This window comes from Castanea sativa, chromosome 12, assembly GCF_040712315.1.
Source record: "Castanea sativa cultivar Marrone di Chiusa Pesio chromosome 12, ASM4071231v1".
Taxonomy (NCBI): Eukaryota; Viridiplantae; Streptophyta; class Magnoliopsida; order Fagales; family Fagaceae; genus Castanea; species Castanea sativa.
Genome location: NC_134024.1, coordinates 39,321,889 through 39,393,977, shown reverse-complemented (window position 1 = coordinate 39,393,977; position 72,089 = coordinate 39,321,889). Strand labels below are relative to the sequence as shown.

At 35.3% G+C, this 72,089-nt stretch overlaps 1 protein-coding gene, 2 long non-coding RNA genes and 1 pseudogene across 7 annotated transcripts; 2 read left to right on the top strand and 2 right to left on the bottom strand.

The window, feature by feature from the left end:
* Window positions 1-14,937: 14,937 nt before the first annotated feature.
* Window positions 14,938-17,901, bottom strand: LOC142620652 (receptor-like protein 7). Its single transcript, XM_075793987.1, has 2 exons — window positions 16,910-17,901; window positions 14,938-16,786 (listed from the first exon to the last, which is right to left on the bottom strand). Exons 1-2 carry the CDS (start codon window positions 17,899-17,901, stop codon window positions 14,938-14,940), a joined length of 2,841 nt encoding a protein of 946 aa, XP_075650102.1.
* Window positions 17,902-20,448: 2,547 nt separating this feature from the next.
* LOC142621376 (uncharacterized) lies at window positions 20,449-36,463 on the top strand. 4 transcript variants are annotated; one of them, XR_012841760.1, is made up of 3 exons: window positions 20,449-20,771; window positions 22,486-22,558; window positions 36,229-36,463. It is a non-coding gene; the product is annotated as an uncharacterized LOC142621376 (long non-coding RNA). The 4 variants fall into 4 exon arrangements; XR_012841762.1 differs by lacking the exon at window positions 22,486-22,558 and adding an exon at window positions 21,685-21,818; XR_012841761.1 differs by lacking the exon at window positions 22,486-22,558 and adding an exon at window positions 21,668-21,818.
* Window positions 36,464-54,084: 17,621 nt separating this feature from the next.
* On the bottom strand, window positions 54,085-57,003 carry LOC142620651 (receptor-like protein 6; annotated as a pseudogene).
* Window positions 57,004-67,223: 10,220 nt separating this feature from the next.
* LOC142618332 (uncharacterized) lies at window positions 67,224-70,042 on the top strand. 2 transcript variants are annotated; one of them, XR_012841261.1, is made up of 4 exons: window positions 67,236-67,287; window positions 67,882-67,981; window positions 68,093-68,241; window positions 69,462-70,042. It is a non-coding gene; the product is annotated as an uncharacterized LOC142618332 (long non-coding RNA). The 2 variants fall into 2 exon arrangements; XR_012841260.1 differs by having other exon boundaries at window positions 67,224-67,981.
* The last annotated feature ends 2,047 nt before the right edge of the window (window positions 70,043-72,089 follow it).

Here is a 72,089-nt window from a genome sequence, read left to right as displayed (position 1 = left end):
AAGCTAATCTGAAAGTTAAGGATGTTATCATAACTTAGGGTTGGGATTGGTCAAATATCTCCCTTAACCTCCCTAACCATATCAAGCTAGATATCCAAGCCATCCCCTTTGTGGTCACCTTGAGAAGTGAGGATAGGATTGTCTGGGCAACCAATCCCCATGGTAACTTTGACCTTAAAAATGCTTACAAGATAGCCATAACTACAAATAATCCATTTGCCTTCACGGGCTAGTGGATTTGGAAAACAAAAATAAGCCCGAAGATCCAATTCTTCGTTTGGAAGTGCCTCCACAACAATTTAGAAGTAAATAAGTGTTTGGTGAAGCGAGGAGTGCTCCAAGACAACACTTGCTTGATCTGCTCTCATGAGGCAGAGTCCATCCTACATGCCTTTCGTGATTGCCAATGTGTTAGACCTATGTGGAATTAGTTGGGAGTTGCATTGAACGACAGGGGTTTCTTCTCTTGTGATCTCCATGTCTGGCTTTCGTCAAATGCTACAGATAATAGGAGCAAGTTGCCTTAGGCAACCACCTTGGAAAACTGTTTTCTTGTTTACCATCTGGTTTCTATGGGTGAAGAGAAATAGTAAGGTGCTTCGCAAAAAATGCTCGCCCTCCAAACCTTACGCCACAGATTGTTAATAGAGCCCTTATGTTTGTTCTTTATGTCAATGATGTGAAAGATGGGAGAGATCAAACAATTAGAGCTATTAGATGGGAGAGACCAAACACGAGGTGGCTGAAACTAAACACGGATGGATCATCCTTAGGTAACCCAGGCCTAGCTAGGGTGATTAGAGATGGAAATGGCAATTGGGTCGTGGGATTCTCGAGAAAAATTGGAAGCACCTCTAGTTTCATAGCTGAGATGTGGGCGCTTCGTGATGACCTTTTAATTTATGGTAGTCAAAATTATTCTACTGTGGAAGTAGAAGATGATGCTAAAGTTGTTATTGACGTGCTTGCTAACCCAGACCAATCTAATAAGTTTATTCTCTCTATTCTAGATGACTGCAGGCAACTGACTTCCCAAATTCCTTGGGTCCATTTTAGCCATTGTTACAGAGAAGCAAACAGGTGTGCTGACTTTATGGCAGGGAAGGGTGCCCATCAAAATGAAGACTTTTGTTTATTTGAGAGCCCGCCTATAGGTTTAGATGAACTCTTAGATTTTGATAGATCTGGCTTGTACTTAAACAGGCGCTGCCCTGTAAACGTTGTTCCTCTTTTTTAGTTTTTATTTCTGAGAGTTTGTTTAGACCCCTTAAACCAGATTGTTTAACCTAATATATTAACCAAGTGATTACTTAGATTAATTTTCAGATCTAGGTTAAAACAAATAAATCATATAATGCAAAGATGTGGAAAAGTAAATAACACCATGATATGATTACCTAGAAAAACCAATGAAACTAACCCGTTTCAAGGTAAAAACCTAAGGAGGATTTGACTTAGCTATTCTCAAGGTAAATCAAATCCACTATAAGAGAATTGAAGTTTTTACAAAAGATTTAACCCTAAATCTAATACTACCTCATGTAGTAACTTACTAACACGATCACATGCAAGTTTCAAATCCACGGACTCCTTTTCTTCTTGGATTTACAAATTTACAGCAACACAAGCACACCTTTGCTTGTGACTTTGAGACTCTACTCAAAGGTTTTAGATCACCATCAATAGTTGATCTTGAATGTAGCAACTAGTTCTACCAATCTCTGATTATAATTTTAGTTCTGGTAGAATCTTGTATAGTTAGGAGGTACAGAACCTCTCAAATCTCACAAAGAGTAATACACAAGTCTTCCAAAAGTCTCCAAAACGTAGCTAGGGTTTTCTTTTTATATGTGGAAAAGTTTGAGTGAAACCCTAAATGTTTTTGTTGTGATTGGACTGAAATAACCTTCTATAGAAAACCCTATCTGCGATTTTCGATCGGTCGGGTTTATTTCTCGATCGGTCGAGAAGGCAGGACTTGAATTCTCTTTTCTGCAATCAACTAGACTTTGAAATCTTGAAACACACTTATTTAAGCACACTTTAAACACTTAGACTAGACTTGTTTTGCTCTCGGTTTGCCAACACATTACAACCATGATTCTAAACATTTAATCTAATTCTTTAGAACCTAACAATGTCACTATCTTTTCTACCAAAAAAAAAAAAAAAGATACAAACATTTTAGCAAGAGACCTCAGGATAATTAGTTTTTCTTATGTTCACCGTTAAGGTAATACTATAACTTACAACTTTGTTAGACATGTTATATATGTCACAACTCACAAGTTATTCAACGGGGATGGGAGATATCTCTCCGCATCTCAAACATGAAATTCAAACTAATATGACCTTCTTTCTTAATGAAGTTTTGCAATTTTCCTTTTTTTTTATTTTAAAGAAACTTATTAATACAAGTATTGCTTTTCTAAATTTCAATTTTCTTAGCATAATTTTACTTTTATGACTATTAGCAATTACGTAAATAAAATTTCAACAAAAGCTAATCCAAACTTTTAGCAATTTAGTAATTAATTAAATGGAATTTTATTAAAGAAAACTAAGTTTCTAATAGGATACATATTATTATTATCAAGGGGAACAAGCAAAGCATTATTTCCAAAATAGATCATTATCTATATATATATATATATATATTAATAGCCAAATCTTAGAAAAAATTCAATTAGATTTTAATTAAATTTTCAATTTTGTGACATGTGTTCCATTTAATTTTTAATTTTATACCAAGTGAATTATTGGTTGTAAAAATCGAAGAGTCCGAATCCAATTAGATTCTAAATTGAATTTTAATTGGAGTCCAATTTTCTGTCATGTGTCCATCTAAGTTTTTAATTTTTGTGCCAAGTGAATTATTAGGTGCAAAAATTGAAGAGTCTAAAATCAATTAAATTCTAAATCATATATATATAATAAGAGGTGAAATTGAGAAAAACTTAAATTAAAATTCCAAATTGGAGTTCCAAATTTGCGCCATGTGTCCTAAATTATTTATTCTTAAAGAGTTTTATTTTTTAATTTTAGAATTAAAAATGTGGAACCACATCATAAATATTCATTCAAGTGAGTTATTAAGTACAAAAACCAAAGAGTCTAGAATAAATTAATCGTAAAAAAAAAGTGCTCCACAATAATTTAAAAAAAACCATGGACAATTTACATTTTATACCTAATAATATCCTTACAAATTTTTTTAAAGAGTTAACAAAATATATAAATGACTATCAATAGTATTTAAATTATATATATATATATAAATTATATTATGCATCTTATTGTGTATCTTTAAGTGTATCTATGCATATGCATGGGGTTACAAGCTAGTATATAATGAGAAACCATAACATATTTAAGAAATATATGGTTTAAAAAAATGTAAGTTAATGCCATGTATAATTTGAACCTCTTCTAAAAAACTATTATAATTTGAATTGTATAATTATGATTGTTTTTAATTGTACCCGTGTATGTGCTCGGAACTACACACTAATATAAAATAAAAGAAAGTCTTTAGCCAGGAACTTTATAATTAAATGGCATAGTATGGTCTCTTTTATTACGAGAACTAAGTTTCAAATTTCTTATCCCCATTTGGATGTCCTATATCTTATTTATAGTCTAAGATAGGAAAATGTTAGCTGTGTCAAACGGAATGCAAATTTTATGACCTACATTTTAGCTCATCATGCAAAGGGAAAGAATGTATCTTAGAATATCATTTGATTGGAGGAATCTCCCCTTCCAACTGTGAAAGCCTTGTATCATAACTCATTGTTTCCATGAATGAAATTTCAGTCTGGTTTAAAAAAGAAAAAGAAAACTTTTATCCCCATTTTACTATCAAGTTATTAAAAAAAAAAGTCTTCTAAGTGACCACAAACCAACTCTCATCTCAATAATACTAGATTGAGTGGCACGTGCAAGGCACGTGCAAGGCACGTGCTACCCCTCGAGTGAGAAATTTAAGATAGATTTTTTATTTGAAGAAGTATGAATTCGTGTACTAAAAAATGTATGTCATACAATGCTAATATCATTCATATAAGAATAATGATTACATACAAACTTAAAATAGTTATTTAACATATGAATATCTATTTTACTATGATAGTTTCTTAAATCCTATTTGCTAAATGCAGTATCCACTTACTAAAAAGATTCTAAGAATGATAACAAATAGGTTATCACAAAAAAGAATGATAACAAATATCATTCTTCAAACAATAAGCAATTAAGTTTTGATAAGAAATTGTCACAATATTTGAATTTTAGCAATGAATAATATCATATGCAATTAAAACTCTTCATCAAATACCTACAACCATCCACAACAAAGATTTTTATTCATAGTTCATTCTTTATCATATTACATTTTATGCGTCTAGTTATAATGTTTAGTTTATTTAGTTTTTAATATACACCCCTTTAAGCAAGAAAATAATTTTTTCTTCTTAGCAAGAAAATAATTTTTTTAAAAGAACAATATAACAAAAAGCATATGTGTCATCCAATTATATAAAATTATAAGTTTAGAAGATTAAAACCTACTAAATCAGTGTTCTTCAAGTAACAAATAGAACACCCTATATTACCATTTCAACTTTCCAAGTTTGACTATCACATAAAACTAAAAAAATAAAACATGAAGGAAATTTTTGGGATATTATCATTTAGTGGGGGTAGTTTAGACATTGCACAATGGGGATTATAAGATTCTATTAGGGTTTAATAGAAAGAGTAACAATAGGAGGTATTCACTTGTTTCCAAAATATGAAGGGAGAATTTGCTTGGCTAAAGTTTAAGGGAGAAATTGTGAACTAACTCAAACATAAAGGAAAAAAGTGATTTTTCTTTTAGTAAAACTATATGTTGGTGCATAAAAAAAAAAGTCAGTCTAAGAAAACTATGCGTGAAATAGTAAATTTTGGCTCACCAAAATTAACTAAACCAAAAACGTTTAGGGACATAAATATCACAATGTTTTCACAATAACTTTATTTTTAGTTGTGGTGGGTCTCAATTTGATAGTTTATTATTTTATTTTCGACCTATAAGAAACTTACACCTAAGTATTTGTGAAAAATATTGTGACAACAACAAAATGTCACAACATTTTCACAATACGATTATTTTTAGATGTGATGGGTCATGGTCTAATAATTTATTATTTTATCTTATTTTGATTCATAAAGAACTTACATGTGAAAATATTACGATAACAACAAAATGCCACATTTTCAACATACCTTTATTTTAATTTGTGGTGGGTCATGGTATGATATCTTATTGTTTTATTTTATTTATTTTGATTTATAAGCTACTCACACCTCAGCAATTGTGATAAATATTTTGACAACAACAAAACCAGCATACACTCTCTTTTTTTATCCTCAAGAAAAAAAAACTAATTAAAATGCATAACAACAATGCTTGTGTATTTTTGCAAAAGTACTATAGCTAAAATAAATTTTGCACAATAGACGCACAAGCTTATTTAAGTGACTTTTGGGACTGGTTGGGAAAAATTTGGCTCTTACTCCATTTTGTATGAGCTAATGTAAATACTTTAAGAAACTTACACCTTAACAGTTGTAAAAATATTATGACAATAACAAAATGTCACATTTTAACAATGTATTTATTTTAAGTGCGGTACATCCTTATATGAAATATCCTAGTTTTATTTTATTTTATCTATATGCAACTAACACCTTAGAAATTATAAAAATATTATGACAATACCAAAAAATGTCATAATATTTTCACAAGAGCTTTATTTCTATTGTGGTGGTTTCGATTTGATAGTTTATTATTTTATTTTGTCTTATAAGAAACTAACATCTCATCAATTATGAAAATATTATGACAATTTGTTGGATAGGAAATCAGATATAACAACCCTAGGACAGATATATCTTTAAAGAAATAAAAACAGAAATAATCTCAAAGCATGATTTATAACACAAGTGTTACACAACTACACATATAGATCTTAAAGAAAAAAAAGAGGCCCAGCGACCAGCAGGCCCAGCACGTGAAACGCTATGCATCAAGTTTTGTTTTGGTCTCACAGGGAATGAAGACTTCTTTTTGCACCAACATGCACCGCATTGCCTCAAGTTTTGTTTAGGCTTTTTTTTTTTTTTTTTTCAAATTTTTTGGGAAGAAGCGCATTTCGAGTCTGACAGAGGATCCGTGCACTGTCTATAAGACACACAAACCTTTCTTTTAACAAAATTTTCTTTAAAAATGAGTCATACGATATTATTCATACATTTAAAAATTATTTTTTTACAGTATTTTCAGTTTTCAATTTTCAACAAAATAAGTAGTATTCAAACATATTTAAAAACGAAAATTGACTAAACCAAACCAACTGTATAAATACCTATAGACACTTTTTATACAGTTAGTAGAAGTAGATTTTGGCATACATTGCTTGTATCGGTGTTTTGGTCCGGTGTTGTATGCTTTTTGGAAGGACAATTGATGATGGTTGTCTATTGCACGCGTGCTCTTGGCGTGTGGATTTAACGGTCCGCAGAGATGACAATCTTGGGGCCATTTTTTCTGCCGTTATTGCAATATTTAAAATTCAAATATATTGGAGATAGATTCTTGAAATAATATAATAATAATTTACTTTTTTTTTAAATGTACTTATTTTTTATGATTTTATGAAAATATATGTCGATTACCAAATAATGTTTTTAATCTTAGAGTTTCAAAAGTGAACACTATTATTTATTTATTTATTATTTTATAGAAACGAATACAATTAATATTTGAAGTTTTAAATATGAGAAATGATATGTCCATAATATTTTTACAACAAATTATAAGTGACAAGTTTTACTGGTTGTTATTGTTAGGGTAAAAAAGTAATCTTAGTGATAGGTTCAAATTTGAATTAGTAACAACTAACCACTTATAATTTGTTGTGAAAATGTTATTGACGTAGTACTCCTCTTCAAATAAACACGGTTGGTCCTTAAATTTTAAAAATTAATGCTATTGATTGGAAAATTAATTTGATTTTTCATAAATTATATGTCATTGTTTTTATTGGGCCCAATTGTCATAATACTTTCTTGTTTTATTAAATTGGTCCCATTATTTTTATCAAATTATACACATAATTTATTTGGAAGTCTAGTTAATTCACTTAATCAGGGAATGTGCGTAATTAAAATTTTTTTTGAAAGGTATCAAATTAATTGATGATTTTAATTCAGCCTACAATTTTAAGTGCATTGTAGTTCATGTTTTAATCCTTTCACAACGTATATTATCGGACTCTGTTAAGCCATGTAGCAAGTCCAAATTATGCCAATTGGCATTCTCAAGTTGTGTCATATGCATATATTCTTACTCTCTAGGCTGACCTCATTGTAGATGTCACCCATGATGTCATTATTTTTTCTCTCTCTTCCAAATAGGTCAAGTTGGCAGCCCACTATTGGCTTAAGGGTGCACTAAAAAAGAAAAATGCTAAAATGACAAAAAAAAAAAAAAAAAATCACAACTTATGGCAAATATTTTGGGTCAGGTTCAAACTAGACCTGCAACACAACTTGATAAAAATGACCCGAAATCCCTCTCACTTGAAACTTGCACATTTTGGTCAGGTTACATCTTGGGTGGGTTATTTGGGATTTGGGTCAAGTCACTCTGTGGGGTCTTGGGTTTCGGCCGAGAGCGTGGGGCTTTGGCCGAGATTGTGAGTAGTTTGAGTCCGAGGAGGAATATCTCATCGGATAAGCTAAACGCAGATCAAGTATAGATCCTAATGATCAAAGTGACTTTCTGGAAAGTTTTAATGATAGAGACGAGCATCATGAACATACAAGAGGGATAAGGACTCAAAAATATCTAAGGGAAAGCTGCTACACTACATTAAATGCCCTGCAACTAACTTTCTGACCGCATTTATGTGGAAAAGACCCCTGAACAGTGCCACCTCGGCAACCATAACTCACAGAAGGCCAGAAAAGGGTGTCTAGTGGGACAAGTACTCAAGTGGTGGCTCAAAAGATCAACAAGTGTAGGATTAAGATCATCCAAAAGGAACTATATAATGGAAGAGGCTCTTCATGAAAATGGGAGGAAAAAAGGTGAAGAGAAAGCACTGTAGCAATCTCAATAACTCCTGTAACCATTGTCATCTAATATATACTAGAACAAAACTCCTCGGACTGTGCCGAGGACAAACTTTCTTGCACAAACCGAGTTCAATTCTTGTTGGCTCATCCTCTAAAACCATATTACTGTTATCCATGCACTAAAACCTAGCTCTTTGACCCATTCTCTACAAATTTATTGTACTGGGTTCACTGGGCCAAGATCCCTTACATTTTGGGCGTGGTCTGAAAATCGTGTCCCTACATACTCTTTTTTAATTTAAAAAAAACTTTAGGGTGTAATTCATTATGTTTTTTTCCCCTTCTTGAATGCAGGTGACATAGTATGTTTCTTTTCTTAGCCATCAGTTTTGGGAATTTGAATCTTAAAAACCAATATGAAAAATATAGGGTTTTAATGAGTTGTTTGAAAAATGATATTTAATTTGCATTAGAAAAATTTAGGATATGTTTGGTAACTGTTTTTTCCCCTTATTTTTTGTTTTCAAAAACAATTTTCTATTTTTGAAACTAAAAAACTTGTTTGGCACCTTAAAATAGACAGAAAACAAAAACTGTTCTCAAAACTCAATTTGTGAAGGAAATTGAAAACATGCAAAAAACTATTTTTAGTTTTTAATTTTCAAAAGTTAATAAAAACATGCATTTAATTTAATGAATTTATCTTATTTAATGAGTTAGCATTAGAGTTCAAATTCCAGTAACAATATATTTTAGTATTTTCTATTTTTTTTTCAAAATAATTTTTTTTTATTTTATAATTTCAACTAACTAAACATGTTTTTGATTTCAAAAATACAAGAAAATTTCTTTTTTTATTTATTTATTTTTTATATTTCCAAAAACAAGTTTTTGAACATAGAAAACAAAAACTATTACCAAACATAACCTTATTATCTTCTTAATTGATTTTCCTCCAAATTAGCAATCAAATTTCAAATTCAAAGACTCTTAATTGGAAAAATTCTTAAGTATTCCTGGAGCACGAAGAATGGTACTTCCTCCTTTCACATTTTGTTAACTTCCTAATCTTTCACATTTTATTTAGACTTCGCCTCTTTGAATTTGCAAATCCATGTGAGGTGGAATTAGCCTTAATTGAAAAAGTACACTATGAAATTTCAAAACATTTAAGTATATTGCAAGTAATGAATTTAGGTTTGACTTGCATGTTAATAATCTAGTTTAGCAAAATTCCTAATTTGTCATGAATGACTAAATTCAAAATGGGATTCAAATTTGGAACTAAAGTTTAATTGAGGAAGACATAACTCACAAGGAAACTTTAATTTTCAAAAAGGTTTTCATTAAGAATTTTTTTTTAAAATAGTTATTAATGGCAAAGAATTGAAGAAACATCGTAAGTTGAAAAGAAAATCTATATTAGATATAATTTTTTTTAGAACACTATTTTAGGAATATAAGTATATAACATCAGATTCACCATTTATACACTCAAAAAATGAAATTGATACATCATATATCATTGTTTCACTTTATCTTGTTGGAGTATTTTTATTAAAATTATCATATATTATTTTAAATCCTAATTAAATGGTCATTTAAGAAGAAAAAATAAGATCATTTTTTTTATGAGGTAATTGATGGACTTTCTATTTTCTTACCTATTCTTAATCTGAAATTTAAGAGCTTTTGAAACATTGCACTATGTGAAAACCAAGTGCAAGGGGAAAAAGAGTTATATGGCCCTAAATTAAAACTTGACATGAGCAAAATTTATAATAGGGTTGAGTGGAGGAAGTTAGGCTTTTTGTAGGAAAATGGATTAATCTTATCATGTAATGCATTAACATTGTCTCATATTCTATCTTGTTTAATGGAGAACCTAGAAGACTTCTTAACTCGGAAAGAGATATATGTCAAGGTCATCCTTTTTCCTCATATTTGTTTCTCTTGTGTAGAGTTGATGTTAGCAAAATTCCATGTGGTAGAGGAAGATGGGCTTATTACAGGAGTGACTATTGGTAGAGGAGGCCCAAGAATAACAAATTTCTGCTTTGTAATGTAGACACCGCATTTTGTATTGCTTATGACTCGGGTCCTCGTTTCCCAATGATGTTGGAATTCTAAAGCCCAAGGTTGGTTTAGGGCTCGATCAGATTGAAATTGACTTGAGGAAAGTATATTAAGAAAAATATTACTCTTTTATGAACTAAATATGCTATTTTTGGAAAAGAAAGGTCATGGAAACCCTAAGGCATGTGTATGCATACATATGTATGCACATGCATGCTCCAAACCTAAATGTGCATGCTTTATGCATGCGTACGCATACATTGGCATGCGTGCACATGCTAGGGTTCTAGAAATTATGAAAGAGAAGTTTTTATGCATTAAAGTTTGGTTTTGGAACGAATCCCACATCGTTTGTGAGCCATTCCAAACTCCCCATTTTTTTGGCTATAAAAAGCCATACATGGTACATTTTCAAAACGCATAGAAAATCCTAAGGGAAAACACAAGATTCACTAGAAATAGTGAATCAAAGAGGGAGTTTTTCACAAAACATCCCCAATTCAATATTTTTTTGATTGAGGCATTTTCTATCCTTGATCTTTGAGTTTCAAGTTTACTAATCACTTCTTTGTTTGATTGTGAATAGATGAACTAAGGGAAATAGTCAAAATCAAGCTAAGGAGCTTTGTGTTTTGAGGTATAATGTTCTAGTTCCTTTTCTTTCATTTTCTTTGTTTTGATCTTCTTTTCCTTGTTTTGTTTGTTTATGTTATAACATGCTTGTTTAGTTTAGGTTTTCTTTGGTTTGTGTTATGATTCAAACAATAGCAACAAACCAACATATGCGTGTAACTGCACTTGGACTCTTAACTTTCACATTAGTTTCTGCAGAAACTTAGGATAAGGATAAAGAAGTTGTAGTTGGAGTTAAAGATTAGGAATGATAATTATTGAGAGCAGTTTAGAAGTTTAAATAAATTAGGAGTTGTTTATTAAGCCATCCCTATTATGTAGGAAGAGATAAGTGTAGATTGGTTGTTATCAGCAGTTGTTTGTATTTGTAATTTGAATTTCTGATGTAACTGTCATAAGCCTTTTGTTAAAGGGTAGAACGTATTAATGAAGGGAAGCAGAAAATTATCCTAAATTCTCTTTCTTATTCCCACTCAAGAGAGTGGTTATCTCGAATACAACCAACAACCCTTCATTTAACTCTACAAACATCAGGTTTTAACATTTGGTATCAGAGTCAACTATCACCTTGATTAATCGGGTGTAGCTTATTGAGTATGGGATCAAATGAGTTGCGGCTTTGTGGTCGGATCTCGGACGGGGCGACTTAGAGGCTGGATTAAAATTATTGATAGTTGAGTGGAGCCACCAAAAAGAGAAAGGGCTACCAATGGGTCAGTATCGCTAGAGTGAGCCACCAAGTTTCACCTCGATTAATCGGGTGTAGCTCATTGAGTATGAGATTAAATGAGTTGTGGCTTTGTGGTTGGATCTCGGAAGGGGCGACCTAGAAGCTGGATTAAAATTATTGATAGTTGAGTGGAGCCACCAAAAAGAGAAAGGGCTACCAATGGGTCAGTGTCGCTAGAGTGAGCCGTCGTGGCCGTCGGTTGCGGAGTGTGGCGGTATGTTATGATCCTAGTGTCTCACATTGGTTAAGTGTAAGCTTAACCATGCATTTATAAGCTCTTGGGCACCTCCCCTTGCTAGCCAGTTTTCAAGGGTGAGTTCTACCCATCGAATACAACCAACACCCCTTCATTTAACTCTAAAAACATCAGGTTTTGACAGTTTGTCGTTTTAAGCATGTTAGGTTGTTAGTTTCTTTTCTTCTGTGTTTTGTGTTTTTGGGTTAAGGTTTAGGGTGTGTATGCATACGCATGCTCTTTGCATGCGCATGCATACTCGAAGCATGTGTACGCATACAACTGGGCGACGTACGCAGACCCTATGTATAAGCATGCATACTCATGCCTAGAAACCCTAATCTGAGCCCTTTTTGCTTCTGTTTCTTTATTTTATTTATATAATATGTCCCTGCCTTGCTTTATTTCATGTTTATGACTCTCTGCCTCCATGTTTGCTTGCTTTGTTTATTCTTTGTATGCTAGATTAGGGTTCATCTTGTTGATGCTAGATTAGGGTATACTATGTCCATGCATATAACATGTCCATGCATTGATGGATAGGTGTTGTGGTGCAGTGAGGTAAGACATGCATTCACATGAATAATCATGTGGATGTGATCTTGTTTTGTCTTGATGAATATGATGTGGGTTTTGATGAATATGATATGCAAGTTTATATGCCATGCCTTGGTTATGATAATATGCTTATTGGATTGCTGCCATGTCTATGTTTCTGCCTTGGATATGATATGATGAGATGCATGATAGATGTATGTTGGGTTTGGAATGATATGATGCCATGTTGTTTGATAGATGTATATTAGTGTGTGTGTGTAAGTCTAGAATGCAAGTATTAAGTATGCCTTTAATGAGATTAAGACATAAGATACAATGAGTAGAAGCCGACCCACATGACAGGTGGGGTTGGGTGCCTAATACCTTCTCATCCCTATACCTAAACTCTAGACACATGCTCTGGTAGTTTATTAGTCATTTTGCGAAGGACGTTATATTTATGGTTCCTAGATCTAATCTAGGTGGTGAGTCCACTCGGACGAGGCGTACTCCCCCTCCCGTTGCAACCACATGTAGATGATATTTTTCTACTTTGCCAAGCCTAATTAACAAGAATACTAGCATATACAATAGATTCTGGATGAATATGAGGTGGATTCGGGCCAAAAGCTTAACAAGGACAAGACAACCATTTGTTCTAGCCTTAACACTAGTAGGAGGTACAAACAGCAATCCAAGAGGCCATTGGGGTTCCAGAAATAAAAGCATATGAGAAGTACTTAGGGCTCCCTGCTTTTGTTAGGAAAGCAACTTTCAGTAGTATAAAAGAAAGAGCGTGGAGAGCTCTACAAGGATGGAGTAAAAAATTACTTTCTTTAGCAGGAAAAGAAATTTTAATCCAAGCCGCTGCTCAGGCAATTCTAACTTATGTGATAAGTTGTTTTCGACTACCCACTACTCTGTGCAAAGAGATAGAGCATGAGAAGGAGATTTTGGTGGAGAAGGGATGAACATAGAAAAAAAGATCCATTCAGCAAAGTGAGAATGACTGTGCAAGCCTAAATACAGTGGTGGAATGGGTTTTAGAGATCTTAGGAAATTCAATGAGGTTCTATTGGCCAAGCAAGTATGGAGGTTGATGCAAATAGACTCTTGTGAGCCCAGTAGTTCCAACTGGAATGCATCTAATGCAATTTGGAAGATCCTGTGGAAGATAAATGTCCCAGCTAGCTAAAGTTAAGCATTTTCTGTGGAGAGCTGTAACAAATACAATCCCCACTCGAGCGAATCTTCATCGTTGTGAGGTGTGTGTTCGCTGCAATAAGCAAAAATAAAATTTAGACCACGCGGAAATGCCTGACAGCTCGAATAGTATGGGAAAGCAGCAATGAGTGGTCAATGAAATGAATCTATTTCTCTAAATATATCTACGTGGGTGTTGAACTATTTGGTAGATTTCCAATTGCTTAAAAGAAAATCTCCAACAAGATATCGAAAAGAAAAAAAAAATTCAAATTCTTTTTTTGTTTGAGATCTGTTTATTTTGTTGAAATTGAAATTATTTTGCAGAAAACACTGTAAATAAAGGTAAAGCTAGTTGAAATAGTGCAGTGAAACTACGAATAATACCATAAAGTGTAGTGGGGTCCATAAATAGTAGCAAAAATAAGTTGAATAGTAAAATAAGTTAGCAAAAATAATTTTTACCAAATAGACACTCAAAATAATTTTAACTTTATTGAAACTTTTAACTTCTTAAATATTTAAATTTGTGTTTCAAAAAAATAATTTTATTAACCACTAATGTATTCTTAAGAATCATTTAAAAAAATTATCATTCCAATTGATCTCTTAAATTGATTATCTTTTCAATGGACATATCATGTGTCCTGGCACTATTTCTTGTCTCCTAGATGAACAAATTAAAACTTTGAAAGTAGGTATGAAAATTAAGAATATTTGAACCTATAATTGGAAAAGTGCATTCCTGAAACTAGGTTGACAAGAACTAAAAGTCTAAAACTCCTAAATAGGTATTTAATTTTGGATTTGATAGAATTATCATGTAGAATTATATTAGAACCACTAAAGAATTATCATGTATTATTTTCTTATAAATAAACAATTTGACTCATTTGAGAGCCTTTTATAAAATTTCTATACTCTTTTTGTAACCTTATTATTTTCTTTTGCAAGATATTAAAAATATTTAAAGTTTCTTTAGATATTTTTTAGGGGGTCATTTTATTTCTTTGGGAGACCAAATTCTTAAATTTTTTAATTTTGATAAGAATTGAAAAAATAGAAGTGTCCAGCTTATTTTCTCCTTGCTGCATGCAAGCATTTTCTCATTAATAATCTATGAATACAGCATAAGTGCATAGCTTTCATGGAATTCTTGCTTCTTCTGCATCTTCTATGAAACCAAATGAATATACCAATAATAAACACAAAGTATTTTAATTCGTAAAAAAATAATTAGTAGAATACTTATATGCCTCGTACCCCTTTCCTAACATAAACCTTAAAAATGTAATTTTTACAAAACCTTCTATATAAAAAGTGGATAGAAAATACACAAAAGGGTAAAGAACATGTGAAATGATGATACAATCTTTGCGTCCCCTGCTCCATTTATGCTTTACCTTCTTTGTTGCCTCATGCCAAAATTCTTTACAAACCAATCATGTTTCTTGGTGTACACAATGTGTCCAATAACAACTCCAATTAGTGTACCACATCCATACCCCATTACAACAGCTTTCCATCCAAATTCAATTGAAGATGCAGAGTTTTGATCATTGTTAGAGGGTGCAGGTAGTGGTGATGAGATTATAGGACCTTTACATTTTCTTGACAACTGGTTTCCGCACAATCCTGGATTCCCTTCAAATGAACTTCTTGGAAATGTTTCAAATTGGTTTCCTTGTGGTATTGATCCCATGAAGTTATTATAAGACACATTAAAGAATGCAAGGAAAGTGAGTTGTGCTAGTTGCTGTGAAATCTCTCCTGAGAGCTTGTTTTGAGAAAGGTCCAAAGATTCAAGCTCAGTTAGGTTTCCAATGGATAATGGGATATGACCAGCGAGAATGTTGTTGGAAAGGTTGAGCATATGTAGAGCCTTTAGAGTCCCAATGGAGTCTGGAATCTCTCCTTCGAATCTGTTGCACGACAAATCAATGGCTATGAAGAATTCTATGATCTTAGTGTATTGTGTTCTCAAGCCTTTGTTTGTCATGGTCATTGAGTACTCAAAATTATCCATGTACTCGAATCCCATCAAATAATAACTCATGTGCGCTTCCATGTATAATAAGCGTTCTGTTTCGACAATTTTCATGGCATTCAATCTCAGGAAGAATTCTGAAGGTAGACTACCTGTAAAGCCATTGAAGGACATGTCAATAATGCGCAACTTGGGGAACCCAAAATTGAATTTAGGACTCCTGATTGCACCATAGAATCTATTTGATCGTAAAATGAGAATTTTCAATTCAGGAAGAGCTCCCAACCAAGAGGGAAAAGTATCAACGATTTGATTGTTTCCAAGATCAAGACTCTCTAGTAGTGCACACCTCGCCATCAATCTTGGCACTTGACCATGTAATTTATTTTGGCCCAAGTCAATCATCCTTAATTTGCTTGCACTTGTCCATGTTTGAGGAATGGTGCCATGAAATTTGTTTCTTCCTAACTTCAGTATTGACAAAGAGCTGCTGAATTTACTCAAACATCTTGGAATCATACCGCCTAAATTGTTCCCAGACAAATCAAGAACCTGAAGCAAACTTAGATTGCAAATCAACGATGGGATTTCTCCACTCAGTGAATTTTCTGAGATAGTATAGAGAAGAGTAGAGAATGGTGGAACTGGAAGTGATCCACTGAGCCTGTTGGAACTCATGTTTAAACCGAGTAAACTAGACCATGGAAGAACGCTAGGAGGTTGGTCAAAACCAGTTAGAAAATTGTGAGCAAGATCCAAATACAGTAGTGTTTGAGTACTTATTTTCCAAAACCACTGGGGTATCTGTCCATGAATATTGTTAAAGGCTAGATCCAAGTACATCAATTTATCTTGACCCTGCAAGAATTTTGGGAACTGTCCTAGATTGCATGAAGCCAACCACAAAGAGATCAATTTTGGAGGACTAGCACTGGAATTGGTTTTTGTTAACACAGATAATTTGTTGAATGACAAGCGCAGATACATTAAATTTTTGAGCATAAATAATGTGTTTAGATCCACTGTGCCACTCAAATTATTTGAATAAAGATCAAGATATTGAAGATTCTTGGGTTCAGATATTGAGCTTGGAATTGGACCTTGCAACTTATTTGATGCAAGGCTCAGTTGAGTTAATTTGGTGAGGTTCATAAGCCAGAGTGGGATTGAACCAGTCAATTGATTAGAGCTTAGCTCTAACGCAGACAGTTGGGTCCAATTGGCCAAAGAAGGAGGGATTTCTCCCCTTAAATTGTTGCTTCTATGATTCAAATGAGTAATTTTTGAATTCTTATTGAGCCAAGAAAAGGTCTCGCTACTCAAATTGATGAAGGAAAGTGCTAGCCTAGTCAGTTGGGTGAGGTTTGCAAAAGAAGATGGTCACTGTCCCCTAATAAGAGAATTATCTGAAAGATCTAGAGTAGTAAGCTTGGAAAGATTACCCAGAGATGGTGGTATCAAACCTGAGAAATTGCAATCTCTGAGATTCAAATATTCCAAGGACTCAAGGTTTCCTATTGAGGTAGGAATCTCTCCAAAAAATCCTGTGTTCAAGACTCCAAAATACTTAAGGGGACTGCTCCAGTAAAAGTTTGGCAAATAACCAATGAGATCCGGATTGTATGATAATTCAAGAAGCTGTAAGTTTGGTAGCTGGAACATACCTGTTGGAAAATTCCCAAGCAACCCACAACAAGGGAGTCTGAGAGATGTCAAGGAAGACATATTTGCCAAAACATTGGGAATTGGGGAAGATATGATTACCATGGTGAGATCAAGATGTATTAGGTTGGTTAAGTTTTGTACTAGGCTGTTGAAGTTGGGCTTTTTGAGTTCCAACAATTGTTTAAAAGGTGAATAAGAACTGTAAGACAGATCAAGGGAAGACAACTGGGATAGTTGTGAGACTCCGAATGGGATTTGAGCAGAGAAGAAAGAATTGGAGAGGTTGAGATATATTAGACTTGAAAGATTGCCTATTCTAGATGGTATTAGAGAGTAATTGAAATGATTGTCGGCTAGGTTTAGCATTCGAAGATGAACAAGGCGAAAAAGGCTGCTGCTTGAGTTGATGGAACCATAAAGACAACTAGTACTAAGATCAAGGCCAATCACATGACCACTATCATGGTCACACTCTATGCCAGCCCATGAGCAACAACTGTTTCGTCCTTCAAGCTGCCATGATTCAGTCTTAGGATAAATACAAGGATATATAGAGGCGGACTTGTTGATGATAAAGCTTTCCTTAAACTGCAACAAGGCAGAACTCTCATCATAGTGACATGGCTGCATAGAAGAGCAGTGAGTGAGATGAAAAAGTAAGAGTAGGAAAAGTGAGCTCGAGAACATGAAGGAATATAGTGCTGGCCCCATAATGTCTGAGTTATCTATGTTTAGCACTCTGTATAACAAAGAAAATGGAATGGTGGAGCTTTATAGAGGAGACGCAGCTCTTGTGGAACCATTAAAGTCTTTTTGTTTTGATTTGATCACAATATTTTACAGTGCCACCAAGCCATGCATATAAAGATGGCTACAACAGGAGATGTGTTAGTTAGTTGGTGCGGCCATTAATGGCATTTATGAAAATTGTTTTCGTGCAGGCAACAACAACTGATTAGTCAACACAATATTATCGGTTTGTATTTTAGTATACTAGGCATTTGCCTGCGGTACTTCTACGGCTGCATTCTTTAAATTTTTTTCAACTAAATTCATCAACCAAAAAGCAAAAAGTTGTACTCAAATTTTTCTACACCACTTTTAAGACTTTTTTGAGTTATTGTAATTATTCACAAACACATATATTCTTTCTAACGAATACATAAAAAATCAATTACACCAAATAACACCACAACAAAGTGTAGTTATTTCAACTCTTTTTTATTGAGGGTTTACTAAAATCTGTCGATACAACCTATAAATAAAAATGTAGAGAGCTTTATTACTAAACTTTATTTCAAATGTTATTTGGTCCCTCAAAATAAGTTAAAGCACCCTTGAAATAAATGGGAAAAAAAAAAACTCACCAATTTTTTCAGCCAACAACCCTTGGTAAAATATTACAAATTTTTCAACCCTTGAAAAAAGCCCACAACAAAATTTTCAACCCTTGCAAAAAGCCCACAACTAAATTTAAATCTATACCCGTATTATATAAATTTAAAACAAATTAAATAAACAAAACAAAGAGCTTATAACTACTTTCACTCTTAGAGCATAGAAATCGCAGATATTCCAATGGCTAAGTTCTCAGAGCATAGCTCGTCGATCATGGAGATCTCATAGAGCTCGTCGATCATGGAGATCTCATCGATTTTGTACGAGTTCATCTCCATTTTGTGACTCTTCATCTCTCTGCCGAGTTCATCTCCATCGATTTTGCTCGACGATCACCGTTTCTCAGCTCCGATTAGGTACGAATTTCGTTTTTGATTTTTTTGTTTTTTTGGTTTACCCACACTTTTTCATCAATTTCCCCATGATTTCGTTTCACATTTCGTTTTACTTGTAATGCGATTGATCTAGGACTTCGACGCCGATCTTGACTCCATCCACAACCACCTCAAGTCCATCGTAAACTCTCTCTCTCTCTCTCGAAGTCTTCTTTCCCTATAATCGCACTTGATTTCTAGGGTTTTCAGTGTTTAATCGTACATTTTTTTTGTCTGTTTGGTTGCCGAGAAAATGTTAGGGTTAGGAAGTGTAGTGTGACTGTTTGTTGCTTGAATATGTTGCAAATTTGAACTTTACTGAGTTGAGTGTGACTCTTTTTCAGTTTTGGATTTTATAATTTTTTTTTTTGTGAGCTGTGAAATTTAAGATATCTGCTTAATAGTAGTGTGACTCTTTTGGATTCTGGTTTCTCCAAATTATTGGCTGAGTAAGTAATTTTCTAAGCAAAATTTCTGAGAAAATCAAAGGAAAGTGAAACATAATGAGCTTTTCGAGGCTTTGAGGATTGGAAAAATTTTGCTGCCATTCAAATTAGGAAAGTTATAAGCGTATTGCTACTTACCTGAAACTTCTAACATTCTCATTGACACACAAGACAGACCATTTTGTTTGTTCAAAGTGAGAAACTCAGTTGAATTTACTTATATGACTAATCTCTTGGATCTCACTAGGCTGTAAGTTCCTTTATCTGTGTGTTGAACGAAATGTGTATTTGTTTATTTGGTTTTGGAGTAATTGGATTTTTCAGTTGCTTTGGATGAATTAGATTTAAGTGTTAGTATGCAACCCATGAGTGTGTTGACCCATGGATTTAAATTATAAATAATTTGGATGAATTAGAAAAAACACCTCATTCCCAGTCCACATGTAGCTTGAAAACTGGCCTATATTTTTCTTACAAATATGCACCTACACAAGAATGCCAACGATTAACATCTCAATCATTTGATGAATGTCAATCCAAAACCGATACCAAGAAACTGAGTTGGTAGGTCACCTTAGCCTTCTTTCCGTAAAGTATTGAATGAAGCATTTGCCGATTGTCATCAGTTTTTCTCTTGGACAACTTGAAAGCCACTGAAACAGTTTAGATAATCAGACAAAAAATAGGCCAGGCTGCAGTAACAAGAAAGTTGAATTGTAGTGAATAACATGCCCCAAAACAAAGTATCTGTGGACAATAAGAGCTGAAAAATGTTTCCCACTTAACATGCAGATGATTCTCAAATGCATCAAAAAGATTGGTTATATATTGATCATTTTAAGCCTAGCAACAAAGTAATATTCCACAACATGACCCCACTTCAAACAGATTGGTTATATATTGATCATTTTGAGCCTAGCATAGATTAAATATGAAATATATTACTTGGTGTGAAGAAGGAAAGAATATACAAAGTTAATTGTCTTCCTATGCTCCGTAGCCCTTGTTGGAATATAATAACCTAGTTTTTCAGAACCACCAAGACAACTTGACATTCCCACTGCTTGCAACAAGTCCATTAGTCCATATTACCGACAAAGTGTGATATAATATGACCCAAAAAATAAAAACTGTCCCCCATAGATCTACCAAGAAACAAACTACAATATCTTATTAACTGAGCATTTTGTTGTTGTTGTTGTTATTGTTCAAAGTTTCATTTTTTGAGTGTTTTTTACTCTTTGTGAAGGTGGTGGCTGTTGCTGTATTTTTGGCATTGGGGTTTGCTTTCTATGTGTTCTTTGCTCCTTTTGTTGGGAAGAAACTGTTTCAGTATATTGTGATGGGACTCTACACTCCTCTTGTAAGCCCTCTCTCTTTCTATGAGTACTTTTTTTTTTGGGGTCGGTTGAAGAACTGAGATCTATTCTTTCTCTGCTGTTGGTTTTCCATTCATGTTTGGTTGTAAGATTTATTTTTTGTTTTCCCAAGTGGGTTCCTTTTACTTTCTGGGGTTTGTTATTATCAAAATATATTCTTTGTTGTTGGTCCCTTGAAGTGTAAATTATTAGCTCTCACTTAGTTGGTAATAGCAAATGCCTTGCTTTGTCTATGAGTTTCTTTCCGTACCTTTGAAGAGCTTATTGAAGTCCATCACTCAAACAACTCTTGAATTCTTGATTGTATTGATTGTGGATTTGGAAATTTAGGTACCAATCAACTGTTCTGATTACTTTTTTCTTTGCTTGAGATGGCACTCTGTTTTTCATGTGCTTGAGAATCCTGACTAACATGTTAATTTAGTGTTACTGTTGTAATCTGAGTGGTAAACTATTTAGAATGAACCATATATTGCATAGTCAAAGCTATAAGGAAGTTAATAAGTTTTTATTATTGGATCATTGGATAAGATGATAATAGGCCCTTGAATACAGACTTTCATAATTTGATATGCAATCCAGTGGTTCCAAATGGTATTTTTCATGTGTTATGATCACTTGCTTAGTGATTAGGTATTATGCACCTTCTCTTCAAACAAGCACGCACCTTGGTCATAAACTGTCCCCATTATTTCAGTTTGGTAACAGTGTAGTAATGTATTATGTGTCACTATGTCTGTATTTGCCGTGTGATGCTCATGGGTTCTAAATAATTCTATAATGTTTGTTTGTAAGCAACAACAACAATAATTCTCTTTTCAAAAAAAAAAAAAAAACAATAATTCTGAGGAATGAAGTTTCTAATTTTCTATGGTAAAAGAAATGCTATGTTCACAGGGCACATGTGGTTTCCGTTGGTAACAACTAAGCATTTACGCAAAATCTACGGCTATGTTAGAAGCTGTGGACTAGTCACAGACTACAAATTTTATCACCCACTTATTCCACGTTGGCGGCGAAAAATGATAAGGGTATGAACTTTAATTTGAAATTTTTTGAACATGTCAGTATGAATTATTCCAACACTTTAACAAAGCCATATTAGACTATTATTCAATGAACATATTATGTTGTTGTTGCTGTTGCTGTATAAGTTTTGAAGTGAAATGGCTTTGAGAGGTGTATGGCAACTTCAAAAGCTGATTGTGAGCTATTTGTTAATTGTTGACGATTTATTTATTTCTTGAAATGAAACTGATTGAACCTATAGACGATTTTGCAAGACCGCTTTAGCCTAGATGGCATAATGATTGTTTGCAATGGATGCTGATATTTGGTCTTTTATGATAGATTCTTCAAAATTCTTATATGTGGATTGATGTTATTGCCACTTCTGATGATTTACTAGACTTATAGATTAGCACAGGACGAAGTCTCTTAAAGTTGAAATGGATTATTGTAATTGACAACATTGGGGTGTTTGACAGTTTTAGGGTTAGAACTTTCTGCTAGAAACATAAGTAATTTGTGTGAAACTTCTTCTTGGCTTATCTTAATATTAGATTTTTTTTTAAAGGGTGTTTCTCTTACATACATCCTGTATACTAAGAATTTTAATGAAATTTATTACTTATCAAAAGAATTCTTCTTGTTGACACTGCTGTGAACCCATGATACAAAATTTTGCTGGCACTGTAGAACTGCGCTGTCTTTGGTGGGGAAGACTATTAGAGAAAAAACAAAAAGACTTGCATGATAGAAATATAGCAAGGTAATTATTTTATGATGTGCTTACTGTTAGTGTATTTAATTAAAGCAAATGATGGTGATTTAAGGTGGTTTTACAAGTTGGCGAAGGGAATTGCCTTAGACTTCATGACTTCAGATTTCTCCATATACTTTTTTTCAATTGAACTTTTTTACTTGAGTTAGAATAAAAATGTTTGTCATGTGTGAATTAGGATCTAGGTTGCATTTTGTAAATAATTTGGATGAATTAGAAAAAACACCTCATTCGTATTTTTATGCTTTGGGGGACTGGTGAAATTTATTACTTGTTAATTATTGTATAGGTTTTGATGTGAAATTTTCCACCAATCACCTTGAAAAAGAAAGCCGTCACCATACTGTGGTTCCTAGTTATTTGAAACCTGCTTCTAGGCCATGTTAGTCATTCTAAGACATAAATTTTCTTTTTGTATATTTGCTTAGGCGTTTCATAGCTTGAGCATAATAATACCATATTCATTGAATAGAATCTTATTCCCTTTGAAGTGTCAAGGGGATTATAAGTATGAGTTGACATGTGTCAATGATATGACAGCAATAAACAAAAGAAGCGGCAACCAAAAGAATTTTTCCCCCTTGTTGTGAGTAGAATAATAAAATCATATGTTAGTGATGTGAAGGAAAAGACAAAGTGGAGCAATCAAAAGATGTCTCACTGTAGGGTCAACAAGAAGCAGATCAATTAGGTGGCTGGTGAATTGTAACTCATACATCAAGTGCTATGAAGTTTTTTTTTTTTGGAACTGTTTTAGGAATGTGTAGAAAGAATGAACATTTGGATAATTGAGCTGTTAAATAGTACTTTTAATGATCTGTTTGTTAAGTTGGTAAAAACTTTATTTCAGCAAGTCATATATTGTAGTTGTTGTGGATTGCTGCTGGATGTTAGATTATAAATGCTGTGATGGATTTGGAAATTTGTTATTTTTACTTTAGATCATAAATTAGAGGATGCTTGGGTTGTTGTGGGGTGCAAAAAGATCCTGATGGGAACGTGGGCCTTTTGGGCCGTGTTAAGGAAGGCCGACCTGATCATGGGTTTAGGAATTGTTAGTACTATGGGTCGGCCCATACGCCGAGGATCCGAGGATCCAGCCGAGGGTGACCTTATCCTCGGATGAACATTGAAGAACTCGGGATTTCATAGTAAAGATTAAGGGATGACATGGTTAAAGCCAATGGTTAAAAGGGGTGAACCCTAGAACGCCCCAGAAGCACCGGTGTTGAAGAAATGTCAAAGATAAAGGCTGCTACCTCCACATTAAAAACCCTGCACCTACCACCCTGGCCGCATTTATGGGGAAGTGACACCTGAACAGTAGAAGAGAAACTTCTGGTTACTATTCAAAGGCACTGAGAAGGGAAATATCTAGGCTAAGGGGGGAGGTGGGGCAACACGTGTACAAAGTGTTCAAAAGAGGAGTATTTAAGGAGAAACCTGGAATAGAAAAGAGGAGGACTTTTTGTAACCTAACAAGAAAGAAAAGACTAAGAAAGGGATATAATATAAGAACAGCTCTCGGCTTACGTCCGAGGAGGCCAATTTACAATATTCCTTATTGTTTCCAAGTATTCGAAATCCTTAGTTTGTCATTTAATCCCCACATACTTCTAACCTGGGTTTCAAGCCCACACTCTACAAATTCATATTGTTTAAGGCTCATTGGGCCTGGGCCCGTAACTGTTCTTGGGGCCAGGTGCAATTGTGCACTTACAATTGGCGTCGTCTGTGGGAAATCTAGTCTAGAAGAGGTAGGGATATTATGGCAGGCTTAGGCTCTCACCATGCAGAGTCACAAGGATCACAACCAGAAGATCATTTCCAACGTCTTGAACATCGTAGGGATCGTGAGGGAAGCGTCCATACAGAATACCCAGGGGCTAGCCATACTCATGGAGGGGGTAGCACTACCCATGATGAGGGTTCTAAATCCATGCAGAGGGAAATCAATCGTTTGAAGAGGAAGTTACGCCGCGCGAAGCGTAAGGTTTCCCCGTCCTCGTCTAGTTCTTCCTCAGAGAAGGATAGGGGAGTTGGGTACAGTTCAAGGTCATGTTCCCCCACCAGCGCAACATCCTCAAGTGAGGAGGACGACCGGCCAACCCGCAGACGTAAGAAGCTTCGTTCTAGGGGCTTAGGCAACGATACCATGAGTAGGGCGTTGCACCAACTCTCTAAATCTCCGTTTTCACGGAGGATTGAGAGGGGAAGGCTTCCCAGGAGGTTCACCCAGCCCACCTTTACCATCTATAATGGCCGGACTGATCCGGTGGAGCATGTGAGTCACTTCAACCAAAGGATGGCAGTGCACTCTCACAACGAGACTTTGATGTGTAAAGTCTTCCCCTCCAGCTTGGGACCTGTGGCTATGAGATGGTTTAACGGTCTCAAATCGGGATCTGTAGGGTCATTTGGGGAGCTAACTAGGGCATTTGCTTCGCGGTTCATTACGTGTAGCAGAGTCCCTCGGCCATTGGACTCGTTGCTATCCATGGTCATGAAGGAAGGGGAGACACTGAAAGCATACTCCGACAGATACTGGGAGATGTTTAATGAAATAGACGGCGACTTTGATGAGGTGGCGCTTAATACCTTTAAGGTGGGCCTCCCTACTGATCACGACCTGAGAAAGTCTTTGACGAAAAAGCCCGTCCGCAGTGTACGCCGTCTTATGGATCGTATTGATGAATATAAGAGGGTAGAGGAAGACCAGCAGCAGGGGAAAGGAAATGAGAAGGTTATCCCGCCGGGAGAGAAGGGATTTCAGGTCGGACAGATATCACAACAAGCCGATGAGGGATTACTTCGGACAATCCGGCTCAGCAGCACCCCAGGCTGTAAATACTGTGTTCCGAGAACCAGTGCATCAGTTATTAGAAAAGGTTCGTAAAGAGCCCTTCTTCAGATGGCCCGGCAAGATGGCAGGGGACCCTGCTAGAAGAAATCAAAACCTTTTCTGTCAGTACCATCAGGATGTGGGCCACACTACCGAGAACTGTCGGACCCTGTGGAACCATCTAGAGCAGCTCGTCGGTGAGGGAAAGTTAAAGCAGCACTTGTGTCAGCCCACCGGGCAGGTCAGTCAAGTTGGTTCAAACAATCAGAGGAACAGTTCATCTCGGCCAGCATTGGGAACAATTAATGTTATCTTCGCTGCACCTGGTAGGACCGGCTCAGGTCCCACTAGGGTTATGGCGGTTTCCCATCCGCAGGCCGAGGATGTGGGTAGCAGGCCGAAGAGATTAAAGAGCACTTTACCTGTCTTGGGTTTCTCCGAGGAGGATAAGGTAGGGACTATCCAGCCCCATGACGATGCTCTTGTGGTTACCCTCAGAATAGGGAACTATGATGTGAGAAGGGTGATGATAGATCAAGGCAATGTGCCTATATCATGTACCCTGATCTATTTAAAGGGCTAAGATTGGAGTTGGAAGATTTAACCCCTTATGACTCCCCACTTATAAGCTTCGAAGGAAGGGCCGTTATGCCGAAGGGACAGATCCGTTTACCCGTTCAATCCGGCACCGAAACGGTTGAGGTAGATTTCATTGTGGTTGACGCGTACTCTCCATATACAGCCATCCTCGCCAGGCCATGGTTGCACGCCTTGGGAGCTGTCTCCTCTACCTTACATGTTAAGGTGAAATTCCCCTCGGGGGAGCATGTTGAGGAAATCCTCGGCAGCCAGGTAGTGGCTAGGCAATGCATATCGGCTGCGGTGCTTCGTCAGTCAGAGATTGAGTCATCAACCTTGCCCATCCAGGAGTCATAGCAATTAACATCTCCGGAGGCACCTGGAGCGATGACAGGAGACGAGGCTATTTGTGAGGAGTTAGAGAAGTTTGTAATAACAGATGATCCAGAGAGGTTTTTCCAAGTTGGCATACTTTTGCCACACCAAGAGAAGATGGAGTTGTTGAAATTTCTGAAAGATAATTTAGATTTTTTTGCGTGGGACCCCTATGAGGCTCCAGGCGTAGATCCGAACTTTATTTGTCATCGTTTAAACGTCAATCCTGCCATTGTTCCGAGGAGGCAGCCACCTCGGCGATCTTCCCGAGAACATTCTGAAGCTGTGAAGGAAGAGGTTCTTAAACTCAAAAGGGCGGGGGCTATCAAAGAGGTTTTCTACCCTGAATGGTTGGCTCATACTGTTGTTGTTAAGAAGAAGAACGGCAAGTGGAGAGTATGTGTGGACTTTACTGATCTGAACAAGGCCTGTCCTAAAGATTTGTTCCCAATGCCACGGATTGATCAACTGGTAGATGCTACTGTTGGACATCCTCGGATGAGTTTCTTGGACGCCTTCCAGGGTTACCACCAAATTCCCTTGGCGTTAGAGGATCAGGAGAAGACTGCTTTCATTACTCCAACTGGGAACTATCATTATAAGGTCATGCCATTTGGATTAAAAAATGCTGGGGCTACTTATCAAAGAATGATGACCCGAATGTTTGAACAGCAACTGGGGAAAACCATCGAAGTGTACGTGGATGATATGGTGGTGAAGAGTAAGACAGTACCTTCACACATGACAGATCTGGCCGACACCTTCCAGATGCTAAGGAAGTATAAATTGCGCCTTAACGCCTCCAAGTGTTCTTTTGGCGTGGGATCTGGGAAGTTCTTGGGATTTTTGATTACTCATAGGGGCATAGAGGTAAACCCAGTGCAAGTTAAGGCTATTCAGAATTTGCAGCCGCCTAGGAACCCAAAAGAGATTCAGAAATTGACTGGAATGATTGCTGCGTTGAATAGATTTATTTCTCGGTCAGCTGATCGGTGTCGTCCTTTCTTTCAGTTGTTGCACAAGTGGAAAGGGTTTCAATGGACCGAGGACTGCGAATTAGCTTTCCAACAGCTTAAGCAATATCTTTCTCGGCCACCTATTTTATCTCGCCCTGAAGTGGACGAGGTTTTATTCGCTTATCTGGCCGTGGCTATTCACGCGGTGAGCTTAGTCCTTATAAGGAATGAAAGCGGGGTACAGAGACCGATCTACTATGTTAGTAAGTCCTTGAATGAGGCCGAGGTGCGCTATCTGCCCTTGGAAAAAGCACTTCTGGCTGTAGTCCACGCCACGCGCAAACTTCCTCATTATTTCCAATCTCATACTGTGGTTGTTTTGACCCAGTTGCCTCTTAAGGCTGTGTTGCGTAGTGCTGATTACTCTGCCAGGGTGGCAAAATGGGGAACCATTTTGGGAGCCTTTGATGTTAAATACAGGCCTCGCACATCGGTAAAGGGACAGGTCCTCGCTGATTTGGTGGCAGAGTTTACTGAACCATTGTTAGAAGAAACTTCAAAAGAAGCACACATGGGTGAAAAATCAGTTGGTGTGATCACAAACGTATCGCCCTCGGTTTGGAGAGTTTATGTGGATGGGGCTGCTAATCAAAAAGGGTCTGGTGTTGGACTTGTTCTAATGTCCCCTGAAGGAATTGTCTTCGAAAAATCTTTGAGATTGTCCTTCTCGGCTACTAATAACGAGGCCGAGTATGAAGCAGTCTTGGTAGGCATGCAAATGGTACATAAGATGGGTGGCAAGGAAATCCACGTGTTCTCGGACTCTCAGTTAGTGGTCGACCAGGTCATGGGAACCATGGAGGCTAGAGACCCCAGAATGCAGGAATATTTGGCCCAGGTCAAACGCCAGCAGGCTGAATTTGACTCCTTTGCCTTAGCTCACGTTTCTAGGAGTGGAAACACTCATGCAGATTCCTTGGCTACGTTGGCAACATCCTCGGCTCAAGGTTTACCAAGGGTTATCCTCGTTCAGGATTTGGTAGAACCTTCTCTTGTAACTGCTAACGCACCTCGCATCCATCTAATAAGGCCTGGTCCTAGTTGGATGGATTCGATCATATCTTTTCTTAAAAATGACATTCTTCCCGAAGCCAAGGCTGAAGCAGAAAAGTTACGTCGAAAGGCGCCGCGTTTCTGGTTGTCCGAGGACCACAAGCTATACAAACGATCCTTTTCAGGACCGTACTTGTTGTGTGTACACCCTGAATCAACAGAAGCATTGTTGGAGGAATTGCATGAGGGAATTTGTGGGAGCCACACTGGGGGAAGGTCCTTAGCCCATAGAGCCCTGACTCAGGGTTATTGGTGGCCCAATATGCAGAGGGAGGCTCAGGACTATGCCAGAAAATGTGATCAATGTCAGAGGTTCGCCCCTAATATCCACCAACCTGGAGGGGTTCTTAACCCTCTCTCCAGCCCTTGGCCTTTCGCACAATGGGGCTTGGACATTGTAGGGCCATTTCCGAGAGCTGCTGGCAACAAAAGATGGCTGCTCGTGGGAACAGACTACTTCACTAAATGGGTTGAAGCTGAGCCCTTAGCCAATATACGAGATGTTGATTCCAAGAAATTTATATGGAAAAATATTGTCAGTAGATTCGGAATACCACACACACTCATCTCTGATAATGGTGTCCAGTTCGACAGTAGGGCTTTTAGGAAGTATTGTGGTGACATGGGTATCATAAACAGATATTCCACCCCAGTTTACCCTCAAGGAAATGGACAAGCCGAGGCAGTTAACAAGGTCATAGTTAACGGGCTCAAGAAGAGGTTGGACGATGCGAAAGGCAGATGGGTAGAAGAGCTCCCTCATGTCCTGTGGACATATCGGACCACACCGCGCAGGTCCACTGGAGAGACGCCATTCTCTATGACTTATGGAGCCGAGGCGGTGATACCGCTAGAATCTGGTTTTCCTACTTTAAAGACAAGTTCTTTTAGCCTAGAGTATAACCAGGGACTTCTAGAGAAAGATCTTGATTTACTTGAGGAACGGCGTGAGGCAGCTATGGTCCAATTGGCTTATTATCAGCAGAAGCTAAAACGAGGATATGATGCCCACGTGAAGCTAAGGCCACTTGCACCTGGTGATCTTGTATTAAGGAAAGTTGTAGGCACTTCTAAGAACTCAGCATGGGGTAAGCTAGGACCTAACTGGAAAGGCCCCTATCGCATTGTTTCAGTAGCAGGCATAGGGTCATATAGGCTAGCTGATCTAGACGAACGAATTGTTCCACGTCCATGGAATGTAAATAACCTTAGAAGGTATTATTATTAATGAAATGAGCTTTTGTCAGTTTGTATTTCAAAGTTATGAGTAGCTCTGACGCTCGCAATTATCAATTTTAAGAATCAAACAGAAACTTGGTTAAGTGTAGTCCTCGGACCACAAACCTTGTGGAAATTGATGTCTTATCATTTGTTAAACAGAACCTTAGTTATGCCGGGTCCTCGGACCTCCTACTTTGAGAAAATTAACATTTGAAGTTATTGTTCTAAAGAATCAAACAGAAACTTGGTTAAGTGCAGTCCTCGGACCACAAACCTTGTGGAAATTGATGTCTTATCATTTGTTAAACAGAACCTTAGTTATGCCGGGTCCTCGGACCTCCTACTTTGGGAAAATTAACATTTGAAGTTATTGTTCTAAAGAATCAAACAGAAACTTGGTTAAGTGCAGTCCTCGGACCACAAACCTTGTGGAAATTGATGTCTTATCATTTGTTAAACAGAACCTTAGTTATGCCGGGTCCTCGGACCTCCTACTTTGGGAAAATTAACATTTGAAGTTATTGTTCTAAAGAATCAAATAGAAACTTGGTTAAGTGCAGTCCTCGGACCACAAACCTTGTGGAAATTGATGTCTTATCATTTGTTAAAACAACCTTAGTTATGCGGGTCCTCGGACCTCCTACTTTGGGAAAATTAACATTTGAAGTTATTGTTCTAAAGAATCAAACGAAACTTGGTTAAGTGCAGTCCTCGGACCTCAAACCTTGTTGTAACTGATGTCCTGTAATTTGTTAAACGAAACCTTAGTTATGCCGGGTCCTCGGACCTCCTACTTTGGGAAAATTAACATTTGAAGTTATTGTTCTAAAGAATCAAACAGAAACTTGGTTAAGTGCAGTCTTCGGACCACAAACCTTGTGGAAATTGATGTCTTATCATTTGTTAAATAGAACCTTAGTTATGCCGGGTCCTCGGACCTCCTACTTTGGGAAAATTAACATTTGAAGTTATTGTTCTAAAGAATCAAACAGAAACTTGGTTAAGTGCAGTCCTCGGACCACAAACCTTGTGGAAATTGATGTCTTATCATTTGTTAAACAGAATCTTAGTTATGCCGGGTCCTCGGACCTCCTACTTTGGGAAAATTAACATTTACAGTTACAATTTTTAAGAATTAAACGAAAGATTGCTTAATATTTATCTTCGGATTACGACTTTGATTAAAGTTAACCTCTGATTGTGTAAGGAATGGTCCTCGGATCTTACATCTTACTAGAAACAGAGCTACGCATTACAAGGGTTTAATCGTTATATGAGGCCCTCTCTTCTTCTTATGAGGCCCTCTCTTCTTCTTAATCGAGGCATTGTTCAAATGAATTAACCATGTCACCTTGTATTAAATCTTTAATAATATACGCATGATTATGTGGAAGTTATGATTGTGCAATCCTTGGAGTTAGATTTTTATACTCTGAGAAACTTTTGATATGACTTAATGGGAAACTTTTGTAATAAGTACAAAAAGAATAAAGTAAAAACAGATACAATCCAAGTGAAAAGTAAACGAAATCGTTCTTCATTAATCAGTTGAATATGCATTACAATATATAATTCAAAAACAAAAAAAAAATGGAAAAAGAGAAGCCCTAAGCTAAGTCCTAAGCTGTTGGAGGAGGATCTTGCTGAGAGGTACTAGTGCCCTCGGTCTTTCTCAACTCCAGCTCAAAAGGAGTCATAACCTGCTTTCCTTTATCCGCTGTCTTTGTTGGAAGAACGTTGGGTTCCACTGTCTGGTTCAAGTCCTTCTCTGCATCCACTCCTCCTTCCTTTTCTTTATTGGAACCAGAAGGTTCCGTAGGATCAAGAATTTGCTGTGGGACCACCGGAGGTAGAGCAAGAGGAGTTGTCTCGGGGAAAGGAGTAGCAGCAGGAGCCTCTTCAATCTCCTGTATTTCTAGGGGAAGCCAAACATTCTCGGACTTCCTCAAATCCGAAGATTGGGGAACTCCTGCTACGTTTAAAGCTTCCCCCCATACTTTTTGACAGTATTCACGGCATAAAGCCGCGAACTCCTCTGTCAGCTGCTCCTCTGTGGCTGCTACTCCTTCATCGAAACTTGCCTGCTTGGCAGCTTGAAGAGAGAGTTGGAAGGAGCTGGCTTCTTCCTTCATCAGAGCCAGTTGCTTCTTCAGATCCGAGCACTCCCTTTGAGCTTGGGAGAGTTCTTCATCTCTTTCATGAAGGAGCTTGCGCTGTCCTTCTATCTGGGTCTTCATGGTCTTCAAGTTTGACTCGACCCCATTTTTCTCTCTCCTCAGATCAGCCACCTCCGAGGTCAACTTCTCATTCGCAGCAAGGGCTGTGCCCAAGGACTTCTCAGTTTCCATCTTGATTTCGAGTTCAGTCCTGGCTATTTTTCGAGTGTCTTCAATAAACTTCTCAGCTACGAAGACTTCCTGAATAGCCTGTAGTAAAGTATGATGGAGTTAGGAATAATAAGAAACAAACTTACCTATAAATATTATTAAAAGTGGAATCTCCCTAGAAAAGGAGAAAAACTTACCAACGCTAAGTCTCTTTTTAGTGAGAGGAATAGTTGTGGCTGGTCCATCTTTTCCAAGGTCTCCATGTCCTTGGGCAGCAGAAGAGGGCGTTCCAAGACCTCGGCCAGGTGGTGGGCGTGGCCTTGTTGAACTGCCCTTATACTGGACTGGCAGGAGATGGGTGCGCCGTCCAGCCTTAGATCGGGGGACCAGGTGGTCGGTGCTCGGCGCATTTCAGCCTCGTCCCTGAATTCCCCGATTTCAACCGAACGGGCTCTACCCTTGCCCTTGTCCAGCTTCTGCTGCTGGGCCGGTGGGAGTTGTTGGCGTGGTTTCTTGGGGTCTTTATTAATCGTCCCCTCATTATCCCCCTTCCTCTTCTTCTTGGGATCCTCGGCTGGCAGTTTTGGCTCAGCTGGAGGAGGAGGAGGAGGTAAAGTTGGGGGAACTTGGGACGTCCCCGTTTTCTTTTTCTCTGCAACCTTAGCAGCCCTATTGGTGAGGAGACCCTCCATTCTTCCCATGTCTTCTTCTAATTCGTCTTCGGGAAGGGCGACCACAAACCCTGCAATTCCAGAGGCCTCGGTGGCTTCTTCCTTCTCGTCGGAAAGTACCACAAACTGGTTCCCGCGAGGTTTCTCGGTGTCTTCGAGATGGAATTGGTCTATCTCGTCGTCAAGTGTGTGTGAAGAAGACACCTGCTCTTCTGGAATGACAGTTGCTTGTGAGTGCACGGCGAGGGGGACTGCTGCTATCGGCCGGTTGTACAAAATGGTGTTAGGAGCGTCCGGGAGGTCACGGTCGTCCAAAAAGTGGGGCCGAGCTACGTTTATCCTCTTTCGTCTTCGGTCGCCCGCAATTATGGCGTTCTCTATCTCCTGGAAGTCTTTGGAAAGGGGGGTGTACCCAAGAATAAGGTGAGCAGCCCGGAGTTGTAGGTCTTCACTAACGAACACCTCGGAGCGAAGTACCCGGTTTAGATCTGCGATGTTATAGTGACTCAGACGAGGACGCACGTGTTGCTTATCTGCAAAAAAGACGTCAAAACAAACAAACTTGGTCAGATTTACATAGATGTTTAACAAATTTTAGTAAGTACGAATACGCATTTCTGTGTGTGTGTTAGGAGAAGTTGTGTTGTGGGGAGATTAATCCTACGGCGTCGCACCTGGATCCCCCCACTCAACTGGGCAGTGGAAGCCGTCGTGCCAGTTCCCAGACACGATCAAGTAGTCGTCCTTCATGCCTTTGTTTGATTTGGGCAGACAGGAGATTAGCCTAACGGTGCTGGACCGAGATTTAATGTAATAACCTACTTTAGAAAGTTTATGGGACTCATATAGGAACACGACATCGTGCCATGTGAGGTTTAAACCCATCTGCTCGTTTAGAGCATCTACACTACCTAGAACTCTAAAAACGTTTGGGAGGCATTGATCGGGACACAACCGGTGGTTGCGAAGGTACTCCCTAGTTACAGGTTTCATTGGAAGGGTCATCCCACCCTCTAGAAAGGCTATCATAGGAATGATAACCTCTCCCTCTTTCCTAGAACCGGCCACGGCTGTTGCCGGGCAGTATTTTAGTCCTACATCGCTGGGAATACGGTATTTGGCCCTAAAACCTTCCATCCCAGCGGCGGTATCAACTAGACACTTAAACTTACCCATTGGAAAAGAACGAAAGGTTAAACTCTAAAGGGGAGAGTGTTTACGAAGACACTAGAGGACTGTATCCGAGGAGAAAGGGTTAAGAATAGAGAGAGCAAGAACTTACAAAGTTGAAGGTACAGATTTCCACGGTTTTCTGCTGGTAAAGGATGATTGTTGGTGTTTTGATGGGATTGATCCCTGAGGAATTAAATGAAGGCGCATGTTCCCGAAGCGTCACGACGTGCGAAAAGGCGGCCTCGAAATTATATTTGTCCCGCCTAAAATTTCGTGGAGTAATGAGGGCCGTTGGATGCCCATCTCACCGTTGAACGTGAGGGACAAAGTGTAACTGACAGTATTAAATACGCGCGTTGTTCAAAATAAAACCGCCAAATGGCATCTTCTGGGACGCGAAACGATTTCCACACGTGCCATTACTCACAAAATGATTGGAGTAGGTTCTCGTCGGATCAAAACCCTATTTTTCTCCTCGGACGTTGAAAATTAGAGTTTTGAGGGGCTATTGTGGGGGGCAAAAAGATCCTGATGGGAACGTGGGCCTTTTGGGCCGTGTTAAGGAAGGCCGACCTGATCCTGGGTTTAGAAATTGTTAGTACTATGGGTCGGCCCATACGCCGAGGATCCGAGGATCCAGCCGAGGGTGACCTTATCCTCGGATGAACATTGAAGAACTCGGGATTTCATAGTAAAGATTAGGGGATGACATGGTTAAGGCCAATGGTTAAAAGGGGTGAACCCTAGAACGCCCCAGAAGCACCGGTGTTGAAGAAATGTCAAAGATAAAGGCTGCTACCTCCACATTAAAAACCCTGCACCTACCACCCTGGCCGCATTTATGGGGAAGTGACACCTGAACAGTAGAAGAGAAACTTCTGGTTACTATTCAAAGGCACTGAGAAGGGAAATATCTAGGCTAAGGGGGAGGTGGGGCAACACGTGTACAAAGTGTTCAAAAGAGGAGTATTTAAGGAGAAACCTGGAATAGAAAAGGGGAGGACTTTTTGTAACCTAAAAAGAAAGAAAAGACTAAGAAAGGGATATAATATAAGAACAGCTCTCGGCTTACCTCCGAGGAGGCCAATTTACAATATTCCTTATTGTTTCCAAGTATTCGAAATCCTTAGTTTGTCATTTAATCCCCACATACTTCTAACCTGGGTTTCAAGCCCACACTCTACAAATTCATATTGTTTAAGGCTCATTGGGCCTGGGCCCGTAACTGTTCTTGAAGCCAGGTACAATTGTGCACTTACAGTTGTTTTTTACAATTCACAATTATGTAGTTGAATAGCAATTTTGAATTTAAAAAAATGATATAGAAGGAAAGTCCAAGTTGGATACCTTTATTTATTTTTGTTTCTCACAAAGAGTGTTGGAGGGGGGATTTGAACCCAAGTTAGATATTTATTATTTTTTCATTTTTGGATGTTTTTTAAATGAAGTAATGTGTTATGTGATGTTAAAGTAAATAATCTGGTTACTTTAGTTGAATGAACTGATCCGGCTATCAGCAGGATTGATAACGAGAGGATGGTTATGAGTTATGAGTTATGACTATGGTTATCAGTTATGACTATGGGTTTTCTCTTTTTTTTCTTAAACTTTTGCTGTCTCTTCATACATATACAGATACTTTTTTTATTAAAATTCTCTTGGTGTTGAGGGATTATGCCTCAGTTCAGAACCCCAGCTGATTGATACAGGATATCATTGGTTCTGGCTGATTGGATAATTGATCTAGGTATAACATTTTGGTTGGATTTATTTTGCTTCTCTGCTATAGTGTACGGGCAGCTATGATATGCAGGCTTTTGTCTCCCTCTAAAGTAGCATGTCCGAATTGTCCAAATGATAAAGATTGAACATTTTGTTTACTCTAAATGTGCATCTTTCAGTTATGGAGCCCACTTAGAAATAAAATAAAAGTGACCCAATTGGGGTTTGAGACTTTAAGTCATGATAAATTGTATCTCTTGTAGTCTAAATTACCTATTATTACAAAAGTTAAAACTATTAAAATATGATAAATTTAATTATTTAATTACATAATTCTAAATTCTAACATCATCATTAAATTTTTTTTTAACGAAAGTCTAATAATAGATGGATCATCCACAACAAGGTTAGAATGGTTATGACAAATAATGATGTTCTTGTTGGTAAATTATGATTGTTTGTTTGGTTGTGTGCATATATGATAACATATATAACTATTAAAATTAACTTTTGAATAGTTTTTGAATTACAAGGGAAAGTATGATAGTAATTATTTGACTTAAAAAAATTTTGAATAGTTTTTGATGATTATAAAGGAAAGTTGATTAGTTAAAGAGTTTTGTAGTGATGTTGTCAAGTTCTTTCCAATATGGCTCACAAGCAATTGATTGTTTTACAGGTTCCTCCTGGGCTGGACAGCAAGGCTAGCACAACCATAAACAAGGGGAGGATATACATATCCAAGACCAGCCCACAAAACGTCTTAGATTCATACCTTTATAAGAATCATTGAGGGATTTGTGTAGTTTTTGATTCTGCTAAACTGATAAGTGATAGGCCTAGACCTGTGTGTCTGTTAAAGTTATGGTATATTGAAATTTTTCGGGGGGATTTTATAGATGCTTCTCTCCCCTAATGATTGTTTGATCATCCAGGATTGTTGATACTTTTCACTTTGTGTATTTGGGTTCTTGTGCAATCCTTTAATTTCTTGTTTTAAGCTTTCTTAATCAATTGCCAGGTTTATGGTTGGCATCAATTTGCCACCACTTGCTACCATGTCTAACTTCATGAATGTATATATATATATAGTGCATGATTGTGGTTTTTTTTTTTTAAAAATAAAATAAAATCTTATTTTGAGGGTCAAGAGACCCCTTAAATAACCTTATTTATCAAGGGTTGTAAGTATAAATCTTTTAAACCTTGGTAAAATGTTATTTAAAGGGTCTCTTGACCCTCAAAATAAGATTAGAGCACTTGTTTTGAGGGGCACGAAGGCTCTCAAAATTTCTTTTTCGACGGTATATGTTTCAAAGGTTATTAAGGGTCGGTTGGACTCTTAAAATAACTTCTTTTAAGGTTTTTTAATACTTTTTTTAGGGGTTTTGACCCTTGAAAAAAGTCTAATTTGTTGTAGTGTAAAATACAATTCAATATTCTTTTTTTGAGAAGAACAATTCAATCCAATATTCTTGACACGTTTTATTCCAAAAATTTCTTGCCATGTGAGTAAAACTCATTCATAATATATATATGACATAAACATACCTGATAGATGTAACAAATATAGAGAAAATAAATATTATATAATGCATTTTTATTCAATCTTGTTTGATACAAAATTACTTTTTTACTATAATAGATTATTTAATACAAAGAAAACCATCTTTTATGTATTGAATGATACTTGGAACAATTGTTATTAAAAAAAAAAACCATTAGGGTTTAACAATTCAAGTCATTCTTGCAGCAGTTGCTATGCATTTTACCTACTTTGTTAGAGAATTAAAAGATAGGAAACCAAAAATATACACGGAGGGAATTGTTTGGTGCTCTCTGGTTTACACCATGTTGATTTTCCTCAAATTAAAAGAGAAAAAAAAACATTTAGATCAAATACAATCTGTAATATTGAAAATAAATAAATGATACCTTACCTGATTGATTAGGTGATTATGCTCTTTGTTAGTTAAAATAAGTAATAAATTAAAGCCCTTCAAAGTCATACAACTATGAATGTGTTTGGATCCACGTTTTACTGTTGTGTTTTAAGTTTGCTGCGTTTTCAGTTTTTTTTTTTTTTCTCCAACGTGTGAACAGTAACGGGTATTGTTCATGCACATGAAGTTACTGTGCGGGAGACCAAAGGTACTATTTGTGCACTATTCACGTACTGTTCATAGGACCCACATGCACTTTTTCAGAAAAAAAAAAATGGGCCCACAATACTATTCACACATTTAAAAATTATTTTACTACTGTGTTTTCAGTTTTTAGCGATAAGTTATAACTAAACAGACTCTATGTGTGCTATGCAAGATAAAGAAAGTGGGTCTAAAGCCCAAAAGGGCTATACATGTTAACATAAATAAGATAGATTGAATGGAAAGAAATATACTACAAAAGTATCTCTTCCTTAGTTAGAATAAATAATAAATTAAAGTCCTTAAGTCCTTAAAAGTAATACAATTATGTGTGCTATGCAGCACAGATAAAGTGGGGTTAAAGTCCCAAAAGCCTATATATGTTAACATAAATAAAATAGATCAAAAGAATAAAAATATACTACATAAGTACTTTACATCATGAACACTATTCAAAAACCAAGATTTACACCAATACAGTGAAATCATTCCATAATATTAATCTTGCAACGTATAACTATGATTTTTTTTAGTACACATCATTATAGGCAAGTAGGTAATCTTTGTAAAATTAATACTGGTTTCATTGTATTTCAGAATATTCATTGAGATTTTTATCCAGGTGCTTGCATGCATAGCCATTTATTTTCCACATATGCTTCTCTTGTTTGCAGTACCCTAGAGGGAGTTGTTGAGAACATTCTTCAGTTGTGGTTCAAAGGTTTTGAGGCCGAGAACTTTGGTTTGTTGAATTACTTAGGCAAGTCAACTACAAACTATATCTCAAGGAGAGAATGAGAGACTGGATAACTAAAATCAAAACCAAATATAGAAACTCCATAATTCAATTAATTTAATTTAATTAAAAAAAGGAAATTCAGTTTTTACATGGAACATCAAAGCCTAATTTGATTGTTTCAACAAAAGTTGAAACAGTAACTTAAACCTTTACCAGCATCTCAACCGTCTTTGAGCTTCCTGGGAAGTCTGTAAGTGTTGTGTTATTCTGTATCCCTTAATTTCTTCTCCATCAAATATACAATTAATGCGTACTAAGCTAAAAACAAAGTCATAGTTTTTATATTAAGCATTGCATCTTGATACTAAGCTAAGAACAAAAAACTTATTTTTAATATTAAGCATTGCATCTTGAAAGACTATGCCATGGCCCAACATCTGCATTGTTTGAAGTAAGCCAGTGGTGCAAAATCATTGACAGAGTGATAAGAATATAAGAGAAATGAAGAAAATGTACCAATTACATAATTTGAATTAGAGGGTCGCAGGGCTGTGGCTAAAGGTACCAATGATCGACCTTTTTTTTTTTTTTTTTTTTTTGGTGGTAAAGTTTTGTTTATAAAATTGCAGAACCAATAAACATGGGCAGGAGCGGAGCCAAAAATTTTTGTTTGAGAGGCCAAGTTGCAGTACTAATATATTTATCAAGATAACCCCCCACATATATATATACTCGCTTTTTAAATATATACACATACTTTTTTATTTGATAAGTTATATATATACACAAAAAAAACTTAGTATTTTCAATCAAAATTATATTTGATGACGATCTTTTATTAAATAAAATTCATTTTTACCACTTTTATAGTGAAATTCTTAAAAAGTTTAATTTTCGATACAAATTATCAAATTTTATACTAAAGTAAACAAACAATATTTCAATTGAACTAATGAAATTTTAAAAAACATGAATAATCCAAAACTTGGAGGAATAAGTTAGTCTCCAAACATATTTGAAGCTATTTTGATCTAACTCATTATGTGGCAACTAAAGAGACATTTTATGTGTAGTTTTAGTGATAATATTTTTTTAATGAGTTAATAACTTGTTAATTGCTACATAACGGGTTGAAAAAGATATAGATTCAAACATGTTTGGTGCCAAATTTTATCAAATATTTAATAGATATAAGAGCATATTTTACAATACAACATAGAATTGCAAAAAATAAAGTTATAACTATTAGACCAATTTTTTTTTTTTAAAGAGCATCATTGGACTAAGTCTAATATTTGGAGGGGCCAACTCTTATTTTTTAGACTAAATTTTAAAAACATTAAAATAATTATATATATAATTATCAAAAATTTGGGGGGGCCATGCCTCCCCCTTCCGCCCGCCCTCCCCCTGCACATAGCTAGGCCCCTGAACATGAGGACAGGCTATATTTTTTGCACCCATTATAGACCTGTGTGTTTACATGCATGCAAGAATGGTGGACAAATGAGCCATCTTTGTTGTGTCCTTTGACTCAAAATTCAGGGTTCTACCTTCCAGGTCACTCTACTCGAAAATCCAATAAACGAGTAACGTGTGCAGGGACAGACCTAAGATTTTAAGTTAGGAGGGACCGGAGTATAAGCGAAAAAAATTTTTAGTTACTAAGTAGTTGATTTTCCCATAATCTAAAAATCAAATAAGAATTATATATATTAGCACTCACAAAACGACTAATCAATATATATATATATATATATATATATATATATATATATATATATATATATATATATATATATATATATATATATATAAGCAGATACCTCATGTAGCAGAGCATGGGGTTTTGCCAAGTGGCGCCTTCTATGGTTAGCTCTTTTGTTTAAGCTATCCAGTTTTTTTTTTATTTTTTTTATTTTTATTTTTTTTTTTATTTTTTGGCTTACAAGTTATTACACCTCATCTTTTATTACTCCTCCTCACTCCTCTCTCTACAATTGACTATAAAATAATTTTTAAACTCTCAAGTATGTCTCTTACTCTTACAAAACCCAAACATATCCTTAATTACACAAACTCATTTTGTTTTACCTCTTGCTATTTCGAGTTTTGACCCTTCTTATTTCCATTTCAATCTCCTCTCTTTCCCATACATTTAGTCAGACAACCAAAAAACCAATCTTCCCTAAAATATGTGGTTGAATCTCAATCTCAGAGCATTGCGTGAATGACTTCAAAGGGCCTCAAATCCACTCCGGAGATGTTCTCCATGCTTCGCATCGATTTCATCACGTCACTAAATCTTTCTCTCTCTCTGTTTCTCTAAAACTAAATTGTTATGCTCTTTCTCTTTCTCATTCTCCTTTTTTAGAAAAATAAAAATAAAAACAGATTATTAGCTTCTTTAAGAATCTCAAAGACTCCACATGGGATGCTTTTTTAGTGCACAATGTTTTGTTGAATTCTCTTTTTGTTTCCATAGAAATTAGCATCTTAAAGATTTTTGCTGCAAATTTTCAAAATCAAATGAATTTGAATTTTGGGTTTCTATGTGGTCTTTCAAAGTTTGGAATGATTCCAGGAATATAGGCTGACCTAGAAGATCAGCCTTAACCCAAACAGTCGACCTATCAAGGTAATAAGAGAACCTACGTTTGGGTTTTTTAAATTCTTAAAAAACATCGTTTGGGTTTTTCATTTTATAAATTTATTATGTAGTTAGATTCTTTATAAAAAAATCAGTAAGAAACTTTTTTTGAAACGAAGAAACACAATTCTGTTAATCTATCAACCACCAAACATTACCCCTATACTTCTCTCTAATTGCAGATGGCAGTTAATTGGGATAAATTTATAACTGGTGGTTCAGCCAAATCCACAAATCAAATGAATGGGTTACTTCTGAGCTTCTAAAATGGCTTTCCTGGATAGAATACCTTTATGGACCTAATCTACATAGTCAGTAATCTCCAGACCAAGAACGACCAATTCCTAGAATTGCAGAGCTCTATAATCACTATGAATGGCAGTAGAGTAAGAACTGATACTACACAATCATATATAACTACACACCATAACTGCCACACAAAAAAAAAAAAAAAAACCCAAGTGTCAAGCTTCTATTATGTATGGCTACAGTAAGTGAGGTTAAGTAGTGTATTAATAGTTGGTCATTATTTTGCAAGTGTAACCCAATAGTGGCCTCCTTTAAGTAAAGAAATTTCATCTCTTGGCCAAATTTCTGGAGCCCTTTGACATAAGAAAAAAAAAAAAAAATCCTTTTGTTTTATGCCTTTTATCTATTTTTACTACCTCTTCTCTTCCCTTCTCAAAATTTTCATCTGGCAAGCTCTTTTATAACTAGAACAGAAAATTATCAATCTTTGAACTTTTTTATTTTTTATTTAATATTACCTTGGTTGGATAATCGTCCCCAAAGACTTCAAGAAATTTCAACAACCACATTTTTTACACTTATCTCACTACAGTCAGTTCTGCAACAAATGCTTCTGAAGATGGAAGGTTGGCATGCCTATCATTGAAGGTTATCAAGGTTAGTTTTTATCCTCTTAAGTTTTGTCAAACAGCCTAAAAAATTTAGTATTATTATTATTATAGTTCTAGACTATGAATCAGTTCCATTTAGAAGTTGCAACTTAGCATTATAGCATTTAACATTCTTTGAATACGTTTGAAGAAATTACTACCAAATTTTTTCACTACCATTACTTTTCTTGACTATATGAAAATTTTTATGAATTTATTAGTCCTCCAACATGAATCATGATTGCAATAAAGTTGATTTATGAATGGAAATTCAGTCTCCTTTTTTAAATTTTCTTTCAGGCCTTAACTATAGTGTTTGATTATTACAAGGGCAACGCTTCAATATTTGATTACTACAAAGGCAATGCTTCAATAATTGATGATGTATTTGCAACACTTTGGTTGAAAATTCATGGTGGCAAAAATGTCCATAATGTGTGGGACATTTTTAGGGTATTATTTCTTGGTAGGTATTCAATAAATTCTAGAGAAATACATAATGAGAATTCCAAGTAGAAGACTTGGTCTTGGTGCCAAAGAATATATTTCTTAGTGCGTTTGGCCATAGATTATGTATATTAGAAGCTTCAAGGATGATGAAAACTCATTTTAAATGAATCATTACACTTCTATTAATAAGTTGAACAATGATGAGATATCACCCTTTCATTCTCTTTATAAAGATGAGTATGGTTAAGCAAAAATATCTTCCTTCTAAACTCTATTCCATAGTGATACAATGATTGGGAAATTATGCGTTGGGCATAATTTGGTGGTTTACATACAAGACTTTACTACTCTTAGGAGCACTATTGGGTATATTTGTTAAAACATCAATACCATGTAGCTCCTTGACAATTAGTATCTATGTGGTAGCTAGCTGATAAGATTCAAGAATTACTTTGAGGAATGTACTTCATAATGATTTGGAAATTTAAGGTTTTTTTTTTGCTCCATGTTGATGAAATATTTAGTTTTGGCATCCATTTCTCAAACCATTTATTGCTAGATAGGAGTTAGGTTTCTTCTAGAAAAGAAAAAAAGAAGAAGATAGGATTTAGTTTAATACTCACAAACCAATCCAATTATATGCCCACTCTCTTTCAAGGGATGTGAAATTAATAATTGTGCATGTAACTTAACATTAAATAATCGTGAATTCACCTATCCAACACATACATATCATTAATTATGTTATTCTTAGTAATTTTTGTTTCCTTTTTATTTTCCTCTTATTTAGTATATAAGATAAGTGAACCTAATTATGTAAATATTTTACCATAGGTCATAAATATTAATTAGAAATTATTTGAAAATGAAATTATAAAGTATCCACGCATCGCGCGGGACATCATCTAGTTGTATTAATTATACATGTTTAGAACCTAGCAATACATTTAATATTTTGCAATTTATAGATTTACTAGTTTTCAGCTATAAATTTATCTAATTTTAAATTGTTAGTTATAGTAGGAGTTAGCAACGTGGGCAAGTGATTTTTTATTTTTATTATTATGTATTTAGCTTTCTCTCTTTTATCTCCATCTTTTTGTCTCTATATCTCTGTCACAGTGTCACTTACCTATTACCCCAAACACACAATTACCTAATAGGCCAATATTATAACTTTATTCGCAAATCACAGCTCACATCTCACAATTTTTTTTTTTTTTTGTGTGGATAGAACCGTAGGCTGTAAACTTGAAATGGGTAATGTGTTTTAATTTTTTTGGGTTGGGCTGGGCGAATAGGCTAATATCTTACGGAAAGGGGCTTAAAGTTTTTTAAAGAGGGGCCCACTATAAAAAAACTCAAAATATACCTAATAAATTTTTACATTTCAATTTATACTACATGTCCATTAGATATTAGTTGCTTAGGAAAACGACTACAAATCTCCTATACGGTTTTTTATATTTCAATTTATGCTTCACAAATTATAGCTTACTATGTATTTTTATTACTTTTATTATAAAATAACTAAAGTTTAAAATACAAATTAGAAACATGATATATCACAATTAGTAGAGTATAAAGTAAAATATAAAAAGTAGTACAAAATATTTGTATTAAGTAAAAGGCCTACCACCATCTAAGCTGTTCAAAATAAACTTTGATGGTGCTGTCTTTCCACATGTTAAGAAGTCAGACATAGGCGTTGTGATAAGAGACCACTAAGGACTAGTGATTGCATCCTGCTCAAAACTGGTGCACCAAGAATTATGCAGTGATGATATTGAGGCGAAAGCAGCGGGCTGGGCCCTTTCTTTTGCATTGGACGTGGGAGTGAAATGGGCCATCTTGGAGGGTGATTCGTTGACTGTTATTAGAGGGTTAATGGAGGAAGAAAGGCTGCTAGTACCATTGGGTTTGCTCATTAAGGATGCAAAACAACTGTCCCAACGTTTTGAAGAATTACTTTACTCATGCAAAGAGGGAATGTAATAATTTAGCTCATAATCTAGCTAGACATGCCGTTGGCATTCCAGATTTTTTAGTTTGGATGAAGGATATTCCTCCACAATTTCATGATGTACTTCAAGCTGATTTATTAGGCTTAACTGAATTAAATCAACTTACGTGGTTTCCTCCTCAAAAAAGAAAGAAAAGAAAAGTAAAAGGCCTATTATTGTCATGCCTTGTTACGAACGTCACGACTAGATGTCTTTCCTTATTTTTTTTTTTGTTTATATAAAAAATTGTTGGTTCCTAAAGTTTAACTCATGTACAATTTTAATCATTGAAGTTTAAATTGATTGCTTTCGGTCTTTAGCAAAATTAGAATGATTACTTTAATCCCTAATGTGGTCGTCTATCAAATTGATTTTTCTTCTTCATGCATATCTAATAAGGTGTCAATAGATAATGACTTCTAGTAATTAGGTAATGTGTCAATAGATAATGACTTCTAGTTAGGAGTTGGGACGGTGGCGGACCTATAAATTTGTTTTGGGGGGGGGGGGGGTGGGGGACCAACTTTAGGACAAATGAAATTACATGAACTCAAATCACAAGCATATATCACACACAATCATTTGAAATTATGTATTCATATTCTACTTTTCTTAAAAAGATGAGTGAAAATTACTATTTTTTTTATTGGAGATAACTAAACTAAAATTGCCGGAAATTTCTTAATTAATTTATTTAAAATTTTTTTAGCATCATAAATTTTGTTTAGATATTATATATAAGAGCAAGACTTAGGTACAGTACTTAGGTACTTTTTTTTAGGTTTCCCTTTTAAAATTCTGCCATATGAATTTTTTCTCATGAGATGGAAGTGTATTTTTTTAGTTAAGTAGCCATATGACAAAATTTTAAGAGGGGAGCCTAAGGAATAACACCAAGGTATTGTACCTAAATTTTGTCCTACATATAAATATGAAAATGTTATATATTATTGAATAATTGAGTATCTAATTATATAAATAATCAAGTTCAATTAAGCATTTATATGGTATATGTAATATATTTTAACCTCTTAAACATTTAGATTTATATTTTGTAAGAAATAACATCATTGACCAATTATAATATTAACACATTTGTGGAATACACTAGATCCCTAGCATATACCATAATTATTTGAGCTGATGAGTCCAGAAAAATCATTAAGGCCGTCCATTAATATAGACGACCTTGCATCATTAGTAGACTGTCATGGAAAAAGATGTAATTGCTCAAGCACATTCAACACATGAATGACGACTGTTACTCATTAACCTTAAATTCTCATTAAGACAGAGACCATTACACATAGGGAAATAATTACCTGTAATTATGTACATGAAGACATTTATGAGCACAACAGCTACCCAAGCTACCTATAAAAGGGACAATTTGTCCATTTGCTAAGGTATGTCAAAAAGACTACAAAACGCTATCTATATACAAAATATATGGGCGGATACTGACTAAAGCATAGGAGGCTCCCCCAGCGGGGCTCACCTCAGTGGTCTCTTTGACCGGCTTTATTTCTTTTGTAGATCTCAGAAGTCTATCAAAAGCTCTAGATTGAACAAGTGACCTAATTGACAATTTTTGGTTCTATCAGTTTGGCACTGTCTGTGAGGAAAAAACAAGTCATTGTTCTCTTCCCATGACAAAGGGTCACTTAGTTCATTCAAAGGATATGAACACCATGATACCGTATGATGGACAGAGTAATTACCCCGTCTAGGAAAGCCAGCCTGGACGAGGACAGAGTGTCATGAAAGCTGTCATTCAATGCCTCAGCGGTTACATATCAGCAAGGAGACTGTTGGAGCCCTAAAAGACCAAATTAAAGACTTGGGACGTTACTGAAGTAGACTTTAATCCACCATTTAAGAAGAGCAATGGCTACTAAAGAAAGCCTATCTATATGGACCTACCAAATCCAAGAGGAGGTACATACACTCTACTCATTCTCGCTCTTACTACTATGTTCTCTCTATTCTTCGAAGTCCATTCACTAATTTTGTCATCGGAGAGTCTGTTACAGGCACTACACCGGTGACCACTCCGAGAGGACCCTATTCTTGACTTTGCAGGAACTTGGACAAGCCTGTGCTGATCCATCTAGACGAACCTACTTACTGATGATTTCTGCATCGTCATCGTAGTCAGTCTTGGTCAAATAGATGGAATATCATGTAAAGATCCTCCGTTAGAAGTAGATTTGCCTGCAGCAAAAGTAGTCTTGTAGTGCCTTCCACCCTAAGGGGACGAGCACACGAAATTTGGAGGCCAAATCAAATCACCTTAACGTGATTTGGAGAAAAATGTCATCGTGTTACTGTGGTCAACAATCCTGGGCACAAATGAGATGGTTTGCATCAAGAACCAAAGGAAAGATGAAGTCAATATATTACTACCTTGCAAGAGGTAATAAATCTCAATGTTTGAACATTAGAGAAAATTTATTATCATACTAAAATTATAATTTTGGACATTAAAAGGCAAAAGTCAAATTTTATTATCTTGCCAAATTTAGAATCCTAATTTTAAACATGAAATAAAGTTTAAAACAAGGAAAGAAAGTCTAAACCAAATCAGCATCGGGTATGCGTGGAAGCCAAGGGTAGTGAATACCTTAATTGATACAACCTACACAATTCGAAGAAGATCAGTGGCTAAGAAGTCAAACCGATCTCTTTGAGATCCTTGCCATTATAGCCAAATATAATTATATGTTATGGCCTGATTGATATCCTGAATATAGCCATAAAAAGGGTTTTACACCTTTACTTCACTTCCTATTTTAACATGAGGAGATCATTTGTGTCTCTTTATAACATTAAATAATTGGTATACTGATAGCATCCTGGTTGATATTCATGCATTATGCCATTAATTATGCCTTTTTATTTCACTACTTTCTTCTAATACGTCTTGTTAAGATATAAAAAGGAAGTGAAATATTATTGCCCTTGCTAAGATAATAAATCTTAATTTTTGGCATTAGAGAAAGTTGAAGCCAAAATTTTTTGTCTTACTAAAATTATATCATAATCTTAGAGTTTAGACACTAAAGTGGTTGAAGTCAGATTTTAATATCTTACCAAATTTAGAAAAACTAAATTTGGACATAAGAGAAATTCCAATGAGCTTGACCGAGCCAAACCTAATTAGTATTAGATAGGTGGAAGCCAACAATAATAAATATTCTATTTTTCTGTTACAACTGTACCTTCTAAAAACTGTCATGATTTATGTACGACTTATGTATGTTTGGCAAAATTGTTATATATACAAGTCCAAGAAAACTAATTTTGTAGCAGTCATCTATGAGATTGAAAACATCCACAAAAGAGGATGTATAAAAAATAAAGTTGACTGCAAAACCATGTATGGAGACAATATGCTATCTAGAGACGATGAACAGTTATTATAGAGAACTTATCAAGAAGAGCTTGCCGAAAAGGAGATCAAGGTATGTACAAAAAATAGTATTGAGATTTAAGGTCTTCTGTCAAGGTAACTCATTTCTTTATTGGAATCAAGCTTGCATGATTATTACAAATGTGTAGAACATGTCGAAAATATTGCTATAAAATTGTTACAATTATCATAGCTAATATGGCTATATTATTAGTAGCATATGCTTCATCGTCATGAATCTAAGAAGTTCAATTGAGTCTCCTAGACGTGTAACACATGTGCTACTTACGGTAGACAACAAAATAACCTTAAGAAGGTCCAAAGCGGCATGATCTCAAGGAGGCCTAAAGCTACAAAATTTCCAAAGAAGCTATAACCCTATGTGATCGTCAGTTTACTCAAGAAGTAACCATCCCAAATATTCCATGATAAATTCTTTGTGCAAGAGTAAAATTGTTCAACGGTAAATTCTTTGTGCAAGAATTAAATCGTCAAAAGTAATAATGATAAAATTCTTCATATAAGAATAAAATCATTTAACAATAAATTCTTCGTGCAAGAGTAAAATCGTTCAAAAGTAAATTCTTTGTGCAAGAATTAAATCGTCCAAAGTAATAACGATAAAATTATTCATATAAAATGAAAGCTTGGATTTGTGCTAAAAAAAAAAAGCTTGTTCAGATCCCCAATTAAATTTTGGGCTAGATTGCTTTTACTATAACTTAAACAAAGTGCGGAACAAGAGTAAATGTGCGCAATGAACCAATAACACTACTCTAAGCCATATCCATCCACAATAGACAATTAAATGAAAGTTTAAAGAGTATGGAAGAGAGATGCAAACACAAGATAACATCAAGACGTGTTATCGAAGAGGAAACTGAAGAACTCAGTGAAAAACCTCTCCGTAACCCTCCAAGTCAAAATTGATCCACTAGAGAATAAAGTTGGAGTACATAAATAATAAAAGACCCTCCAACCCTAGTCTACCACATGTACTTGACCCCTTCAAGTTTCTGATACTAACGGACTTTTCGGAGTCTTGTCTTCTTTAGTTTTTTAGATCCCGTAATTTAACCCAATTGCATTTGCCACTAAATGGCTTCTTCCAATGCTTCCCAATAGTATCAAAATCTCACTTAACACTCAGAATGAGTGTGGTAAGTGTTTGAGCTAATAACCTTTCAAGGATCTAGAGATGAAGAGGTAGGAGTTGAAGAAAACAACAAGGAAATGGGTAGATGATTGTGGGTATAACAATTTCTAACTCTCAAGTGCATTTGCTAGGATTTTCTCTCTGAAAAGCACTCCTTACAATTTGTGGGTAATGGGGGTATTTATAATTTGGGTAAAGAATTTGGTAAAGCAACTTAACTTTTTGCCAAATAGAATGTTTCGTGGGTACTTCGTAGGATGGCCCTTCTTTCGAAACACTCGTGAACTTGACAGCTTGGCGTGACTCTTTAGCTTCCAGTCATGTGCTTCACGTGTGGCCTTTTTGCGGGTTGCTTCTTGCGAGCTAGTTGTGAATTGCACTAATTCATCTTTTGAAGCTTGATTCTTCACTGATCTCTGACACTCATCTCTTACAAATAAACCCACATACATACAGGAAAAATGATTGAAGAAATTACAATCAAATTTGGCATGGAATTAAAGCCAACACAAGCTAGTTGGAAATCACAACTTTACACAAAAATAAAATCATTTAATGATAAACTCTTCGTGTAAGAGTGAAATCATTCAAACGATAAATTCTTCATGCAAGAGTAAAATCGTTCAACTATAAATTCTTTGTCCAAAAATTAAATCGTCCAAAGTAATAATAATAAAATTCTTCATATAAGAATAAAATCATTTAATGATAAACTCTTCATGCAAGAGTAAAATCGTTCAAACGATAAATTTTTCATGCAAGAGTAAAATCGTTCAACAGTAAATTCTTTGTGCAAGAATTAAATCGTCCAAAGTAATACCGATAAAATTCTTCATATAAGAATAAAATCATTTAACAACAGACTCTTCGTGCAAGAGTAAAATCTTTCAAACAATAAATTTTTCGTGCAAAAGTAAAATCATTCAATGGTAAATTCTTTATGCAAGAATTAATTCGTCCAAAGTAATAACGCTAAAATCCTTCATATAAGGATAAATCATTTAATGATAAAATTCATCATAGAAGAATGATATCATTCAACGATATATTCTTCATGCAAGAATTAAATTGTCCAAATAGCAAAGAAAAATTCTTCATACAAGAATAAAATCATTCAACGATAAATTCTTCATACAAGGATAACATTGTCCAAACAGCAATGATAAATTCTTCATGCAAGAATAAAATCATTTAAAGCAATAAAAGCTTTATACATGGCTAAGTCAAAACTAAAAAGTTACTTATTCAAGAAAAAGGCAAAGGCCCAATCAAAGGCGAAATGCCCACTAAAGGCGATCCAGATGGTTGCCAAGGAAATAATTTCGATGGCAAGAGATTGTCCAAAGAAATAACCGATCCAAGTGATTGTCATCTTCAATAGAAGGTGATTCAGATGGCTGCCAATGAAATAATTTTGATGGTAAGGGACCGTCCAAAGAAATAATTGATTCAAGTGATTGTCATCTTGAGTAGAGGGCATCCAGAATGGTCGGCCAAAGAAATCACTTTGCTCTTTAGCAATGAGAAAAATGGTCATCCAAAGAAATTAGCTTGCTTTTTAGTAGTGATAAAAAATAGTCATCCAAAGAAATTAGCTTGCTCTTCAGCAGTGATAAAAAATGGTCGTCCAAAGAAATCATATTGCTCTTCAGCAATGATAAAAAATGGTCGTCCAAAGAAATTAGCTTACTCACAAAATCAAGCAATGATCCTTTAAACATCCAAAAGGACCTTCAAAAGGCAGGCACTAAGATGTTGTCATAGATAAACCACTATCCCCAAAGAAGAAATTAATTGAAAGACAAAGAAGTCTAAATCTAAAAAAGTCAAGAAAATTCCCTAAGCTTGACCAACAAAATATTAGACTTGGGAATGGTAGACAACTGATGAGTCCAAAAAAATCATTAAGCTCGTCCATTAATATGGATGACCTTGTATCATTAGTAAACCATCATGGAAAAAGATGTAACCGCTCAAGCACATTCAATACATGAATGACGACTGTTACCTTAAATTCCCATTAAGACAGAGACCGTTACACACAGAGAAATAATTACCTGCAATTATATGCATGAAGACATTTATGAGCACAGTAGCTACCCAAGCTGCCTATAAAAGGGACAATTTGTCCATTTGCTAAAGTATCAAAAAAACTACAAAAATGCTATCTATATACAAAATATATGAGCGGATATTGACTCAAGCATCGAAGGCTCTCACACCGGGGCTCACCCCGGCGGTCTCTTCGACCAGCTTTATTTCTCTTGCAGATCTTAGAAGCCTGTCAAAAGCTCTAAATTGGACAAGTGACCCAACTGATGATTTTTAGTTTCATCATGACCCATGAGTAACAAAGCAACAACCAATACACCAATTAAGAATCATTTTAAGAAATTATCATTACAATCAATCCCTTAAAAAAGTTGATTATATTTTCAATTGACATATCATGTAACTTGGCACTATTTCATGTCTCGTAGATCAACAAAATAAAACTCCAGCAAAGAATTATGAAAACTAAGCATATTGAACATATAATATGAAAAGTGCATTTTTCAAATTAGGTTGATAAAAACTAAAACTCCTAAATAGGTATTTAATTTTGAATTTAATAATTAATTAATTTAGCCATATGAATTAAACAAAATTATATTAGAATCACTAAAGGATTATCATGCATCATTTCCATACAAATTATTAAATTTGAGAGTTGTTAGAGACGCTTTTGTGACAACTGACAAGGGCTGAAATGATAGAATGAGCCTAAAACTCCTATTAGGTTCTTTAAAATGTGATTGATTTGAGAGAGCCAAGTCTAAAATTTTAATATTTAGCGAGTAGAAGCTAATTGTGCATCACAAGAGCGGGACCAAAGTCCTAAACAACAAAGGGTGGAAGAATATGCATAATCATTAAATCTAGAACTTTTTCTTCACATACATCAATAATAGAAATTTGAAAGAGGTGGTGAGGAAGAGAGAGAAGACTACTTGGTACCGTTATTTTCACCCTTGGACCTTAGAATCATGTTACTCCTTGATGGTTGAATGAGCTTTTGTTTAGAGTATTGGTTGCTCTTCCCCATTTGATTTAGAGTATTGAAAAATGTTTTTAGTGGTGTCCATCTAGGGGCTAAATTGGGTTGGTTAGAATGTTTTGCCACATATAGCTAGAACTAGAAGTCTTTTATTGGGTGAAAATTTTCAGTAACAAACCCTTTTCATGAGTCTTAGGTGCTGCAAGTGTCCTTTACCCACTTTGCAACATGCATAGTTTGAGCTAGGTTCAAAAAGAGTCTACTCATATCCTTCAAACCACACTCCTTCAAATTCCTCTTATGTTGCATGAGTTTGGGCCATGCTTAAAAAATGAATGTGACTAAGCTGAGTGATTGAGTGAGTTGAGTCTAAGAGTAAAAGTCTAAAAAAGGGAGGAAGAGACAAGTTAGAGTCTAACTTAGTCAGGGAATCTGTGTGGCTGAAATTAAACGAGAACAAAAAATCTTACACAGTGACTTAAACACTTCCCAAATACAGCATTGTTTTTTTATTTTTTTATTTTTTAAATGCAAGACAGCTTAGAGTCTTAGACAAGACTTGAGAGTGAGTGAGACTATTCACACTTGAGGACTGACACACGCTAACATTTTTTAATTTTTTAAAGGCACACTAAGTCACTAACATTATTTTTTTTTTGGACTTCTCACACAGGTGAGATCGTGAGAAACTAAGCCTACTGAGTATAAGTAGAGCCTGCTGAAATTGAGCCTACAAAGAAATTGAGAGCAGTAGAGGTGGAGGGGCACGACGTGCTCAGCACGCCATATATTAAAAAAAAATTATACAAATATTAAACATCCTCGGTGTGGTTCGGTTCTCGGCGGTGTGCATATCTTGGCGCCAATGGCCGCACACCGGTCCGACGTCGGTACTGGGGAGATGCTGCCGACCACCGTACTTGAAACCTTCGGCTGTAGCCTAAGGGGGGCGGATCGGTGCGGTCAGACCTGTTTCAGTCGGTGCCGGTGGATCAATGAATAGGCCTAGTTATTGGTTATTGGGAAGTAAAAAAATAGTGTTTGTGGTGGGCCTAGATGCAAACCAATAAGAATTTACTATCTCACTTGTAGAAAAATTTGTGACTATAACATCACTATTAAAAGAATTAATAATATTATTAAGTGGGCAAAGTGAAATTTTATAGAATAAGATTGCTAAAATTAATACCCAATATATGTTCTAATTTTTTGAAAAAAATAAAATAAAATAAAAGGCTACCTCCGTCCCTGTCTATCTGTAACATTATTATTATCATTTGCAAGATATTACAATTTTTTAGAGTTCTTTTAGATTTATTTATTTTTGTTGGGGCTCTTCGGGGGCCCATTTTATTTCTTTGGGAAACCAAACTCTTAATTTTTTTTTGATAAGAAAAAACATTTGTTCTGTGTCCAGCTTATTTTCTCCTTTGCTGCGATCTATTTTCTCAGCTTGGGCAGATACCTAACTTTTGACAACAATTGAAGTAACCGCCCAAGAAGAATTTCCAATTACATCTTTGACAAAATGGTGATTTGCAAAGCCCACACGACAATTTTTTTCTGAAAATATCTTCCAATGATCATGGAATGCGTTGCGTGTGAGACCCACGAGTAAAGTAAACTTGGTTTAGTGCAAAGACCTAACATGTGTGGAATGTCAAAAGGAAGGGCTCAGACTCAGTCATTAATAATCTATGTACACAGCATAAGTGCACAGCTTCCATGGAATGCTTGCTTCTTTTGCATCTTCTCTTAAACCAAATGAATATACTGATGATTAAACGCAAGCTATTTTAATTCAATTAAAAAAAAAAAAACTAATTAGTACAACACTTATATATGCCTCGTACCCCTTTCCTAACACAAATCTTAAAAATGTAATTTTTACAAAACCTTAAGAAAATAGAAAAAAAAGGGGAAAGAAAATTTAATAATGCTAAAAGAACATCGTGAAATGAAGATTGAATCTTTGCGTTCCCTACTCTTGTGCTTTACCCTCTCTGATGCCTCCTGCCAAAATTCATCACAAACCAATCATATTATTTCTTGGTGACCACAATGTGTCCAATAACTACTCCAATTAGCGTACCACATCCATACCCAATAACAACAATTTTCCATCCAAATTCAATTGAAGATTCAGAGTTTTGATCATCGTCAGAGGGTGTAGGTAGTGGTAATGAGGCTGTAGGACCTTCACATTTTCTTGACAACTGGCTTCCCCACAATCCTGGATTCCCTTCAAATGAACTACTAGGAAATGTATCAAATTGATTTCCTTGCGGTATAAATCCCGTGAAGTTGTTATAAGACACATTCAAGAATGCAAGGAAAGTGAGTTGTACTAGTTGCTGTGGAATCTCTCCTGAGAGCTTGTTTTGAGAAAGGTCCAAAGATTCAAGCTCAGTTAGGTTTCTAATGGATAATGGGATATGACCGGTGAGAATGTTGTTGGAAAGGTTGAGCGTATGTAGAGCCTTTAGAGTCCCAATGGAGTCTGGAATCTCTCCTTCGAATCTGTTGCACGACAAATCAATGGCTATGAAGAATTCTATGATCTTAGTGTATTGTGTTCTCAAGCCTTTGTTTGTCATGGTCATTGAGTACTCAAAATTATCCATGTACTCGAATCCCATCAAATAATAACTCATGTGCGCTTCCATGTATAATAAGCGTTCTGTTTCGACAATTTTCATGGCATTCAATCTCAGGAAGAATTCTGAAGGTAGACTACCTGTAAAGCCATTGAAGGACATGTCAATAATGCGCAACTTGGGGAACCCAAAATTGAATTTAGGACTCCTGATTGCACCATAGAATCTATTTGATCGTAAAATGAGAATTTTCAATTCAGGAAGAGCTCCCAACCAAGAGGGAAAAGTATCAACGATTTGATTGTTTCCAAGATCAAGACTCTCTAGTAGTGCACACCTTGCCATCGATCTTGGCACTTGACCATGTAATTTATTTTGGCCCAAGTCAATCATCCTTAATTTGCTTGCACTTGTCCATGTTTGAGGAATGGTGCCATGAAAATTGTTTCTTCCTAACTTCAGTATTGACAAAGAGCTGCTGAAGTTACTCAAACATCTTGGAATCATACCGCCTAAATTGTTCCCAGACAAATCAAGAACCTGAAGCAAACTTAGATTGCAAATCAACGATGGGATTTCTCCACTCAGTGAATTTTCTGAGATAGTATAGAGAAGAGTAGAGAATGGTGGAACTGGAAGTGATCCACTGAGCCTGTTCGAACTCATGTTTAAACCGAGTAAACTAGACCATGGAAGAACGCTAGGAGGTTGGTCAAAACCAGTTAGAAAATTGTGAGCAAGATCCAAATACAGTAGCGTTTGAGTACTTATTTTCCAAAACCACAGGGGTATCTGTCCATGAATATTGTTGAAGGCTAGATCCAAGTACATCAATTTATCTTGACCCTGCAAGAATTTTGGGAACTGTCCTAGATTGCATGAAGCCAACCACAAAGAGATCAATTTTGGAGGACTAGCACTGGAATTGGTTTTTGTTAACACAGATAATTTGTTGAATGACAAGCGCAGATACATTAAATTTTTGAGCATAAATAATGTGTTTAGATCCACTGTGCCACTCAAATTATTTGAATAAAGATCAAGATATTGAAGATTCTTGGGTTCAGATATTGAGCTTGGAATTGGACCTTGCAACTTATTTGATGCAAGGCTCAGTTGAGTTAATTTGGTGAGGTTCATAAGCCAGAGTGGGATTGAACCAGTCAATTGATTAGAGCTTAGCTCTAACGCAGACAGTTGGGTCCAATTGGCCAAAGAAGTAGGGATTTCTCCCCTTAAATTGTTGCTTCTATGATTCAAATGAGTAATTTTTGAATTCTTATTGAGCCAAGAAAAGGTCTCGCTACTCAAATTGATGAAGGAAAGTGCTAGCCTAGTCAGTTGGGTGAGGTTTGCAAAAGAAGATGGTAACTGTCCCCTAATAAGAGAATTATCTGAAAGATCTAGAGTAGTAAGCTTGGAAAGATTACCCAGAGATGGTGGTATCAAACCTGAGAAATTGCAATCTCTGAGATTCAAATATTCCTAGGACTCAAGGTTTCCTATTGAGGTAGGAATCTCTCCAAAAAATCCTGTGTTCAAGACTCCAAAATACTTAAGGGGACTGCTCCAGTAAAAGTTTGGCAAATAACCAATGAGATCCGGATTGTATGATAATTCAAGAAGCTGTAAGTTTGGTAGCTGGAACATACCTGTTGGAAAATTCCCAAGCAACCCACAACAAGGGAGTCTGAGAGATGTCAAGGAAGACATATTTGCCAAAACATTGGGAATTGGGGAAGATATGATTACCATGGTGAGATCAAGATGTATTAGGTTGGTTAAGTTTTGTACTAGGCTGTTGAAGTTGGGCTTTTTGAGTTCCAACAATTGTTTAAAAGGTGAATAAGAATTGTAAGACAGATCAAGGGAAGACAACTGGGATAGTTCTGAGACTCCAAATGGGATTTGAGCAGAGAAGAAAGAATTGGAGAGGTTGAGATATATTAGACTTGAAAGATTGCCAATTCTAGATGGTATTAGAGAGTAATTGAAATGATTGTCGGCTAGGTTTAGCATTCGAAGATGAACAAGGCGAAAAAGGCTGCTGCTTGAGTTGATGGAACCATAAAGACAACTAGTACTAAGATCAAGGCCAATCACATGACCACTATCATGGTCACACTCTATGCCAGCCCATGAGCAACAACTGTTTCGTCCTTCAAGCTGCCATGATTCAGTCTTAGGATAAATACAAGGATATATAGAGGCGGACTTGTTGATGATAAAGCTTTCCTTAAACTGCAACAAGGCAGAACTCTCATCATAGTGACATGGCTGCATAGGAGAGGAGTGAGTGAGATGAAAAAAGAAGAGTAGGAAAGGTGAGCTCAAGAACATGAAGGAATATAGTGCTGGCCCCATAATGTCTGAGTTATCTATGTTTAGCATTCTGCGTATAACAGAGAAAATGGAATGGTGGAGCTTTTATAGAGGAGACGCAGCTCTTGTGGAACCATTTTTGTTGTGTGAAAATTATTCCATGGCACGTTGCCAACTACTACTAGGAAACATTAAAGTCTTTGTTTTCTTTGTTTGTGATTTGATCATTATTTTGAACTAAAAAGAGATAGGGTAATAAAGACCACAAGCCAAAGTGGCCAGATACTACTATTCGGTAAAATATGTAGCAATCACCACTGTTTTGATAATGTATAGGAATTTACTACTCTTTTGGAACTCGAGTTTGCCGTGTAACTTGAGTTTTGAGAACTCGAGTTTTTTGAAAAAATAGCCTTCAAGTTTGCCGTGCTATTTTTTATGAAACTAGAGTTCCTGAAACTTGAGTTTCATAAAAATTAGTGGCTATTTTTCATGGAACTCGAATTACACAGTTAACTCGAGTTTCCCAAATTCGAGTTTCAAAAAAGTGGTAAATATCTAATTATTTCGCAAATAATGGTAAATCGCTACATATTTTACCTAAGAGTAGTATTTGGTCATTTTGGCCAAAGATCACAATATTGTACAGTGCCACAGGGCACCATGCCATGCATACAAAGATGGAGTGACAAAGAACATTATCGGTTTGTTTTTTTAGTACACTAGACATTAGCCTGCGGGTACTTCTACGGCTGCCTTCATTAAATTTTTTTTCAACTAAATTCATCAATCAAAAAACAAAAAGTTGTACTCAAATTTTTCTACACCACTTTTAAGACCTTATTGAGTTATTTTAATTATTTACAAACACATATTCTTTCTAATGAATACATAAAAATTCAATTACACCAAATAAAATATGTGGGCGTCAAAAACCAACTAAAAGAAAAAGATCTAAGAACTATGTAGGTGTTGGGGTGATTGACAAACACAATTTATTTAATAAAAATATAAAGGGAAGACTCCACAATGAAAAACTCAAACAACTGATTTATAAAACAGGACTTGCATTCACATTGAAGCATGCTCATTACAAGGGAAAAGCCACATTTTCCCGTGGTGTTGAATTACAATAGACAAGGGTTTCTTTCTCATTTCTCTTTCTCTCTTTTTTCTCTCTCTCCTTTCTTTTTCGATCCCCTTCCATTTGCCAGTCCCTCCCTTTTATAGACATATTCTCTGCCCTTATCCTCCTAGCTGTCTTGTTCCCAGTTGGATTCTTTGGGATATTTCCCTTCTTCTTTATTGGGTTCCCCCTTTCTTATCCTGAAACAGGACTTTTGGGGGTGTTTGTACTGTTCAGGTTGTCTCATACGCATTTAAAGTGGCAGAGGTTAGGTAGAGAACCCCTCATTAATGCGAAGGTAAAGGTCTCTATTATTCTTATCTGTTTGGAGGGTTTCTCGAGGTTATATCTGGGCATATCGTGGATTATCTGTGTTCATTACCTCGGATAAGGCTTTGTGAGACGTAGCGTATCATCAATTTCGCAGGAAAGATCCGTAGGGATTCCCTTCGCTTCTGAAATAGATGGTCCCATCCCATTCTACTCCATAGGATCTTCTAGGCATTTGGGCCTTATTTTAAGTAGAAGAGTTTGGCCCATTCCACTCCATGGGATCCTCCATGCATTTGGGCCTTAGGCCTGGGTGTAAATTCTTCCATTCCCCCACAAATACAATTCAATATTCTTAACAAGTTTTATTCCAAAAATTTCTTGCCATGTGAGTAAAACTCTTTCATAATATATATATATATATACACACACACACATGACGTAAATATACATGATAGATGTAACAAATATAAAGAAAATCATTATTATTATATAATGCATTTGTTATTCAATCTTATTTGATACAAAAGTACGTTTTTTTTACCATAATTTATTATTTAAAACAAAAGAAAACCATCTTTTATGTATGGAACGATACTTAGAAAAATTGTAATTAAAAAAAAAGATTAGGTTTTAGCAATATTCAAGTCATTTTTGCAACATTTGCTATGCATTTTACCTCCTTTGATAGAGCATCCACAGCAGTGGAGCTAAAATTTTAGCAATTTAGCTCCACAAAAAGTTACTTTATTTATTTTACCTACTCATTTTACAAAACATGCTGCAGCAGTGGATCTATTTTAGCTTTCAACACAATAAAATAATATAAACATCACAATAAAATAATATATCTACTACAATAAAATAATATATCTCACTACCCAAAAAATATTCAACCACAATTTAATGGGAAAGGTGAATAAAAAATAATTTTTTTTTATAGCTCTCAGCTACAGTGCTCATGTATTAATACATGAGCACTGTAGCACTTTAGCTAAATTTTTTTGTTTTACCTCCACTGCTGCAGGAAGATTTTTTGTGTTTGAGTGGAGCTAAAATAGCTATATAGCTATTTAGCTCCACTGCTGCAATTGTTCTTAGAAGATAGTAAACCAAAAATATACATGGAGGGAATTATTTGGTGCTCTCCAGTTTACCCCTTGTTGATTTTCCCTAAATTAAAAGAGGGGAAAAAAGTACATTTAAATCAAATACAATCTGTAATATTGAAAATATATAAATAAATGAGACCTTACTTGATTGATTAGATGATTACCCTCTTCTTTAGTTAGAATAAGTAATAAATTAAAGCTCTTGAAAGCCGTACAACTATGTGTGCTATGCAAGACAAAGAAAGTGGGCCTAAAGCCCAAAAGGCCTATACATGTTAACATAAATAAGATAGATTGAAAGAAAAGAAATACCCTACAAAAGTACCTATTCGTCAGTTAGAACAAGTGATAAATTAAAGCTCTTCAAAGCAGTACAAGTATATGTATTATACAAGATAAAGAAAGTGGACCTAAAGCCCCAAAAGCCTATACATGTTAACATAAATAAGATGGATTGAAAGAAAAGAAATATACTACAAAAGTACTTAACATCATGAACACTATTCAAAAACAAAGATATGCACCAATACAGTGAAATTATTTCATAATATTTATCTTGCAACTTATAACTATGATTTTTTAATACATATCATTAGGCAAGTACGTATATCTTTATAAAATACTGGTTTCATAATATTTCAGAATATTCATTGAGATTTTTATCTAGGAGCTTGCATAACCATTTATTTTCCACACATGCTTCGTTTGTTTGTAGTACCCTTTCTTATATTGGGAGAGAGTTGTTGAGAACATTCTCTTCAGTTGTGGTTCAAAGGCTTTGAGACTGAGAGCTTTGGTTTGGTGAATTACTTGGGCAAGCCAACTACAGACTACATCTCAAGGAGAGATTGGATAACTAAAATCAAAACCAAATATAGAAACTCCATAATTCAATTAATTTAATTAAATAAAAAAAAATAAATTCAGTTTTTACATATGGAACATCAAAGCCTAATTTGATTGTTTCAACAAAAGTTGAAACATTAACTTAAACCTTTACTAGCATCTCGACCGTCTTTGAGCTTCCTGGGAAGTCTGTAAATGTTATATTATTCTGTATCCCTTAATTTCTTCTCCATCAAATATACAATGCGTACTATAAGCTAAGAACAAAGTCATAGTTTTAATATTAAGCATTGCATCTTGATACTAAGCTAAGAACAAAATCTTATTTTTAATATTAAGCATTGCATTTTGAAAAACTATGCCATGGCCCAACATCTGCATTCATTCAAGTAAGCCAGTGGTGCAAAACCATTGACAGAGTGATAAGAATAGAAGAGAAATGAAGAAAAACCAATTACACAATTTGAATCAGAGGGATGCAGGGCTGTGGCAAAAAAGTACCAACAACCCTTTTTTTTTTTTTTCGGGTAAAGTTTTGTTTTTAAAACTGCAAAACCAGTAAACAAAATGACAAGCATGGGGACAGGCTATATTTTTTGCACCCAATATAGACCTGCGCAACAACCTGTTCAATCTCCCAAACCATCAAATACACATTGTGTTGCATACTTAAGTTTACATGCATGCAAGAATGGTGGACAAAGGAGCCATCTTTGTCACGTTCTTTGACTCAAAATTTAGTGCTATACCTTTGAGGTCACTCTATTTTGAAAATTCATTAAGACGTGTGTAAAAAACTAAAAATAACTATCCATTGATACATGTTTTTTATTTGTTAGTAAATATAGTTATTTTTTATAAATATATCTCTCATTTATTGAATTTTGATACTAAAATACCAAATACCTTCACTGCACATACTCCATTAAGTATGCATGGTGTCATTCATATGTGGCACTGTAGAATATTGTGATCTTCATATATCTATTACTAGTTGAAATAATGATCAAATCAAAAACAAAGAAAACGAAAGACTTTAATGTTTCTTGTTAGTAGGTAGATAGGTGTTATGGAATAGAAATCGTTCATGTTAGGTTCTAAAGATTTAGGATTTGTAAAGTTGGGATTTACAACTATTTTGTGTTAGCTTTAATTTCGTACCAAATTTGATTGTAATTTTGCTCAATCTTTGTACCCTATATTTATTGTGGGATTTTATTGTAAGGGTTGTGTGATAGAAAGAGAGAGAGTGTGAAGATTCAAGCATTTAAAGACAGAAGAGTTTTCGCGGGTAGCTCACGACTAAGCATCCCGCGAAGTGATGCATGTGCTTTGCGCATGACTGGAATGCGAAGAGTCATGACAGATGATGACAGCTGGTTTTCACAAGTGTCTCGTGGGTATCACGAGTGTCTCGCGGGTAAGGCCTTCTCGCGAAATACCTGCGAAATAGTCTGTTTTGCTATTTTGTCCTATTTGCTCCACTACATTCTCATACACACTATATATACCATCATTACCAACGTATTGAGTAGAGAGCTTTTCAGAAGAGAAAACCCTAGCCTCAAACCCTTGAGAGTGCGAGATTGTCATACCCACAATTCTCTACACCATCCATTGTGATTTTCCTCTACTCCTACCTCTCAATTTTCAAATCCTTGAGAGGTTGATAGCCCAAACACTTACCACACCCACACTGAGTGTCCAGTGAGTTTTTGGTGCTGCTGGGAAGTATTGGAAGAAGCCAAGCTTTGGCGGATGCAATCGGGCGCATTGTAGGATTCGGAAAGCTAGACAAGACATGGTTCCTAGAAGCCTTGTTGGAGTAGGAGCTTGGAGGGCTTAGGTGCACTGGGTAGACTAGGCTTGGAGGGTCTTTTGCTATTCGTGTATCCCAACTTATTGTCTAGTGGATCGATTTACTGCTAGGAGGGCGGCGGAGAGGTTTTTCGCCGCGTTCTTCGGTTTCCTCTTCGATAACACATCAGAGTGTTATCTTATGTTTGCATCTCTCTTCCCTACTCTTTTAACTTTTATTTTACTGCTGTGCTTTAATGAATATGGCTTAGAGTAGTTGTTGTGTTTGTTCGCTCGCATTTACTCTATTTCGCACTTAGTTTAAGTTAGAGTAAAATCAATCGAGCCGTAATTTTTTAATTTGGGGTCTAAACAGCTCTTGTGTTTTTAACACAAATTCGAGCTTTCAGGATTAATGCTTAGAATTCTATTTTGTATGTGTTGGCAAATTGAGAACAAAACATATCTAGTTTTTGAGTTAGGCATTGCTAAAAGATGTGTGTTTCAAGCTTCAAGTTCGAGTTAACTGCAGAAAAGAGAGTTGAGAATTTACCAAGCTCGATTGATCTAAAATTAGATTCGACCGATCGAAAATTGCAGAAATTAGATTCTGCAGAATTTTAAAACAAGGCCCAAGCCCTAGAAAACATTTAGGGTTTCAATCCAACTTGTCCACATATAAAAGGGAAATCCTAGTTATGTTTTGGTGCCTTTTGGAAGATTTGTGAATTACTCCTTGTGAGATCTGAGAGGTGTTGTACCTTTTAACTACACAAGCGTCAACCGAAGTAAGATCTACAATCAAGTATTAGTAGAACCTAGTTGCTGCTACAAAGATCAACAATTGAAGGTGATTTGAAACCTTTAAGTGGGATCCCAAAATCACAAGCGTGGGTGCCTGTGTTGCTGTAAGTCCAAGAAGAGAAGGAGTCCGTGGATTCGAAACTTGCATGTGGTTGTGTCAGTAAGTTACTACTTGAGGTAGCAATAAATTTAGGGTTAAATCTGATTGCAAAAATTTTGATTTTCTTATAGTTGATTTGTTTTACCTTAAGGATTACTAGGTCTAATCCTCCCCAGGTTTTTACTATGAGATGGTTCATTTCATTGGTTTTCCTAGATAATCATATCGTTGTATTCTTTATTTTTCACTGCTGCGCATGATATGATTTATTCTGTTTAACCTAGATCTGAATAATTAACCTAAGTAATCACTTGGCTAATATAAGGTTAAAAAAATCTACTTTAAGGGGTATAAACAAACAAACAATTCATACAAAAAAAGGGGGGAAAATACTATTTTAGTCCCTAAACTATATTAAAAGTTTTTTTTTTGTCCTTAAACTTTAAAAAGTTCTTTTTTCATCTCTAAATTTTGTAAAGAGTTTTTTTAATAGAATATAGACAAAAATAAGGACAAAAAAAGAACTTTTTCAAATGTTTAAGGATGAAAAACAAACTTCTAGTAGAGTTTAAGGACATAAATAAAATATTTTCAATAGTTTAGGGATGAAATATGAACTTTTTAATAGTTTATGAACGAAAAATAAACTTCTTAAAATTTAAAGATGAAAAACAACTTTTGGTAAAGTTTTAGGACCAAAATAGTATTTTACTCTTAAAAAAAAAAGAAAAAAAGAATAGAAATCACTGTAGCCTGTTGGTGCGTACAAGGAACTTAAAAAGAAAAAAGAAAAAAAAGGGATATATAGTATATGTTAGTGACGTTAGTCATCCAACGAAACAATTGATTGTTGCTTAGCACGAGAAGCTTAATGAAAAAGTTTACTTTCACTGGGTTCTTGTGTTTGTTTTAATTTTCAGTTTATTATGGCTATGATGAATTAATCCGTATTGTAATCACTTTAGCGGTTTAATTTTTTTTATAAATCTTTTTATTATAAGAGCGGTTTAAGTTAATTAATTGTTAAATTAATCTAATCTAATACTATAGAAGCATTTTCCTGCCATTAAGGAGGTGCTGCCACGTAAGAAAAAATGTCTACTTTAAATTCTGCCTGTTTAAGTTAAAACTAGCGTGCTCAGAGGTTCTTTTATTTTTTGGGTAAGGGTTAATTTAAAGCATTTATTATCACGCGCGTGCTCAGAGGCTCTTTTATTTTTTGGGTAATGATTAATTTAAAGCATTTATTATAATTTAGGATTACTACATTTTTCAATCACAAAAAAAAAAACCTAAGGTGTGATGAATATTATGTGTGGTGAAATAATTTTTCATCACACCCCTAGGTTTTTTTTTCTGTGATTGAAAAATATAGTAATCCCAAATTATAATAAATGCTTTAAATTAATCCTTACTCAAAAAATAGAAGAGCCTCTGAGCACGCGCTCACGCTCAGAGGCTAGTTTGAATAATTTGGCTGTTGCATTCTGCCGTGTGACTTTGGGGCCCATATATATCTAAAATAAAAATCTAAATCAAACCAATCAAATTCAATTAAAAAAGAAGAAGAAGAAATCAGAGAGAGACAAATAGAGGAGAGACTCTTACCAGAGTGGCAGTCTTTGTTATTTTGAGGAGACAATAATCCTAAACATGAAGTTATTTGAATCAATTGGGACTCAAATTTAAGAAATTAAAAAATAGAATTCAAATTAGCAAAAAAAAAAAAAAATACCAGTGAATAGAAAAAAAAATTTCAGATCTTGATAAACTTATTTGACATGGCCATAGCCGTGCTTGTTGTGTCCACCATTCCTCCACTTGGTTCTACAAATGAGTCAGAAAAATTCGAACGAAAAAAAAGAAAAGAAAAGAAAAGAAACCTTTATTTAATATTTATTTTTCATGTTTTTCACCAAAAAGAAAAGTGAAACATGCAACTTACGGTGTTCCAATTTTGTAGCTTGAAGGGACATTGAGATCCCCTTAGAGAGTCTTATGAGTATTTTTGGCAAATAGAGGAAAATTTTTATGGAGAAATTGTATCAAAGTTGTGCAGGAAAATAAATTATCAGAGAGAGGAAGAGAGAGAGAAGAAAATAGAAAAATAAAATAAAATAAGAATGAAGTGGATTTTTTGAGTGGGAAGGAATATGAAAGGTGTAAAACTTGTAACTACCCAAGAGCCAAAAAGATTGAATTTTCATAGTAGTTTAGTGGGAAGTTTGTATTCTGTAGTGGGATTGTATGTAATTTGTGGGAGGAGTTTTTATTTTGTAGTGGGAAGTTGAAGACGCGAGGGAAGGAAGTTATTCAAAAGTAGTTTTTGTTTTGTAGATAGTGTTTTACATGGGAGTTAAAAAGGTATTTTTACCAAATTTCGCCCCTACTTTAACTTAGATTGTAGGGGTATTTTAGAAAAAACAAATCCGGTCCAAACGGGGGAAGCCCCTAAAATAATAGTATAGAAGCGATGCATTATATTGGTTCCCAGCATTAACACCATTAGAGCATCCACATCAATGGATGGATAAATGTGTATAAATGTGCAAAATGAAAAAAAGTCATTAATTTTACACATTTTGAGCAAAAAAGTCTCTACATCAATGCCTCTAACCTCATCTATAACATACACTTTGCTACAGTACCGTGTAAATTTACACAGGTACTGTAGCAGGTGTATTTGATTTTTTATAGTTTTTTCTCTCTCCTCCCTACTGACTCTCACCTCCCTCTCTCTCTCTCAGACACAACACAACTCTCTCTTTCTCTCATCTCATCAATTTTTCTTCCTCTAGCCGCCGATCGCCATTACCGCCGATAAGAACTAGGTTGAGCAAGCCGAGTCGCCGGACGGCCATCGCGAGGAGGTGGCGGTGCTGCGAGGCGTCGATCTTGCTCCGATTCGTTGGTTGTTGTTTTTTTTTTTTTTTTTTTTCTGGTTTTTGGTTGACTGTGGGTGTGGGTCAGTGGGTTTTGATTATTTTGCCGCCGATTGGGTGGGCGATGAATGGGTTTGGGTGTGGGTGAGGCTCGACGGATCGGTGGGTTTGTGAAGGATTTTGTTGAAGGGTGGCTGGCTGGGTGTGTGGCTCGATGAAGAAGACACAGTGAGGGAGACGGAGAAGACGCAACAAGGGAGGGAAAGTGGCTCGCCGGAGAAGATGCAGTGAGGGAGGGAAAGAAATAATAAAAAATGTAAAAAGAAGGAATATTTTATTGAATAAATGTGTAGAATAGATAAACTGATGTGGGTGTTTTGTAAAAGTGGAGGTGTAAAATAGAAAAAGTAGGTTTTGTCGTATAAAATAGACAAAAAATTTAAACGAGCTGATGTGGTTGCTCTTAGACAGTCTTTGTGTATATATATTAAAAGAAAACGGTTAAAGTAAAAAAAAAAAAAAAAAAAGGCTTGCAACTAGAAAAACCTAGCGATGCAAAAGAGAAGGAGAAAAAATACGCTTGCAATACAAAGGAGACAGAGTTCGTACAGCCAGTCATCACGATCCCTTGCCAGACTTAGACCATCAGATCGTCGGAACCGACATCGACAAAGGTACATTTGTTTCTCAATTTTGTAGGTTTGGGTATAAAACGTTACTTTTAATTGAGTTTTTTTTTGTTGGGTAGGATTAGATTTGATTCGTTTTTGTTTTGGGTTTTTGGATTCTCTATCAAAATGTTTGTTTTTCTCAATTTTAGGTATTTTCTTTTGTTTTGTTTTTGTTAGTTTTATTAGATTACATAAATCACTAAAAATATTGATTTTAGTTTAGGTACTTCTGTTTCTAATCTTAAGGAAATCGTTGGGATTAAATAAGTATAGGATAGAATGTTGCATTGATATTTATTTTAGGTTTTTTTGCCGTATGAAAAACTTGATTCCATTATGAAAAAAAAAAAGAAAAAAGCAGATTCAATTTCGCCTCTCCATCCTCCCCCTTCTTCTTTTAGGCAAAATCAAAAGCAAAAGGAAGGCGGGATGGTTATCTCAATCTATGCCAATCTTACTGCTCCTCTTTCAGGTTCTTACATTTTCCACCGTTTCTTATTTTACTAATAATTTCCACTTCTTTACTTTACTCTTTCATATTTCAGGAGGCATATACGCGGGCCAATCTGTGGTAAATAAAATCTATTTTTGATTTTTCCTTCAAATTCTGAGTTTAACTGAATTCTAATTGATATTTTATTGTGGGCAGAGAGTTGTTCCTACGGATATTAACGGTAGGGAAAAAGCGTTCCCCTGGAGTACAATTGATAGTCAATGAGTACATTCAAAAACTCAACCACTATTGCATTGTTGATGATGTTCAACTACGGTCCAATCCTAGAAATGCAAGTTATATACATATATGTCCACTTTTATCTAATCTTGGCCTTCTTTAAGTTTTATCTTTGAAATGAATTTTTGTTTCATATTAATAATCAAATTCTACATTGATTTGTTCATTTATGTGTTGGTATTTTTATGTTATATGCAAAGCAAAAACTGATAATTTGATGTAATTATGGACACACCGAGTGCACATAAATCGTTTGTTCTTACTAAAACAACAACATCAACCAAGCATTAGTCCCAAAATTTTGGGGTTGACTATAGACTAAGAAATATGGACATGGATCACACAGTGATATGTCGATTCTTTAAAAAAATTAAGACATGATACGTTGGGGATACAGTGATTAAATCAATTAATATATTTAGATGTATTTTATTTTTATTTTAAGTACAAGGATTTTGGAGTGTTCATGCTTTTGAGGCTATAGATCTTTAGAGGGTCGGCCATGTATTCTTTTCTACCATTCTAAATTGTTTGTCTTAATTTTTTTTTCTACTTTTGAATTGATGCCATGTGTTATAGTGATGCGAGGGCTCAAGTTGATGATGAAGATACAACAATGATGAACATTATCAGGTCTGATGATTGGGTCACCATTAAAATCATAAACTAGACAATGATGGTGAATTCCTTATCCACATCTCTCATTGTTTAGGTTTTTCTTATTCACTTTCAATTTTAAATAAATTTTTAGTTAAAATTTCGAAGAAACATTCAATGCTTTTTGCAATAGGAATCAACTATGCTGATATGACGAATTAGCTTTGGCGTCATCGGCTCCATCTGATGAATCAATACCTAGCAGCTCTAGAAAGAAGAAGTCCAAGTGATCACTGCCATGTTCATGCAATACAAAAAACACCATTTTTTTTGCCAGAAAGGGTATGATCAATTTGAAAATTTTACATGCTTTTAATACTATTGGAATCGTGGACAGTGTTTCAGGCTTGAAATATGTTTATGAGAAATTCTATTTACATCATGTATAGAAAGTAATTTGTACAAGGAAAAGTTATAAAATAATTGAAATATGTTTATGAGAAATTCTATTTACATCATGTATAGAAAGTAATTTGTACAAGGAAAAGTTATAAAGTAAATGTATAATATATTCCTAAGGAAATTGCAAAGAACAAAGTCAGACATTGGGCGTGATATTAGGGGGCAATCTTTAATGCTTTATCTGTGGTAAATTAGCTCCTTGATTTAAGCATTGAGGCTGAGAATTTGGCTTATGTCTGTTGCCATATTGGAACTGAGGCATGGGCTGCAAGTGTGCTTCATTACTTAATATACATCTTTCTTCTTCTAATTTATATTTGATATTTGAATTGCCAATTATGTTGCTCCTTAAATGTTTTTGAAGTGACGTGGTTATACATTTTTTTTAGATCTTTTATAAGATTCAATCAATTTTGATCTTATTGATGCCCTTCAGACTTCACTGTGAAGCTTAGAAAGATTAATGGGTTTGAGACTTTCTGTCATATTTCTATACTCTCACTGTGTGAAGATCATTAGTAGGACAGAATAACTTACACAAAAAAACCAACAAGAGAGAAGACCAATTATACCAAAAAAATTAACAATTTGAACGAACTTCCTCCCTTCCCTACCTATTTTTTATGTGAATATTTATCTTTCAAGTGGTTTGTTCTTTAAAGTGGAATTAAAAATTCAATGATTGTAGTGTGTGTAAGGGCCACTCTCACTTGATTATTTAGCAAAAAAGAATGTGGGTCTTACTTAACTTTATTCAGTGTGAGTTTAATCTTTGTGCAATTAGGGTCAAGGACTTATCATCTGTGCAAAATGAACAATGTTGTATGTTGAATAGTTGAGATGAAAAATATAGCATTTTTATTTTTATTCAATAATGTCTAATAGTTGCTTCTTATTTTCTCCGGCAATAGATTTAAACAATAATTCAATAAGTGGGGGCACAAGTAACTAAATGGAAACTAAGAGATTTTATTAATCATTCAATTTTTTATTCGGGTGTACCCCTCTGTTGCTACCTTTGGAGGAGAACCAAATATTTTTTTTTTTATTGATCATATTTTATTTGAGAAGATGTCTAATAGAATGTTGTCTTTATGTAGTGCTTTTGGAAGGAGAGAAATGCTAAGAAACAGTGTCTGCAACAACATTGAAATAGATGAAAAATTTTCCTATTCTCAAGCAAATCATGGTCCTCATGGAAGCTTCAAAGTCTAAGAAAGGCAAATGTGGATTGGTGTTTCATTTCAGTGTAAGAATTTGAAGAAGTTCCAATATGTTCATGGGCTGTCAAAGTTGAAAAGTGCATAGGAAGACTACTGCTATATTGTTATCTTTGAGGGTTCTCCCTATCAAAGTCATGAGAGAATTTGTAGAACAAGCTTCTTTATTTTTTATTCTATATTTTTTTTTGGACTTAGGTTTCATGTAAGGTATTGTTTTGTCTAATAGATGTTTGTTGTACTCCCCTTGGCATATTTTTAAATTTTGTACAAATTGTTGAAACATAAACTATATAGGACCTATAATACTTTTCAAAGTTGCTATGTCAAGGCCTTAGGCCTTCACTTGGTATCAATTTGGTGGGCAGCAGGTGTTTGTTGAAAGTTGTGAGTATTGGCACTTGGCAGCTAAGTGGTTTGTAAATGTTGTAAGTGGAACCTAAGTTTAATCAAGCTCCGTGGTCTTCTCTTTTGGTTCTTTGGGCATCTTTTCAAGTCTTAATCCTTTGTTGTCACGCTCTTGCACTTTTGTTCTTAAGAGTTGGTTTGTTTCTGCCTCTCTCTCTATATTGCATTCTGTAGGAATTTTGTTTCATTCCTGATTTCTCTGTCTCCATCTAAATGGTTTTTAGTTTTGATATTTGGCTCAAATGGTTATGATTGGTAGGAATAATTGTATTTGGTGAGTGATTAGTTTCTCAGATCTTATTGTCAAATTAGATGCATTTATATTTTATGGTGATGACCTTAGTATTTCATTTTGAGTTTTGATTCCAGGAATCATGTGGATAAAACAAAGTACTTGAAGTAGTTGAGGTTCGAAGGATATACATGATTCTAAATAGAATTTACCATCTATCAATTTCAATGTCAAGATTCTAAATTGCAAGTATAGGTGCACAAACCAAACTCCGTATGAGTAACAATGATTGTAGTTTGTGAACCAAATATGTTGTGAGAGATTGTAATGGAACTTGAAATCTCACTTTGAAGTTGTACGCTCAATATGACTAACCGCATGTGATTTAGGAACGTCATTTTGTTTGAGAATGTTCTGATTTATGAACCAAGCCGTGCCCTCAGGCTTTAAAGTTTGAACTTTAAACCTTAAGTTTTGACTATTGCTTCTATAAAATGAGCCGGTTGCTAGGTGTTAGTACTCTATATTTATTGTTTTTTATGCTTTGAATGTGTTACATTCATGATTTCATTCATGCCAAGAAGGAGGAGAGACCTTAAAAACTTTGTTCCATCAGTCATTCAAGTGTAGGAAATGTCCAAAACAAAAAAAATGGCAGACCAGAAATGAAAGAGATGGATATTGAAAGCTTATAGAAGTCTTATCAAACTAGCAAGAATGATAACTTTTCATACAAACAGTGTTGTAGTTTTGGACTTTTTGACTATGGATACTTATTTCTCAAACCAGCTATGAGTCTATGACTACAAAAAGTCTAGAGTAGAGACAAAATCTAGGAAAACCTGTACCTAGAATGGCCAAGTCTCTTTGTTGACATTTGTCGAGAATCTTGATTTTAGCATTATTGAGGAAGTCTCTTTATAAATGCCCCATGTTGCAAACTAACCTGAAGGCTATAATTGAAATTTGCTGGTGATCGAAAATCCAACTACCCTAATTGAATGAAAGCATGATTGAGGAAGTTTCATCGCATGAATGACCTTTGCATTAACCATATTTCTCTACAAATTTATCATGTGATTATAAATACTATACCAGCCCATGAATGCTTTGTTGAGTCCTAAAAAAAACATCATGGCTAGGTGCTATTAAATTCAATTGACCCTACAAGCATATATATATATATATATATATATATATATATATATATATATATATATATATATATATATATATATATATATATCATAATATTAAATTAAAAAAAAAAACATACAATGGTTACTTTAGGTAAGCATATCATGGTCTTCAATAATGACCTTTCTTGAAAATATATATATATATCATGATTAAATTTATAATGACTTACCAGCCCCTGAATGCTATGTTGATTTACATAGTACCCATCATGAGGGAGTCTACATGTTCTGTCCCACTTTTCCTACTCCACTCTATACTCCACCAATAAAAACTTGCCACATGTTCCTCTAATTAATTAAATACTACCATTATTGAGTTATTAATACTACCATTATTAATTAATGGTAGTATTTAATTAATTAGGGGAACATATGACAAGTTTTTATTTGTGGAGTATAGAGTAGAGTAGAAAAAATGGGACAGAAGATTTGAACTCATCATGAGGTGGCTCCATTAAGTTCAACTGCTACCATGTACAAGTATCATAATTAACATTAGTACATTTTTTACAACAATTGCAAAACCCTGGATTATGTAAAATAGCCCAAGGTAATAATATGTAATAGTCCTTGCACGTTCTGTTGGGCACCATAATATCCAGTAAGGGTCATCCCATCTGAGCTTAGATTATCCTACAAGAATGAAAGCCCAAGAGAAATTGATCAGTT

Coding starts and splice junctions, on each gene's coding strand:
- LOC142620652 (XM_075793987.1), bottom strand. CDS start 17,901: ATGGGGCCAGCACTATATTCCTTCATGTTCTCGAGCTCACTTTTCCTA. Junction 16,787..16,909: donor AATTCTCTTATTAGGGGACA/GTGACCATCTTC, acceptor TTTGAATCATAG/AAGCAACAATTTAAGGGGAG.